Genomic DNA, 72,089 nt, shown 5'->3' with positions numbered 1-72,089 from the left:
GAATGACACCAATAGATTCACATCTTTAGTTGGGGAAAACAGTTCCTGGATTTTCACTGTGACCTGTTGGGGCACAATTGAAGTGGTATATGGTTTCTTGACAAGTTCAATAATTGGGCAAACCATTGCAGATCAGAGAGTAGACTTGAATGCTGCTGCTCCTTCCTGAAAGGACAGTACAGAATAAGGCAGTAACGGAATGGTTAATAAGGTGTCCCTGAACCAAATTCTGCCTACTGCTCTGGGTTTCTTAAAACCTTCTTAATAAAGTAGAAAAGCAGAAAAAGCTTACATTGACTTCATATACATACATACATACATACATACATACATATTTACTTACTTACTTACTTAATTATTTATTTATCACCCAGCTTTCCCCAAAACCGGGGCTCAATGCAGCTCACAAAAATTAAAAAATGCACTGATAAAACACAGAAATATAAAAACATATAAAAGACAATAGTTTAATAATAATAATAATAATATATTTATTATTTATACCCTGCCCATCTGGCTGGGTTTCCTCAGCTATTCTGAGCGGCTCCCAACAGAATATTAAAAGCACAATAAAATATCAAACATTAAAAGCTTCTGTATACAGGGTTGCCTTCAGATGTCTTCTCAAAGTTGAATAGCTGTTTATTTCCTTGACATCTGATGGGAGGGTGTTCCATAGAGCAAGCGCCACTACTGAGAAGGCCCTCTGTCTGGTTCCCTTTAACCTCACTTCTCGCAGGGAGGGAACGACCCAGAAGGCCCTCGGATTATAATGGAATCAGAATATCATAACAAATCTATAAAATCCAGTAAAAACAGCACAGCACTATTAAAAGCCCTTTCCTTAAAAACAGTCTGTCTACTGCAGGAGTCCTAACTACCCTGAAGAAAAACAAACAAATGTTGCTGATAGGAAAGGAAATATGGGGAGGAGGCATGGGATCCAACTAAAGTGGACACTTCGTCAAAAACAGCTCAGCCAAGAACATCGCCTCAGCTCTGCTTCCCTGACCATTCCCCTCCTCATAAGGTCAGGGGCATCCACCCATGAGGCGGGGTGAGGCAGCTGCCCCTGTGGCACTGGGTTCTGGTGAGATCTCACAAGGCAGTGCCTCAACTGTGGTGGTGTGTGGTTCGTGCTTGATTTTTCCTAGTTGCCTTCTCTCAACGCATCACAAACAGCCCAAATGGGAAGAGTAGCCGAGTGAACAGGCAGAGAGGCAGGTAGCCTGGATCACACACTCTAGCAGGTATTATATGTTCACAAACGTTGCTCTGCTCTGGTGATGCTGCGTGCAGGCACCACCACTGCCGCATTTCAGCCTCTGCCAAAGCACCAGACAGGCACCAGGCAGAGTACTGAGGGAACATCAGTGAGGAGTTGTAGGACAGAGTTCAGTAGTGAAGTCAAACCATCGGAGAGTTACAGCACGTGCTGTGGCTGCAGATACCAATGTGGGAGAGAAATGTTTTGCTGCAGTTGGGACATATGAAGGTGTCCAGTTGTGTTGCTGCAGATGCGCCATGTTGTTGTTTTTTCTCTGCACTCCTCCCAGCAGTCATTCCTCCTCTGGTCACTGCTGTGGATACATGATCTGACAGTCTATCTCCAGGCGTTGTGATTATCTGCAAGGGTGAAGTTAATGTAGCCATCCGTCCTGTCCCATTTGCAGACATCTTTGTAACAGCTTATAAACAGGTCTAAGTGGTTAACATAATGGTGATGTGGACTCCACGTAGATTGTGCAATAGATGTTGTTAATTGACATCTTGAGACATTTTATGCTATTTAAACTTTTGATACACCTCTGAATTGCTAATCATGCAACATTCTAACTTTTATTATATATTATGGCTACTGTACTATTATTGCATATAAATTTCACTTCATTTTCAGTGAGACACTTTGGACACCATGTATTTGTAGAAAATGTGGAATGTAAACAAACTGACTATGGATAGCTAGGTATGCCAAATCCATTTTTCTCTTTTAATAGACTCCATGCTTGTCTCATTTTCGAGTGCAACTGTGTGCGCAGCATTTTTCTGACAGTTTGCTTTGAAAGTTGCTTTGCCTTTGTAGTGTGGAGATTAGAGTGGGCAATAAGTTCCTCATAGGATAAAGGAGGTTCCAGCATGAGGTTTGAGTGTGACTTTTTGGTGCCTTGCAAGTAAAAAGAAAAAAGCAGGATTGCTACAGGAAGTCTAAAAAATGGAGTTGGGTTCACTAGGCTTGCATTAGAGCATGAGCAGATATCTATTTTGTTTGCAAAACTTATATTCTAAAAAAAAAAGATTTCTGCATTTTCAGTTATGAATGATATTGGACCTGTAGTATATAACAACTCATAAAAGTATTATCTGCAACAAACAGATACTCCATATTATTGCCTCAAAATTCATCAATAAGAATTAAGTGCAACATTCTAAAACTATACTTAAAACTTCAATTCCAAGAATGACAAAATCAAAAGGAGCTTTCTAATTAGCCAGATTGAATTGTTTAGAAATTCAGGTAGCATATTTTGTGCTGTCCATTTCCCCATGAATGCTGGCATCCACCCTCAAAATTAGGAATGTTTATAAATATGCCATAACATCACAAGCCATCCAGTTGCTAGGAAGGCTTGCGGACAGATGACAGAGAATTTTTCACACTCTCAAATATCTAGCTATATCTATCTCTGCATATAAGAACAGAGGCTGCCTGTGTATGTGACATACCACACAAGTGTCCTGTTTTAAGCGGGGCATCCCAGATTGACAGAAGCCACCCTGGTTTATGATTCCAATCTCGGATGTCGTGTTTTGGTTCCTGTGCTTTGGCCGTGCCAGGATGTGGGGCCAAAAGACAGGCTTGTCCTGCACTGTGGTGCAAGTCAGTTGGCTCACACCAGATTGGGGGCGGGGGAGGAAGCAATACCTTGCTTCTTCCATTATGACACTTCCAGAAGTTGGCTTCTGGAAGGACATCTGTGGCACTGGTACAGGAGGCAGAGGATGAAGCTGTGGAAGACGGTACAAGGAGTGGAGGAAGGGGGCGGGTGGGCAGGTGGCAGTGGCGGGCGAGCGAGCTAGCAGTCAAGGTAGGGAGTGGCAGCAGCGAGGTGGCAAGGAAGGGAGCGAGTGGGTGAGCAACAGGGGCAGCAGGGTGGTGGTGGTGGGGTGCCCCAATTTGCCATCCTGAAACACTGGGGTATATGAGGCGACAATGGAGAAAAAAACAGTGTTGATTACAGTTGTACCTCCGGTTATGTACTTAATTTGTTCCGGAGGTGCATTCTTAACCTGAAACTATTCTTAACCTGAGGTACCACTTTAGCTAATGGGGCCTCCTGCTGCTGCCATGCCGCTGGCCCACGATTTCTGTTCTCATCCTGAGGTAAAGTTCTTAACCCGAGGTACTAATTCCGGGTTAGTGGAGTCTGTAACCTGAAGTGTTTGTAACCCGAGGTGTTTGTAACCCGAGGTACCACTGTACTCTGACTGTTAATGGCTCTACAGTATTTCAGAGCAGGCCTGTACAGAGGGTGGGCGCAAATTGCCCCAAATCTCAGAGGTCTAAGCTGGTGAGGGGACCCTGTCAGCGCCTGGCTGCTTTTTTGTTTGTTGCTTCTCTGATAAGCTGGCACATTTAAAAACTGGATTTCCTTATGTGTGTGTTAATGGATATGAATAACATGTATGCGAGTGTGCAACGTATATGGTACGTGTGTGTATTCAGTTTTGACAATGGTTCATAAAATGGTGTACGCAGCTGCCATTCCAGGTGCCCTTACCTGGGAGTAAGTTACATGGAATACAGTGGGACTTTCTTGTGAATGTTAACATGTACAGGGTTGCACTGCCAGTCAGCAATTACTTCAAGAACAATGACAGGTGTGTCACATGGCAAGAGTCCGTTCTGTTGCCTCTTCTCAGCTACATCTGTTTTCACCTGTGCACAGCAAACATTTCTACTGCAAAATATTATGACATTTACAGGGATGCAACACATCCCCCCAAGATCTACAATAAATGTGGCATGAATATTGGAAAGGCATTCACTTTCCATGTTACTCAAGGTGAAGTTTTCTTTGGGTTCCATCTATTACTGGAGTACTTGGGTTAAATGATACAGAGGGACTTATTTCATTTTGCAACGGAGGATTGTAAAATTACCGGCCCTTAAGAGCCTGTAAATTTTCTAAGTGGGCAGGGGGGAGAGAGAGAAGGAGCCAACCCTGATAAAATTATAAATGGCTTTCCTATCATTGCTGGAACTCTAATTTTCTTGGTTATTGCTCGAGTTGATAAAACAAATAAAAGAAGGAATCTCAGAGAGATTTCTTTAATATGCAAAATGAATTTCAAATGGTGTCTCCTGCTGGTATTTTTATGGAAAACCTGACTAGATGGTACACATGGAACTCAGAAATCTGCATTTAGATGGAAATATTATGAAATGTGTGATATGGTATAGGGTAAGTCTTTTAATGTCAATAGCAAAGTGTCGCATTATATGGTTGAATGGAGAGACAGCATGCCTATAGGCTTTCATGTCCTAGTGTAACCAACTGCCCTGATTTGCCCAAGAGAGTCCATTTTCTTTTAGTTTGAATCTAATATTGATTTTTTAAAAAATCAGCTGGGAAAAGAGTTGGTCCTTTACTCAGATACACTTTGACACCCGCACGTGAATCATAAACTGTAAACAATAATAGAACTCTGCTCTAACACACCACCTTTCATCAAAAGGTCTCAAGAGGCTTCAGTCCTCATGTGAAGAATGCAAAGACTTCATTTCCATAGACTTACATGGAGTCATGTTCATATATTTATGGGTCTCAAATGAAAATGTAGATCTCTGAACATTTTCATGCATACTTCGAGCACTTCTTACTCTCTTTTGTGCCAATAATGCAAATCGAAACTTTTGATAGTAAGCCACAGAGAGCCACACTCATACTGAATATACATAATTCCCAGTTATATTCACATTTCGTAGATGAGAATGCAAATCAAAACACCAGTTTAAGTGTCACATGTATCTGCTGCAGAATATCTGCTACAGAAAACTTGCTTCTTTGCAAAGGAATTTGAAATGAGCCATATTAACTGCTGTAGTCCGGGACATGATTTTCATTGCCCCAATCCAGGAGCGCTGTGTGCCTGCAGGAGTTATAATGTGTGTCCAAGCTTAATGTGTTTCTGTGTCAGGGAAAATAGTTTGCTTTCCTAAATGTTTATAATCCACACTTTTATAAAGTATATCAAGGTGGCTTAGAACACACAGAATATAATGAAATCTACCTGTAATTATCTATCAAACATCATGAAATACATCAAGAAAGCATCAGTAGATATTTTTTGGTTAAAATGAGAAATTAATGTCATGAAGGCCTGTAGTTTTCAGAAGACGTCTGAGCGAAAGCAGGGATGGTTCTTGTCAAACATTTCCTGTGACAGAGTTCCACAGGGCAGGGTCTACCACACTAAAAGCTTGGCCCCGAGTGAAGACCAACTGAATTTCAGCAACATGTGGAATCCCTTGAACACTGTGCTTTAAGTTGGCACAGAAAAATTATGCAACATTTCATCACAATGTAACTATATTAACCCATAACCTCTTATGAATTGATCAGTATTTTGTTTTCTAAAATAAGGTTATAGTCACATGGAATGTCAAGAGCACCATTCTGTGAAAGTTACAGAAAGAGGAATTGTATTTTTAAGTCGAGTTTTCTTTTTCATTTCTGTGTGTTCAATATAGCTTTTTAATTACATTTACAGAAACAAAAACAAAAAAAATGATTCAAGCATCAGGTGTCTGCTTATTTCTATTAATGCTGAATACCCTTGAATTTGTATTATGTGCCCTATGATCTCATCCAATTCAAAACATCTCTGTTTTGAATTTATCCTTGTGGTAATATATACTATACCAGCCATAGAAATGACAACAGTGCGACCTTATGCTGTTTTTGGATGCCCTCTTGCTATTGCTATATCAATGAAAATAATGGGCACACATGAAATGACCTGGCCTTGGGCGTGCCAAGGGGACATAGTTCTCTAGGGGTTAATGGATGGCTATGTTTTAGTTGAGTAATCAAATATAATACCGTATTTCAGAAGCTGTTTTCAAAACACAGACACGTGCTGTAGACTAATGACTATTACTCTAATGTGCTTTCAACCTTGAATACTTTTGAAAGGCATGACTTTGTCTGGCCAGAGTTATGACAAATAAACATGCTTTTATTTCTGGGAGCATATTATGAAGAGAGGGACCAAACACAAAGAGGCAGAGAGATCTGTTTTAATCAAATGTGTAAAGGACACCATGTAATTTAGGAAAGGTGATATTACTTTTAAAATACCACAGTGGCCACTAACTCTGAGGCTTTTGCATGACTAGATTACTTTCACAAAATATAAGCTAGTGAAATGAAACATAAATACACTATTAGATGAGAGCAGAGGTGTTGACTTGCACCCAAGATTGGATGTCCCCCCCCCACAATGGATATCTCTTTGTTCTCCCCTTTTTTCCTAGCCCATATTGCTAAAAACTTTCCTGTCACTTCACACCCAGTTACTCTGGCAACCTCTGTCTGCCCAGGCCCAAGGATTCTTCCTAGATGGGCCATCAACACCTTTTGTCATGTTAATGCCTCTAACCCAGGTGAGGCCTTGGCTTGGAAAGGAAGTTTAGCCTGTCTTTTCCCACTGGTATCCAATCTTCCCCTTCAATACTCCAAATAATCAAAACCCTACCATTTATTAATTTCTAGGGCTTAGGGGTATGTGTGTGTACACACACACACACACACACACACACACACACCTCATCAAATCCATGAAAGACTTTATCAGCTTTCTTTTTCACAATATATTCCAAAGAAAGGCTTTTAAAAGGAAAAAGACCTACCTTGGTAATACAGTAAAACTACACTAGCAAACAGCTCTTGCATATAGAAAAGAATAAACTGTTCTAAGCAATTTAATTCCATAGTTTTGCTCTGACATGCATCACTGGGGTGAAATGCAGCCTATGAGCAATAGAACAGATGGAGTAGCTTTAATAATACAGGCAATTTCAGCTGAGCATTCTGCTCCTCTTGTTAAGTTATTCAAGCTCCAGTGTTTGGTAGATTAGATTATCCAGAACAAATCCATCTTCTAATGATAAATTTCTAGTATGGTGAAAAAAATGTAGAGCTGTTTGTTGCTGTTTTGTTTTGCAAATATAACAGATTTTCCTTTATAAGTATATATATATATTGCTTTAAAATGTTGTAAGCTACCTTGAGTTTGTTATGCATAGACAGGGAGGATATAAATGTAACAAATAAGTAAGCAAATTAAATAAATAAGCTGCTGAAATCATCACAGATATTCAGTGGTTTCAGTGCCCTCATCCTATGTACTGTCTGCAAATTTGTATCCCTTTAAGAGCCATCTACTATCATAACTGACTACAGTGAAACTAGACATAAGATTTGCTCAAATAATTTGGTGTTCCATAGCTGTTTTTTGTTAAACAAATCGTCAACACACAGGTGTCTTTAGCCAGATCAGGATCATGGCGTACAGCAAGGACCAGTGGTATAGGCAAAAGGTTAAAGCTTCTCTCCCCTACTGCAATCATAAATAGACCCCCCCAAAAAAGTCTTGCTGTTTGCTAAATAGACACCCCCCAAAAAAAAGTCTTGCTGTTTGCTATGGGAGAAAAACTCCCATAGTGATTTTGCTCTCATGTGATTTTGAGCCAATATCTCAACTCAAAGACGCTTTTTAGGGCTCCACAGTCTACTATAGAACCCCAAAACGTGCATTTTTGGTAACTGTGCCTGAAAAAGTATTTTTTGGGGTCCACAATCCTGGACGGCACCCAAAAACATGTATTTTAGGGTGCCGTGCCAAAAAAGGAAATTGTCCGGGTTGCGATCTCATGCAGGTCAGAACAGGAAATTGTCCGGGTTGCGATCTCATGCATGGAGACGGAAGATGGTGTCCCAGATTTGGGCTGCTTCGTGTTGCAGGGTATGCCATAACAAATAGCAGGTGAGAGAGCAAAGAGTTAAAACTCCCCCTGCCCCGCCCACGAACATATATGTCCCATGTTCCAATCTGGCTCAGAATCCTTCCGGGGTGGCGCCATCGGTAATGGCGGACTCCCTCTGATCTGGAGGGACCAGCTCCACGGAAAACGGGTCTTTCCCGCTACGGCGAAGTGGGGACCCTTTCAAAAATCACAGGCGGATGAAGCCTGTGACCATGGGACTCGGCGGGCACCTTTAGCGCCCCCCCAACCCGTAAAGGAACCCATTCACGGGCTCCGGAGCGAAGAGGGGGAAGTGGCGCGGTGCTGAGAGTCAACTGCTTCTTCCGTGGAGCGAAGCCGCACAGCCGTTGCCAGAGAGCGCTGCCTTTTTCGTGGGACAATTTGACTTTTAAAACAATTACCCGTAAGTACTTTCATTTCGGACAATTGGACTTTGAATAATGACCTGTGAGTAGAAAGGAAAATTGGACTAAGAAATTCATCTCAATTTGGCACTGAAACGGGAAGGTCTAAACAGGAAGTCAGCCTTCCGTTTCTTGTAGATAGATTAAAGCAAAGACATGGCAAACTAGAGTTCAGAAAATCACTTGTAAAGGATTAACTTTCATCATTTAAAATTGTTGAACCCTCTCCGGAAGCAGGAGAAGAGGGGGGATTTTTTTTTCTTCGGACTGTTTAAACCTGCAGAAAGAGTGTAAAGCAAAGTAATTTTCCACCGTCTTGATCCTGGGAGCGGGTGTCAGGACTGACGTTCTTTGGGAAGCTCATTGACCAGAAACAAACGTTTTTGACAGATAGTTAAAAGAAGAGAAACATAGTGATTCCATTGTTCTCCTTCGCATTTTAAAGGAACAAATATTGACAAAATATCTGAAAAAGGAAACTTTGTTGTTAGATCTGCTTTTAAAAGAAAAGAACAAATAGAAGTTCTTCCCCTAGAGGGAGCCTGTGAAACTGTTACTAAATCTGAATTGGGGAGCTCTGCAGCTGCAGCAGATTACGATCGTGGGAATAGACTTCTGACCTTGCAGAACAATGTATTCAGAAGCTCTGATGCGTGCCTTCTGCAAAACAAGTGCCCTACTGGAACAGCTACATGAGAAGACGGACTTGATGACTGCAGCGATTGGAAATTTCGGACAGGTAGTGGGTAACTATATAGAGCCCACCCAGGAATTAAATCAGGAGTGTGCTCTGACAGATCAGATGAGGGAAGAGGATGTTGTTGAACCTCGGGCGCCAGAGATGGAGGGAGCTGTGGCCCAGCAGGAACATGAGTTGTTGGATTTGACAAATGAACTTGGAAAAAGCCAGGCTTGGAGAGATAGAGTTTGGTTTGGTTTGGAAATGGGGGGTTGGATAGACCCCCCTATGCAGGGATGTTTTGACTCTCCAAGTCTGGCAATGGGCCATGAGATGTTAGGGGTTGTGGGGGCTCTTAATTCTGGAGGGATCTTGAAACATGTTTTTAAATACCACATGGAGTCTAGTGTGGACTATGGAAAAGGGGCTGATTTGTCGAGAAGGGTCAAAAACACTGTCAAGTTGGAGTTTCCACGAGTGAAAGGAGCAGGAGATAAAGTAAAGTACAGGTATAAATATGAAGAAGAGCTGCGGAAGGGACATGGAAGAGATTTAAAGGCCTCGGACATAAGATTACCAGGTTAATGAACTAGATTGATGGGATAGAAAGGACTGACAAAACCCGGGACCAGGAGGAAGAGACACTGGATGAAGATTGGAAGAAATTTTTTTTTATTAGGATTGTTTTATAAAATTGATGAATGTTAGAAAAATGTTGGAACGAAATAATTTGGCTTTAGCAAAAATGTTAAAAGAATTATGTAAGAATATGTTATGGTTATGAGAAATTGGTATAAATAAGATCTAAGTTTTAAGTCTTAAGGTCTTTTATAGTAAGATAAGGTTAAAATAGATTAAGGTAATGTAATGACAGAATATTATGAAAAATGGAAAGGATTTGCTGTGACTATTAATAACTAGGATACAAAAAAAGGGAGGAGTGAGGAGGTCAAAGAAAGAAGGTAATGACAGTCAAGGATATGAGAATATTGGATTTGTTTTTAAATTTTTGTGGCTTATTTTTGTTTTTTGATTGTGTTCTGTTACGTGCTTTGTTCTTATTTTTTGATTTTGATTTTTATCAATTTGTATTGCTGGATTGTGGTTTGTTTTTCTTTTGTTTTTTCTCTTTCTTTTTCTTCTCTGTTTTTTCTGTAACTTTAAAACTCTTAATAAATATCATTTTTTTTTTTAAAAACAGAATCCTCACCCCAGATAAATCACATGACAAATATCATGTCTAGTTTGGTTCAAGATACTCTGACTAGAGGCCACCTCTCTAGCTGAACAGGCCCAGAGCTTACATAAATTTATTGGGTGTTCACATCGTAGGTGCTCTCTCCACGTTCTACCCAATATTATATTTACCATTTTTTTCGCCCTATAGGACGCACTTTTCCCCCTCCAAAAATGAAGGGGAAATCTGTGTGCGTCCTATGGGGCGAATACAGGCTTTCACTGAAGCTTGGAGAGTGAGAGGGGTCGGTGCGCACCGCCCCCTCTTGTTCTCCAGGCTTCAGGAAGCTATCAGCAAGCCTGGGGAGCTCGCGGGAGTTCCCGCAGGGCTCCCCACGCTGCGGATAGCAGCCTGCCACCCGGCGCGCGGGGTGCCCTGAAGCAGAGCGCTCTGCGCTTCGGGCAGACATCGGCCAGTCCCACAAGCTCGGGGGACAGCGGGGAGGCACAGCGCTGCCATCCCGCTGTTCCCCGACCTGGTTTTGGGGGGGAAATAAAGGGGGGGAAATTTCCTTTATTCCCCCCCCCCAAAAAAATTAGGTGCGTCCTATGGGACGGAGCGTCCTATCGGATGAAAAATACGGTACCTCCATAAATACAGTGGCTTGTAATATTATGTTTCAATTTTGTTCTGAGAATCAACTCCTGTTCAAGTGTCAATACAGTATCACATAAGATTTAGCCATGAAAGTGTGATATATGTTGCTAATTAGAACATTGGTAATGCACAGAACACTCATAACAGTGTGACTGAATGAATTCTGAGCACAGTAAAACCAATACTCTTGTTTATAGCTTTTTAAATCTCTCATAGAGGAGGCCCTTTTTTGTGTGTCTCCTCCACAAAACATGGCAACATGAGAATTGGCCTTTTCTGCAGTGGCTCCCCGTCTGTGGAATACTCTCCCCAGGAAGGTTCACCTGGTGCCTTCATTATACACCTTTATGTGCCAGGCAAAAATGTTCCTCTTTAACCAGGCCTTTGGTTGATTGACATTGTATGCCCTTTTAAATGTGTTGGGGGGGATTATTGAGTTGTTTTTACTTTGATTGTGTCTTTTGTGGTTTTATATTCAGATTTTATTCTGTGACCTGCCCTGAGACCTGTGGGTATAGGGAGGTCTACAAATTTAGTAAATTTAAAAGAAACCTTGTACTCTCTGCTACTTTTCTGATATGGTTTGAAATACTCTTTTTTCATACCGAAACATGCAATAAGAAAGCTTTTCAGTATTAACAGTCTACTAAGACGATCCATTAGACTCAACCATTAATGCTATTTCATTTTTAGAAAACCTATCCCAAATGCATGTTAATGCAGAAGTCAAGTAATAATCAAGAATGACAAAGTTAACGTTCTTTGATGGATTAATGATTGACAATTTTTTACCCCAATATTGGCAAGCTGAAACAATGGATGTATATTATTCTTCATTCCTTCCATCTGTCATATTGAACATAAGAAAACTTGCTTTCCTTTCTTCTGTTTAATGGACTGTATGGTATTGACCTGGACCTACAGACTGCTCATTTCTGTGATTGATGGACTTCTTCTAAATAACATATAGTCAGGGGTTTTTGTGTTGTTTTTTTGCATGCAATGTAATAGTTTTGAATGCATTAAAAAAGATGTTCAGCATCTCATAAATTCTCCCTTTGGTTTTTTTGGGGGAAGGTAGTTGATAAATATGTCAGGTGTTTTTTTTAATAATAAAAAAACCTGACAAGTGAGAAATTAGATCTGTGAAAATAGCATTCTACTTCTGAGGAGGATAAGTACAGAAGAAACAGTTATGTAAATATACTCCATGGTCATTGTAAGTGACAAAGAAAAAGGCATTTGGTTCATCACAGAGGGTTAAATCCAACATAGTCAAGCTCAGAGACACACTGAGATCAATGGATATGGCTAACTTATATTGATTTCAATTGATCTACTATGAATTTGACTTAGTTGGAGACAACATCCAACCACCCAAAATTTATAGAGAGGTTTCTCCTACCGGTCAGGTGGGGCTACAATATTATTAATGGAGGCTGGGTGGTTTAATCATAATGCACTGATGCTTTTCCAGCTGCACTGGCTCCCAGTTCACTTCCAGAACCAATTGAAAATGATGGTTTCAGTGCGCAAGGGCCAAAGCGGCTTGGGACGTGGTTAACTGTAAGATTATCATCCTCTAGATATACATAACTTAATCTTAATATGTTCTTTACTGGCCCTGTTCTGACTACTCTTGCCAGACAAAGTGAGGCAGAGACAGAGTCTTTTCAGTGGTGGGTTCAAATAGAAATCAGTTATGGCTCCCTCTCTCTCTCCGGCTTCCAAGCCTGCAGCTTTTCTTCCAGCTTCCAGCTTCTAGCTCACATCACTCAACTCTCCACCCTCCACTGTGGCCTTTGTCTTTCTAGCTACCTGCAAGTTGAGGACCCATTTGTCCTCTGGTGCCAGCCACTTGCTTTCTTCTCTTAGTGGCCCATTACTTAGGCTATCACCTCACCAGGAATTCAAATCCTTGCTTGTTTTTTAACACTTGCTGGATCCAGGGATTAGAAGAGTCTTCGCATACAGCTACTCACCCCCCAACCCCCCCCACCTCATAACACTATATTAGGTTGTACTATACAATGTAAAGTGTGTAGTATGGAAAATTGCTCTAGAATCTGTGAAGAACATTACCTTAGATTTAAACATTTATATTGCTCAAGCAACAATTTTTGTGTGGGGATATATTTGACTCCACATTAAACTACAGTGGTATCTCGTGTTACAGACACTTCAGGTTACATACTCCGCTCACCCAGAAATAGTACCTCGGGTTAAGAACTTTACCTCAGAATGAGAACAGAAATCGCGCGGCGGCAGTGGGAGGCCCCATTAGCTAAAGTGGTACCTCAGGTTAAGAACAGTTTCATGTTAAGAACAGACCTCCGGAATGAATTAAGTTCTTAACCTGAGGTACCACTGTACTTTCTTATACCGCGAGATGCTGGACAATGCTGGAAATGCCTCTTGGAGGTATGAGGTGGGCATGACCTGCCTTGCATTTGAGCCTGTGTTACATTTGAACTCGCTTAGTTTGATGTAAATAACAAAAGAAGGAAGAAAATAAAGTCTATGTCTGGCATTAATAAAAGAATATTAAAATTGTATCTGGTACATTTATTCAAATGTGAAATATTGTTAGGATTAGATTTACCTCTGTTCTGATACCGTTTGGCAGAGGAAGGCCATAATGGCATTTTCATATGCCCCACACTTTTTACAACATTGATTTGAGTCTGGTTTTACATTACTTCAGCCTCTTAATCTTTTTAAAAGTTCTGAATATGCTGCACTGAAAATAGTCTGTCTGCTACCACTTAAGATAAATATGACGTATTTTATTTAGAATGCAAAACAGCAACAGTACAATGGGGACTGCCTTTCCATAACAAATATTAATTTGGTTAGGTAGTGTTGAATCTAATTTCTTTTAATTATGTAGTACTCATGTCTTTGGGAGACTGATCACTCTTGTGAGGAACTAATTTCCAGACTGCTTTAGTATAATCAAGGAGCTGAAAAATGAAGAAGCAGAACAATGGCACCATCAGCTCTTATATTATCATAAATCTACCGTAAATGTTCTGGGTATTGGACCAGATGAGGCCATTATACAATGTGCGCATCCATTTCTTGAAGGAGGGGCAGAAAGCAAAAGGAGTTACAAATCATGCTCAGAAGCAGATATGGTGACTTGGAATGGAAATTCCACTCTACTATTTGGAATGTGTAAATTCGCATAATCATATAGTTCTCTGCTTCTTGTGCTTTTGATAATGAGCAATTTTTCAAATGCAAAGTTTTACTGTAGCCTGTGAAATCAAAAACATCACATAGCTAGAACATATATTCATTTTTAAATTGACTGTCACACAATTTCTGTATCTTGCCAGAACAGCAGTCATACATGATCACGTGCTAAGGATGTACAGCTACAACTTTTGTTCCTTTTCATATAAGTGAATGAAATTTGGAGACAAAGGAACCCCTCCAGAGTGGACTAAGCCTGTTAACTTTCAGGCTGATCCATCTAAGGCAGGCTTCCTCAACCTTGGCCCTCCAGATGTTTTGAGACTACAATTCCCATCATCCCTGACCACTGGTCCTGCTAGCTAGGGATCATGGGCGTTGTAGGCTAAAAACATCTGGAGGGCCGAGGTTGAGGAAGCCTGATCTAAGGGCTTCCATGCAGGGAACCATTAAGTTTCAACAAAGTCTGTTCTCTCTGTGTGGTTACCCCTTCTGTGGGGAAGCAGCCTGTCAAATTTCAGAAAGATAGAAGTGGTTCTTCTTCAAGAGAAGACTTAATTATTTTGGGAGAAAATTGAAACCCCTTCCCTAGTTTTTTGGGGACAGTCAGTTTGAAAGCTGGACATATGAGGGGTTACCCGTAGATAAGAAAGTTCAAGCAACAGGTCCAGGCTAGATGGTTTTACCCTCATAAAAACTGGAGAAGTCACCTTTTTTATTGTCACCCCTCTCCTCCTATAATTATCATTTGCAAAGAAAACATGTTATTTTAAATTGTTTGTTGGTGGGTGGGGGTGACAACAAGAACAAAATGCATACACTCTGCTCTATGGCTTACACCCTGCTCTCAAAACTTAGGTTTCCCTTCAACATCCCCCTACCAAATCAGTGTGATTGGAGTAGCCAGGGGAAATAATTTACTGTGATTAAAAGATAGCGATATCTGTTAAAATCAGTGCTATTTTTCCAGAAAAAGAGTTGCCGAACTCACCCTGAATGCCTCCCTTGTTCTCTTATAATGGCAATGGTGCCCACCTGAGAGGTGCCAGAACTGGCGAGTTCCAGCTGAAAAAAAGCCCTGGTTAAAATGAAAGGTCCACCTCAACTACTCCACTACCTATTCTCTATATCCCCTCCTCTTTTGAAGTTTAGGCATTTCTCCGGGCTGCTTGGTTTTGTTTTTCAGAAAAGCTAAATAAAAAGGTCAGCGACTGAAACAGTCATGTGTTGAACTTTATAAACAAACTGAGGCAATGAAGCAACTCAGGAGGTCAGAAGCTCCCTGACTCACCTTGACACACATCCATTAATGATGCAACCTTTTTCAGTAATGTGAAAGACTATGAACTTACTCCAATTAATCTAATTTGTTAGGGTACACATAAATGAACCATTGTACACCCCTAACACTTGCACAGAATATAGCACAAGAGAAACTTAACGGTGTGTGAACCTTTGTGCGAAAACATTGAGATTTTCATCCTTAGAACTTCAGTAGTATTTCTTAAATACTTAAAGCTCCTTTAGTATTAAAAATTGGTTTTATTCAAATTTGGCCCCCCTAAGAGCAGAAACATCATTCTAAATATGTAATTTGGTTTGGTTTGGTTGATTAGCATCTATGCGGGCCTGCTTTAATACCTCTGTATATCAAATTATTTCATTTTCTCTCCATGTAACTGCATAAAGAAAACAAATATGTGGGGGTACTTGGTTTTTGCTTTTTTGCTTTTGTTTTAAATAGTGGGGTATTATGCATGCAGTTCTTAGGGAAGTTCATGCTTTACATGGTAACCCTCTTTCATTCAGTTTCATTCGGATTCATGAAACCTTGTTTCCTGCATTTAGTCCAAATCTCAAATGACAGAATGAGTTGTTCTGCACTAGATCTTTGTAAAAAATAATTTCCCACCTGGCATAGCTGGATGAAAACAGGCCAAATGAAACAAGCCTGCTATTCCACTAATTTATTTTGACACATTTTGGTATAATACTGTTGAGATTCACTCATGAGATTTTAGTGTCCAACACATGCATGAATAAGTAGTGAACAGTTTTTCAAACTTGGCTTCTTCTTTTGCAGCCTGCAGTGGCAATTAATTACATTGAAACTTCAGGGTGTCTCCCTCTGCCTGCCCCAGACACACATTGGCATATATCAATATACATCTCACTAGCACCACATAGTCCCTTTTGAACAAGTTGTGCTACACGGAGGTTGAAATATTCATAGTTGGAAGTGATACAGGAGTGATGACTCTTTACTCACTATGGTGTAAAGCAGAGATTTTTAACCTTTTTGAGGCCACGGCTCCCTTGACCAAATACATTCTTTTTGCAGCTCCCCAGTGGGGAAACACACTGAGTCTCAGGAGCTCAGTCATGTCGTCCCTTGTCTGCCCTAACCTCTTTTTGGACATCCTCCCTTGTGGTGGGTTCCCTCAGCCTCTTCTCCTTTCCCCTCTCCTAAAGAGTCCTAGCCCATCCACTTGCTTACTCCAAGGCTGCCTGAGCTCCCAGCAACCAGCACCCCCAGAGGAACCATTTGCCTGGAGAACTTGTAGGCAGGGCTGCTGCAGAAATGCGAGAGGGCATCAGAGGAGGGAGGGAATGGAGGAGGAATGGAGGCCTGTGTTGCCTATTCAAGGCACCCCGGGTGCCACATCACACTGGTTGAAAACCACTGGTGTAAAATGATTAATGGTTCTGGAGCTTGAGACTGCAGTATACAGCAGTACCTCAGGTTAAGAACTTAATTCGTTCCGGAGGTCCGTTCTTAACCTGAAACTGTTCTTAACCTGAGGTACCACTTTAGCTAATGGGGCCTCCCGCTGCTGCCACCGCATGATTTCTGTTCTCATCCTGAAGCAAAGTTCTTAACCCGAGGTACTATTTCTGGGTTAGCGGAGTCTGTAACCTGAAGCGTCTGTAACCCAAGGTACCACTGTAGTCCTACAACACTTTTCCTGTTACTTACCAGGGATCAGAGGCATGTGTGGCTAAACAGGCTCAGTTATTTGAATTCATAAAGGAGTGGACACCAGACTGCTGACAAACATAGGTATTCATACTTCCTATAAAGCCTGGCTATTTCTTTGTCCATAATATTTGAAAATGGCCACCTTGAAATTGACTCACATCAGTGACCTTTAAATCACTAGAAGTTCTGACACTAGGAGCTGGTAAAAACATTGGTCACAAACCAGCATGGAGTTAGGCTCTGCTGGATCAGCAAGGAACTATCACCAGTCTCCTTCCACTCCCTGGCTCTCATATCTGGATTTAAAACTCCAAGATCCCAGGAGAAATATGAAGAAACTGGAGTTGTGAGGCATAAAACAAAGGGTAGACCATTGGAACAATCAAGCAACAGAATGGGGAAAATCAACTCAGTATAGAGATACAGATTTTAGTTTTTCTTAAATTCTATCCCATCATTTTCTAGAGGCTTAAGGGTGGCTTCCAGCCACTTGGAATAAAATAGTTGGGGATCTTTCCAGAAGCATGCTTGCAATCTTTGCAAGCATTTGCTATTGTATATCTATAGCAGGCAAGGCTCTAGAAAGTGAGAAGAGAACACTTGCTCTCCCAGTTCAGTCTCTTACCTCTAGGTTGGAAGAGCTGTGTGTGCGCATCTGCATTTGTATCAGGAATTAATGCTTGGGAGAGGCACTAGAGCAGGGATTCCCAAACGTGGGTCTCCAGCTAAAACCCCCATCCCCCCAGCTAGCAGGAGCAGTGGTCAGGGATGATGGGAATTGTAGTCCAAAAAATACAGCTGGAGACCCAAGTTTGGGAAACCCAGCACTAGAATAACAGATCTGGCCTGTTCCTCTAGATCAGGGAACCTGTCACTCCTCTGATGTTGCTAGATGCCAACTCCCAGCCAGCATAGCCAACGGTCAAGAATGATGGGAGCTGTAGTCCAGCAACACCTGGAGGGCCACAGGTTTCCTATCCCTCTCCTACATAGAAAACTAGTTCCTGTAACAAATGGAGCAAGGTAGCACTCAACTTCCCTGCTGGTCTAGAAGGAAAAGTGCCCTTTATATAACCTCCTGTAAAAGCTTTTTTAATATATCTCAAAACTGTTTGCGGTTGCTTTGCAGTCCATGAAAGTGACAACAGGTGGTGGCCTTTAATTTAAAACCCCAGGCATGTTCAAGCAATTCAAAGACACGAGGCCAGCCAGGTGAGGAGCAAACAGATGGGTATGCGAAAAGCTACTTTAAATACAGCGTGGAAGAGCTCTCTGAAGAAGCAAGAAGCATCTTAGTTTTCCTTTCCGAAGCAGGACGAGGGCCAAGTGCTGTTCCTGGCAACTGTTCACTCAGGTCCAGGTGCAGATTCAGCCAGCTTGGAGGAGAAGTGTGCCTGCATCTGCCCTTGACTGACTCCAGGGTTCTTCTCAAAAGGGGGAACATGCTGTTGGGAGATAAATTTCCCTCCTCCTAATTACAGACCTTGCCATCTTCTGCCCACTTCAAGTGTAAATCACCTAATCATAAACAATTCCCCTTCACAGTTCAACACAGATTGGATGTAATTTCCTGACAACACCAATCTGTTCACTGCATAGCATGCAAGCTGAAGAATAATATTAGAGACTTCTCTGGTCTTCTGAGAGAAACAGAGACATAAAGGGGGTAAAATAACAGCTAGAAAGGGATCTGATTATGCTTCTTAACATGTGTTAGATTAATGCTGCTGGAGGATTTCCCTATGTTGTGGTTATGAGATGGAAAAAAATCCTAATTGCCCACTGCAGTTATTTGGCATTTTATACAAACCGAGGCAAGGTCCATATAAATGGATCAGAGAGGCCAGCCTCAAATCATATTTAGCATTGCTTGTTTATTATGGTGCCCCCCCCCATTATTCCACCTTTTGGCCTTCAGCCTTTAGTGTTCCTTACAAACTATAGAGATAGTAATAAAAACTACCACATAAAGAAATAAAAACAGGTATTTTAATACAATGGTATTTTTAAAAATCCCAGTAGCACAGGAGTGGGAAATCTTTTTCTGCCCATGGTTTGCATTGTCCATCTGGCAACCTTCACATGAAACTGCTTGTAGGTCAGGCCTGTGGAAGGGCAAAGAGGTCAATTTCAGTTTCTTTCCATTTAACTTTTTCCCATCTTAAATTCAGTTCTCTAGTTTTCCACCTCATTTTGCATTTTCTTTTTTTAAAATCCTCATGCAAATTCCTCAACATTTTTCCTAATATAAATATTTTTGTATTCAAGTATTCCCAATTAACAATATTTTGCAAAGCATTTTGTGCTGTCTTGATGCTTGTTGTATGTTATTTTCACTTAGTTGAAAAGATGGCTATGTTCTCATTCACATATTGTTTTGGAATGTGCAAATTCAACCAAGTTCACCTTTAAATGCAAACTGAATGGAATTTCTTCCAAAACCCTAGTCAGAGCCCCATTCTTGGCCTGATGGGGCAATTTATATTGTGGGATGGAGGGACAGGCAGAGGAATATCCTTGTTTTAGGTGTTATTTTTCACAGTCACAGCCTTACAAGTAGGATTGGTAGGTAGAACTGACACTAGACGGGTCAAGGTAAAGGAAGCCCTACGTCTCTTAAGGGTTAGGAGTGAAGTTTTATAGGAGCCTATGCAGGTATGTGGAGAAATATTATAATAAAAAGGGGGTTGTGGAAACCATATGGTCCAATGTCAATTTGGGGAGGGCAGGGATAAGGGCAACTGAACTCAAGTCAATGGCAGCTTATAGCATTCTGGGTCAAAGAGATCCTTCCAAACCTTATAGAATTCCTTATTTCCACCATATAGTAGTAAAATACATGTACAGTAGTGGGATTCACCTAACAAGTCCTGAAACCTTCCCCAGGACTGTGACTCCCAACAATAAAGAGAACAATAAAGCTCTTGCTGTAAACTGTGTAAGAGCTCTTCAGTTAGGCAATGGAGATACACCACAAGATTCCTGTGGAGGATTATGTTCCTTAAAATTAACCATATGCAGGGTAGAAGGGAGGGGGAACAGCAGCTGAACCAAATAAATCAAGAATTTCTTTCCTGACCCTTTTTCTTTCAGAGGTACAAGGTTCTTCAGTAAAACTAGGATAGCCATCTCCAACCATGGAAGCCTAAATGAAGATAGACAAGGACCACACCAATGCTTGCATTTACTAGTAGTATACACTTACATGATGGCAGAATCCGTTTGACTTATATATTAGATTCTCCTCTGGTAAATCTAGTATCATCACTGGCAGACCTCATTGGACTGAATGGGAAGCAAGTGCTTTCGTTCATTACAAACACAGGGCTTGCCTTTGTCAAGGCCTCTGCTTTCTGGCAGCGTATTACATTTCTGGAATATTTCAGTAATGATTCACATAGCAAAATTGGAATGGAAAATGTATTTTTAAAAAACAAACATTAAATGCCTGGGTAAAAGAGTCAATGACAGTGTGCTGCTGGTTTAATTTCCAAAATGAAATGTTCTTATTGTCAAGTACCACAGAAATTTCCACTGAAATCACTGTTATGTATGCATATGTAACAGAGAGCAGGCTGCATCTTTAATGATGAACTAACTATTGGGATTCAATATTTATGAGAAATTGACACAAGCTATAGGGGGCTAGAAAAGGAAAATCCAATATTTATTAAGTACAAGAAATAAGAGCATAAGTAATAGCCTTAGCAAATCATTCTGCAATGATTTAGCGTAGTCTCATTTCTGGCAGAGTTTTGCTAGGCATTCTTGTTCAGCTTTGCTCTGGTGTGTTAAAACCTACACACAAGCAACTTAAAATATTTATGAAGGACGAAATGGAGAAAACGGCAGAGGCAATTGACAGATACTGTGGCTGTTTGGTGTTTTCAGATAGCAGGTATTCCTTAGCCTTTCATAGAAGACAGAAACCAGCAAAGAAACCTGCAGTTAGCCAAAGTCATGTTAACACTAATCTCCTGTGTTTACTACACTTCACAATACAATTTTACTAGATGCCTGCAGCCAAGGAATTAGCTTAATCAGTATATGAAACTCAACATCCACCTCCCACTTCCTTTTCTTCTTGCCCCTCATTGGTCCCAAAGGTTTATTAGGATTTCAATGCTGCACTGACAGCACACGATGCAACTGATTTGCCTTTAAGCAACTCAAGGAAAGAGCAGAGTTGTCAGGGTCTAGGTTATAGATCTGACAACTGCTACACCCCAGACCAGGACAGTTAAGTAAAATTCAACATGTATTTGATAAAGTTCTGCAAAGGCAATTACAACATCACTAGACACACTAAAACGAAGACTGCTTTCTGCCCCGCCCCCTTTCCCAGAGTCCCACTCTTTCTGCAGCAGCTTGTTTCTTAAAGGTGCAGTCACCAGGCCTGGCCCAACCATGAGATAAGGCAAGGTGACCACCTCAGGTGGCAGGATCAACAGGGGCAGGAGATCATTTAACTGAAAGTGTGAGCTTATATTGTATTGGTTTGTTTGTTTTTTCCATTAAAGAATTGCAAACATGCAGTGTCTGTGTGTATATATACATTGGGTGTTTTTTATTGTAATTCTTTGTGTTTTAAACAGATTTTATATATGTATATTGCTTTAATGCAGGGGGTTGGACTAGATGATCCTTGTGGTCCTTTCCAAATCTATGATTTTATGACCTAATGCTCATTAAAAAAAACACAACATTGCTTTTTCTACAGTTTAGCAACTCTTTGTTTTCATCTGTAAGCTGCCTTGAGTCCCTTCATGGAAAAAGACAAGGTATTTCTGTACAGTGGTACCTCGGTTTTCAAACGTAATCTGTTCCGGAAGACTGTTCAAGTTCTGAAACGTTTGAAAACTGAAAACTCAACAGCTGACAGCTAGGCCCCCGGGTCTTGCACTCAGCGGAAACCATGTGGCATGTCCAACCTCCGAGTTGTGTTCGAAAACTGAAGCATTTACTTCCAGGTTTACGGCATTCAAAAACCGAAATGTTCGTCAACACAGATGTTCGAAAACCTATGTATGTATGTATAAATGATATTATCTTTGCCTCAAGGTTTTGCCAGAGCAAAATACACCACAAGCAAGGCATTTACCCTGGCCCCATAAAGTCAGAGTAATAGCGACCAACCTCACAACTGAAGCTTATTTGCAGAACAAATGTTAAAACACCTTATAACTTTTAGAATTCCACATTACACATTAAAGAATTGTGTGTACTACCACAAATGTTGATCTACTATAATCTACAGTAATAACCAAAATAAGTCATTTTGTGCAATCCTCAAACAACTTGTATTAGTAATAAAAAAAAACCTAGAATGTAGTTCTGAGGAGTGGGGACACTTACCTAGATCAGGCAGTAACACATACACATGAATGTCTTGTGTGCATGGAAGCACCAGTCATTTCAACTGAGGCAGCCTATCTACAAAGCATATGAGGTACCTCTACTGAAATGAATGGAGTTCATGCAACTGGAACACAATGCTTTATCAGGTTTCAGAGCTATAGCTAATTTATGGCTTAATCATATATTTTTTGTAATTGGCTGTGCAACCCAATGAACAACAGTTCGGGACAAGGAAAATAACATGGCTATAGAGAAAGCATCTCTCTCCTTTCCCTTGTTTTCTGCTTGAACTGGAAATACATTTTATATAAATACACTTAGTTTTTTAAAAAAAATTAAATTTAAAGCAAATTTTTGGTAGACTTGTATAAATGCAGCAAGGCCCTCAAAAAGAATGTTTGAAAATCAAAAAACTAAAAACAAATCCCCTTCTCACACTTTCTTCCTCAAATTTGTCAGGAAGGTGGCAGAGGCTGATTTTAAATGTAGGTCCACATACTACAAACTCAGTCTCCCAAGAAACTGTGAAAGGCATAAGTCATCTTAATAGAATTTGGAGTTTTATATCATAGTATTATCCCAATAAAATGGATCTTTTTTTAATAAGTCCTGTCCTGAATCTGATTGTTTAAGAGAGACGGTTACAGTCCTTTATATTTTATACAGTAACAATCTGCAAGAAGGTGGTGTGTGCAGTTCACTTCAAGGCCAGGCTGAAGATTTATGGAGCTGATGCCACATAGACCCTAAATTAGGTTTCACAACTGCAGTGTGATTTGTTTTTTTACCATGCAAGAAGATTCATTTCTAAAGAACATCCTGCAGTTTTCAAAGTCACCATCATAATTAAGGTTCTGTTGACAGAAGAGGAGAGCTTTCGTTTCAAATTCTGGGAGCATGTTGGCAGGAGAATCTGTTTGTCCATATCTCAAGAAACACACCCACTATCTTTTTAGCAGTGCTTCTGTTATTCAAATTGATTGTGAAGCGCTGCCAGTCTTTGCACTAAAGTTCAATATCAATAAAGTTATTACCTCCAACAATCTCTAAATGTAATTATTTATCACTACATAGTCTTTACTTAAGTGAAATTGTCAGATTCAGAATAAAAGCTGGTTCCACGTGCCTTAGCAAATTATATTATAAAATAATTGATTGTATGTAGTAATGTTTGTTATATATACAATAACAAATATTGTTATATTGTTTCTGCACAGAGATTTTTCTCTCTAGGAATCACCACATATATGCCACAGATTAATGGTATATTTCTAAATCCCTGTTGGAGATAAAGGTTGCCCAGTGTGATATGACAGCAAATTCTAGAACACACACAACTCTCCCATTACAGGAAATGATCTGTAGACAAATTCAGTGACTCTTGTCTACCATTACCCAGCTTCTCACTGAGGAAATCTAGATAAGCTTCCCAAGAACCCAGGTTTCCCAGAACTCAATCTGAAAATTATGGTTATAATTCAAATATAACTGAACAGAATCTACATATGCAATATATGCATTGAATGTAACTATAATTTTACCATTTATTCATTTGTTATGCTTATATCCTGTTCTATAGTCCCAAGAGGCCTCAAAGCAGCTGAGAAAAGTTTTGCACAATACAATATTCAGGTAGCACTATATCACGAACAGGAAGAAACACTTTGTCTACCTGGTGCCAGGATTACTAAGTAAAACCATTGTTTGAATATTCTGACCTGTTCATCATAAAACATATAGCATTATAGGGGCTCCACGACCACAAGAAGTCTACGCATATAGCCTGACATTTTGCAGATGTCCTCACGCAACATGTGAACATCAGGGGTGGAGCCAGAATGCCACCTGGCCCCCCCACCCTTGTATTCATGGAACTCCTTTGTATGAGTAATGCCTCAGAATGTATGTGTTTGCAAGGGCAACAGGTTGTTATGCTTGAAAACACATGCACATCAATATTTTGCTGCACTTGGAAAATGCTAACGTGACAGAGAAGGCAAGGAGATTGGAACCTAAGTTTTGCTAGTGGTTTCTCGAGAGAGCAGAAATATGTTTTTTGCTATTATTGCACCAGAGGATATCACAGCTGATTGGAGCTTATATTGGGAGTTTATGGAGGAGAAAGGTTATGGGTGGGAACATCAGTTTTGATTTTTCTTTTTTTCAGTTTTAAGATCAGTTCACCACATTCTGCATCAGCTTCTCTTTTTATTTAAAAAGAGAAAATTCACCGGCATTTACATGTGCATTTCGCCCTGTATACATTTTTCTCTGTGAATTTTTGCTGAATGCACACATTTTTGCAACCAGCTTCCCTTAATGCAATGCGTTTGTTATTTTCACCAATGTATTCATTTTTGGTGATGCTTTGGTTGGGAAATAACTGGAGAATACCAGTTAATCCGCAAGTCCCACATGCGTGGGAAACTACAAAAGAAAAATGGCTGACTGCCTGAATTCAAAAAGCATGTAGGGCTTGATACACTCTCTAGCCCAAAGAGCCCCCAGCAGAGTTTAAAACAGAAATACATGCAGCATTTGCAAAGAATGGGAAATATTGTTTGTTAGACCTTTAAATTAAGGTTAAGAGATGTCCCCATTTCCTGGGGACAGTCCCCGGATTTACAAATCAGTCTCCATACAAAATCCATTGAAACTGAAAAGTGTCCCCAGATTCATTGAAAAAAATCTGGTAACCTTACTTTAAATGTCCTAGGATCAAGCACACACAAGTGCTCCTCCCTCACCTCTACTCCTCTGAGAGTGAAGAGAATACAACTTTAAGTAAGTTAAAATGCTTTACTTACAGTAATCAGAGGTCTCACTCATGCATCATTCAATGCTACAGCAGAAACAACACAGGTAAAGTATCATTGGTTACAAAATACAGAAGTTAGTTTCAAACACACAGTCCAAGTTTGGACCTCCAGTGGGAGGTCATGACCAATCTGAGCCTTCTCTAGCAATTAAGAACTCTGTGATCCTTAACCTCTTACTTACTAGCAATTAGGAACAGTCATGTTTGGCTGCATTAATCTCCCACAACTTTCCCCTAATATGCATTTTGTACACAAATTTGAGAAATACATAAGGATTTTTTTTAAAAAAAGGTGTGCAAATTTTGAAGGTCTTTAGTGCCTTAGTTGACATATTGGTTCATTGAAACATGCAGAGACAGGCAGATTTTGAAGGTCAGCTGCTCTTAGGCTTGCATTAAAATACGATCCAAATTGAAGGTCAGCTGCTCTTAGGCTTGCATTAAAATATGATCCAAATTGAATTTCCCTAGCATCCCTCCTTAAAGTTAGGGTTCACAAATGATAGCCCTTTTTAAGAATAGCAACGTGGAACCACAACCCATGTGTCTTTCAGAAGTACTCTAATTTCTGAAAGTCACTAGAAAGATAATGTCCTGCCTAACAGAAGGTTGGGAGGAGATTTAATTTGAAAGGTGAAAAAAAAAATGAGATTACTATACTCATATGAGAAAAAATGAAGAAGTTGAGCACATGGGACTAAAGCATATGAAACTTCACAGGACAGCCTGGCCTCATCCAAGTGCCTTTTTATAAGTCATGAAGGTTGTTTCATTCCTGTATTCCTGGTTGATTTATTAACTCCTTGATTTTCAATTTATATTTTATTACTGATGTGAAGGAGTAACATGTTTTTTTAAAAAAATCCCCCAACACACTTAACAGTATTTTGCAATTTTCTTATCATAGCTGTGACTGGAAGGCCAGGCATATTTTATAAACATCACCCTTCTGGTTGGAAGGTTTCAGTATTGCTCCTACCACCAGGACCTTCTTAAGAGTCAGGCTTTTTGAGTATCTAACATGCACAATCAGCTTTACCAGATCCTTTTGCACTATGGTGCCAACAAATTGTTCCAGTTCTTGTCTCTCAGTCTGAATAACCATGTATGAAGTACACTGAGAAGTAAATTGCAAGGCAGCTGCCCAGAAAGGGCTGAGTGTCAAGTAATGTTTCAAAGGAAGAAGAAGAGGAGGAGGAGGAGGAGGAGTAAGAAGAAGAGGAAGAGTTTGGACTTGATATCCCACCTTTCACTCCCCTTAAGGCAGCCTTTCTCAACCTGTGGGTCCGCAGATGTTGTTGAACTACAACTCCCATCATCCCTAGCTAGCAAGACCAGAGCTCAGGGATGATGGGAGTTGTAGTCCAACAACATCTGGGGACCCACAGGTTGAGAACCGCTGCCTTAAGGAGTCTCAAAGTGGCTAACAATCTCCTTTCCCTTCCTCCCCCACAACAAACACTCTGTGAGGTGAGTGAGGCTGGGAGACTTCAGAAAAGTGTGACTAGTCCAAGGTCATCCAGCAGCTGCTTGTGGAGGAGCAGGGACACGAACCTGGTTCACCAGATTACGACTCCACCGCTCTTAACCACTACACCATGCTGGTAGAGAGTAGACAAAGCTGGGAAGGTAGTTCAGAAGGACTGAATTCAGCTTCCTGAGATTCTAACCTTCCAACCCCCATCTTTTTAAAACAAAAACATGTTTTTATCTTTGAGTACTGTAAAAGTCACACTAGGTGATTTGTAGGTTTGTGGGCACTTCCAGCTAGAAGCTCAGAAACCAGAGGCGTAGCTGAATAGGATTCTACTTATTATGAAGGATTTTTGTGTTCTGGACAACACTGTTTCTCCCAGGGAACAGCAGATGTAGAATATATTATGCAAAATAAGATAAATTATACAAAATTGTTGGATTTGAAACATTTATACATGCTGCAGATTCAAACATTTGTTGGTACAGGACTTAGATTACCTGGGTACAGAATGCTAAGTTATTTCTTTGTCCTGGGGTAAAGAGTCTAGAGGTTTGGGGCCTGTGCTCAGTGAAGATGTTACGCTGTTGAGTACTGTAGGCCAAATCCTGGCCGCTTTCATTTTCATTCCTGAAACAGTATGTTATCTAACCTGCTTTTAAAATGCAGTTCAGTATTATTGAACTACCTTCAGTTGATGTTGGTGTGGTTTATATTTTATTTTATGTAAGCATTTTTTGCCACTTTTCAGCTCCAGTATAGGGGCTACTACTGAGAAAGCCCTGTCATCTGTTTGGCATCGTGTGGGCAGGTAATGGAATTAAAATCCTAACTGAGGCATTATTGGGTTAAGTTACAACTGAGTAACTTTCTTTTTTATGATTTATGATTTATTGTTCACATACAAATTAAGCACAGATACTAAAGAGAAAGAAAGAAGAAGGGGGGAAAGGGGGGAAGAAAGAGATATATCCACAATACATACCATACATACAATACCCAATGTCCACAAAAATTACACCCATGTGACTTCCCTCCACCAGTACTCAACATTCTTTATGCTTAAGTGTCATGTTAATTTTGTGTCTTTTAAATGTTACTCTATAAATAATTGATTTACTTATTTTGTCTCCTTGTTTTCTTTACAAACTTAGTCTACGCATATCAACATATTGTCTTTGGAACAGTGTTTTTTCATATACTCTTTCAAACATTGCCATTCTAATCTTAATTTCTGGTTTGTCTGGTGTCTTATGGCTGCTGTTAACTTCGCCAATTCTATAAAATCACATCATTTACTTATCCAATCTTCCTTTGTTGGGATAGTATCCCCTTTCCAATTTTTAGCCAGTAGTAGTCTGGCTGTGGCTGTAGCATATAGAATAGCCTTTTCTTATCCTGAGTTAGTTTCCTAAATGAGTAACTTTCCACAGTCTACATCTTGGTGGAGGGAGGCTCTTTCGGGGTTCCCTTTCACATATTGGTGACTGGATAGCAGGGCTTGGGTGTACCTGTTGGGCTCACATACACAAGGTACACTTAGCAAAGAGGCAGAATTTTTCCCAGTCCTTTGCCGGAGCCACAGAATGTTAATTAACCTGCATGCAATTACATAATTGGTGTTTGGTTGCAGATCTTCTGTTTGTTGTATTTGGTCAATGTGAACTTTCCAGCAGTGCTTCTTTCAGGGTGTGTTGTTAAGGCTCTGCTGTGCTTGCTCACCAGACACCAGACCCTGCCCAGAAAATCTGAATTGACCATCAGAATCATATAGGAGCAAGATCCAAACAATATCCAGGTTCAAAGGAAATAACCAGCTTTTTTTTTTTAATAGTTTGTTGGTCAATACCAAATTGAGAAGGGGCAGAGAAACTAAGAACCACATCTTGTCCATTGAGTAATTAAGACTTCTTTGATAAGTTGTATTAATGTTTTGGTGCAAGGGATAAAGCATCAAAGAAAGCTGTGACTATTTCCCCCTTCCCAGTATACACTCCTTCTATATTACTGTGTGTTTGTCATGACCTTTGGCTAGAACAATAAACTTTTGAACTGAGCTGATTTCTGTGCATTAGTGGTAAGCGGGGGGCAAGTTAACCTTTTTGGGTGTTTTTTCTTAAATTTATTCAACATGCCATACCGGCTCCCTTGATGTGAAACACTGCTCTCCATGAACATGTAATTTGTAGGCAAGAGAATACCGGATTCAGGTAATTTAAATGAGAAAGTAGCATAGCTCCTTCTTTTGTTCCCATTAATCAGAGAAGTGTGTAACATGCAGGGTGTAAATAATGGCAGAATTAGAAGCCTTTAATCTCTAATTACATTTTGTGAAGTTGTGTATGAATAAAACATAACAGAATGTTGACATAATTTGTAGCAGACATTAATTGTTCTCCCTCTCAACTGGCTGATCAGTGCTGCAATTTTTGAGGGGTTAATTAATTAAGTCAAGTTAGATCACTTTCCTTAGACTCTACAAAATTCAGATTACAACATGTAGCTTGATCATATTCAGCACCATTACCGTAAGCCCATTGCATGAATTGAGAAATTCTGCTAATTTAAAATAATAAATTTCTCACAACCAGTGAGGAGTGAACCATTTAGAAAATGTACATAACAAGTAATGTCAGATGAACATTTTGCAAATGAGATTCATGGATAGTGATTAGTAGGAAATGTGACTCCACAGAGCTGGCACATTTCCAGGCACATTAGTTAAATTATTTTCTTCATGACTTAAGCCATAGAAGAATTTCTAAATCTACTTTTATACTGTAGCAACAATTGTAGGTCTGGCCCAGAGTTTTCAAAAGCTTCATGTCTAAATTTAAGATCTCTTGACTTGTTTTATCCAAGTGAAATTGTTAATATACCTAGACCATGGACAATAAAGAAAATAAAATGACTGCTTAGAATCTCTGAAAATCCAGACATTGTTGACCAGATTTTTTAACATGGTGGGTTGGGGGGAGATTGCTTGACCTAGATATACTATGAATGACATTGTGCTCATGTGATTCCCCCTCCCCTCCTCTGGTATGGCTGTGAGGACATAGGAAGTTTTTGTTTCATTTTCTTTTAACATGGATTTAGTTTGCAACCAAATCCTAAACTAGGGTTAATTTTTAACTATGATTTTTTGAAATGAGCCAGTTTCATATGCCATGGCTTGAAGGTCGCTAGTTTCAGCAAACCTTAATTAAGCCTAAGCACAATTTATCTAGGTTCAGCTGTAAAGCTAAACTGTGCACTGGCTTCAGACAAATCCAATATCTCAAACTGAATTGGGACAATTTCAGTCGATTCAGGATTTGCCCAAAACAAATCTGGTCCTTCTCTGGGTCCGTCAAAAGTGGTGAATGCATGTTTAACCAGAGTTTTAAATGTTAATTTAACATGCAGATTGTGGTAAGGTGGGATGGGGTAGAAGATACAGGCAGAGACTGCCTCCTCCCTCCTCTCCTCACCATTTAAAACCCTGATTAAACATGCAGTGAGGAGATGGAAGAAAGCAGATGATGGTGAGAGACTCTCCTTGAGCTGAGTGCATTTTTAGTTAATTAATTAAACTTAGGCCTGTGCAAGGCCCCTGATTCAGTTGAAGGACTGGATTGGGTTGAGTCTAGGTCATCCCGGGTTGTATTGGACCCAATCCAAGGTGCTACATCTAATCATAGGTATGCACAGCCCTAGGTTAGTTAAAAATAGAAGCAAAATCTTTTTATTCTCTTCATGGCTGCGCCAAAGAACCAGAGAGGTGAAGAAAGCACATGAGCTAAAAGCTCATTTATGTTAACAGTAAGGCAAAGTTTATGATGGCATCAAAACAAGGCCATAAAGTTAGTTCCAGGGGTTTACTGTTCTACATGTTTCTTTCAGTAAGTGTTCCATAGATAGTTCTGCAAAGGATTCAGTTACCTTGTAGCAAACAAAAAACAGTATCAGTCCTCAGTAATTTAAGTTGTTCTTCAGGCAGTACCAATGGAGTCGTTTGTGTGGCAGGAACTGACTGAGGGAACAAAGGGCTTCTTTGAATTAAAAGAGATATGAGGTAAACCTAAATCGGGCCAAAGATCAGGGCCTGGATGCCAGGATTGTCTTCCATTTGTGGTTGCTTCTCATTTTAAAGATAGCTACTACTAGGGGTGGGCTGCTTTCATTTAACATCAGGGTTTGGCTACATTGGGGGGGGGCAGGTAAGCAAGACCACCTCACTCTGCTTCATCCCGCCCTTTCAGCTGCTGCTGCTCTAACCTAAACCTTTAGACAAGCTGAAACCTCTAATGATTAGTTTCTGCTTCTTGGGCAGATTGTGATCATTGCTTAGAGTTAATTCAGGTCTGTCTGGTACCTATCTCTATATGCCTTTTTCTCATGGTTAATCCTTTAACTCTCCAAAATCACCTAACTGTTTTTTAGCTCTTAACTCTGACCAAAGTATTCCAAAGCTCCCCCAACTGTTTCTGACAACAAATGCAAAAGTGGTTCCTTTTTATTATCTCATTACTCTGCGGTAGGCAGTGCTCCTAAAATTTTGCAACCACAGCTTCATAAATGGCTCTTTCCTTAGAGGATGACTCAAAGGAGTTATAAGCACTTAACACCAAGAGATTCAGCAATATTTGGTGAGAGAGATATCTTCTGCTGATCTGGCTTCTCAGCTGTCTGACTGACTCTCAAAAACAGCTGCATTTCCAGCTTAAATCTTTTTCAGTCCTCAGCAACAATCTTTCCGGGAGAAAAAGAGCTGCTAAATATTCTATAATTGCAATGCTTTTGATCCAGATGATCCCATGGATACAAAGTGCTTCTGCATGTAATTGCTCAGGGGAATAGCTAGGAATGGGGGAGAAATTCGTTTTGTTCACTTTTTACAATATTCACACTTCCCAAACCTATACACCAACTGAAGCACAGCTCTCCTTTCAGACTGAAACACCTCCAAATTTTGCAGTGTAGTTCTCCAGTCAAAGAATGCTACAAAATGCATACATTAATGAAAAGTGTGTGCAAAAGTAGCATGCAAAATTGCATGCAAAAGTATATATAACTGCATGACAGATAATCTGTTAATGCTGTTACAAGTTTGAGGCCTGGATCTGCCTTCCACCATGCTCAGAATCCTACAAATAGGCCAAATGTCTGAAATGAGTCATGGATGCATGAAGTAGTCTTTAGAAAGGCAATCAAAAGGGTTATGGTGCAACAGTTTCAAGTACTCTTAGTTGAAACTGTTTATCTTGATCCATTCCAATCTGGGTTCAGGTCTGTTTATGGGACTGAATCAGCCTTGGTAACCTTTATCAAGAGGAATGTAAATCTGTTATTCTTTATCTCCCTGCAGATTTTGATACCATTAGATATGATATCCTCCTGCTCTGAATCTGTGAGATGGGCATTGGTGACACTGTTTTACAGTGGTTCTGGTCCTATGCAGGACCACTTTCAGAGAATACAATTGAGTGATTATCTCTCAGTCCTCTGGTGGTGCTGTGAGGTACCATCCTGTCCCCAATGTTTTTTAACATCTACATTAAGCTGTTTTGAGTGATCATTTGGAAACTTGAGGCAAGGGTTACCAGTATGCTAAGGATATGTAGCTCTATTTTTCTGTAATATCTAAATCAGGAGATGTCATACAAGCCCTGGACTAGTGCCTGGACTCTGTGAGGGGCTGGATTTGGACCAACAAACTGACTCTGATTCCTGACATGATGGAAGCACCATGGGTACATGATTCCAAGCCCAGACTGTAGGTCAATTGCCTGCTTCAGATGCTTCGGATGAGGTCATGAAAGAGCAGGTTCATGCTGTTGGATCCATCTCTGACACTACACTGGCTGCCAATTAGCTACTGAGCTAAGTTCAAGGTGTTGGTACTGGTGCCCAAACCTTACACATCTTGGGGCCAGGATAACTAAAAGATAATATCATCCATTATATACCCAGTCGATTACTGTACTCTGCAGGAGAGGGAATTCTGCAGATGCCACCATACCAGGAGGTTTGTTCCATGAAATGTTGGAATGGGGCCTTTAGTATGGTGGCCCCTTCCTTATGGAATTCCTTCCTATTGCATATCAAAGAGGCACCATCTCTGTTGTTGTTTTTTGGTGTCTGCCTTCTATGTGGAGATTTTTGTCCCAGTTTGTATCTGTACTGGATTTGAAATTGGCTTTTTAAAAAGTTTTTGTTGAGAAATTGCTTCAAGATGCTTCATAGGAAGTGATTCATAAATAACAGAAAGTAATACGATATGGGAAAGATGTGAGTCTACTGCTTAGCATTAAAGCATGAAGTATATTTATGCGCCAGCACATGCAAACTATTGGGAAATACAATGTGAATATACACCAGTATCTTCCCTGGTTTTCTTGGCTGTACTTCTACCATGGGTTAAAATAGTGTAGTCTTCAAGGTGAATGAAGGAGCCTAACTCTTGTAAGTTGCCGAGTATGCATTAAATTGTTCATAATGCATTTTAAAAAATAGCTTCCCCAAACCATCATTCTTAAGCTACAGAAATACTGCAGATAAATCCCCTGATATAAAATGAGATTAAAGGGTTTGAACTATTCTCTTGCATTTTATTCATGAAATAAAGATGAAAACTAATCTAAATCAGCAATTGCAGACAGATTGTTAATTCAACAAAACACACCAAGACCTTTTAAATCTTTCAGTAAATTCGCTACTGTTAGAATCTTTTGATGACAAATTGTCATAAACAACACAGAAACTAGATTAATGACTCTTTCTTAGAACATTGTCAAGTATGTGATAACGTTACACCCTTTTAACAACCCCAGAATCTGAGTTCACTGTGAACATAAAGGTATATGGAACATCTAAAACTTTGTTCCTGCAGCCTTTAAAATGCCAGCAATGACTTAAAATGCCTTTTGCTTGTAAACAGGGTTATGCTACATGCTGTAAATCTTTTCGGCTTATGTGCTGATGTGTTTCTCGGTAAACAAATGTACGTGGCAGAAACAGCTTAGAATTGGGGTGGTAGTGGTTTAATAGTAAGTACCTGAAACAAAAGATTTTAAAGCACCAAATGAAGTCTTGATTAAATGCTCAGACTGATTTTAGTCATCAAAATCTAGAAGGCTTAGATTAAGAAAAACCCAAACTTTTGTAGTACCTTAAATATAATCAGGTTCATTTTGAAGAAATTGCTGCTGGAGTCTCAGAGGGAAATTACAGATAGAGAAACTCTGGTATGCGCTATTGGTGGTGATGAATCCCTGACTTCTCCAAATTGATCAATCGTTCATAAAAGCATTCTTCAACCATCTTTCACTGTCTTTCCCCATGCTGCTGAGTGGAACTGATGACTGAGAGCACACCTTTAAAAGGGCTGGAAGTTAATCAAGTATCAATGGAGGACTGGGCTGAGAAGGGAAAGGTGTGTGTCCTAGGTAGCCTGCCCTCCTACCCAGCCATTCCCAGACTTTAAGCAGATGTGGAGGTTCAGATGTGGAGGTTCAATCCAAAGTTTATTCTAATATGCAGCTAGACATATTTTGTGCAGTGTGAGATTCATTTTTCTGCAATTGGGACTGTGGGATTTAATAAGGAGCTAGATAGTTTCTTTTAAAAAAGCAATGGATGAAAAAAGATAAAAAAGATAAAAAGAAATAGAAAATGAAGATGAATATTGGTTCCATCATAACCTTATATTACTTGTATAGTATGGAACTAATTTCTTGACTACTCAAAGGCATTTATTGACTCACGTTGAAAAACTTAATATGGAGGATTGATATACAATCATTATATACCAAAACAAACGAATATTATACAGTAGTGCCATGGTGCTTTCTTTCACATTATGCTGAACATGTTAAAATTTATTTTGTTTCAGTTTGTGGTGGGAGATTAGCTTCATAGTTGTGCTCTGTAGAAGAAAGGAGTCTAAGTTAAGCAACTACAAGTTAAGGAAGACAGATAATCTCTTCCCGCAAATAACTGAGGAGGGGGCTATCCCCTTATTCTTTTCAAGGCACCTCTATTTTTCTTGCTCCCTCATTTTTCTCTCTCTCCAAATTTTCTGTCTTTCCTACATTCTTTTTTATTTTCTTCCTTTCTTCCTGTATCTTTATTTATCCATTCTTCTCTTCTCTTCCCTCTTTCACATTCTTCCTCTTCTTGGTTACAAAAAGTTTGGTGGTGGGTCATATGCTGTCTGCTTGCGCAGCGCGTGAGGGGAAGCTGAGAATAAAACCCTGGTTAAATCCTATATGGTATGAGTGACAAACAGATTACCTATGCAGTTCCATTTCCTGCCTATGACTCACATGCTGCGGAAGGTTAGCAGAAAGCTTTGAATATCTAACACACACACACTTCCCCCAACCTCCTTCTCCTCCTCCACAACACCATTTGCACTTCCAGTTTCCTTCTTTCCATGCCTGAGGTAGTGTTAAATAGCAAATCAGCAAGTCAGAAAAAATACTGGGGGTTTTTTGTTATTGTTTTTTGCCTTTTACACCCATGTAGTAAACTACAATGGAAATATAACTGGAGATAGCTAACAAAAGAAAAGCCTGTATTCCAAATATGTAGGTGGTGTGACATTTAATGTATGTTCCATTTATATGTTTCTGGGGAAGAAAACAAAATGGAAAGGTACCATATCAGTTAATTTTGAGAAGGAATGAGACAGAAATGAGACTGAATCATACCTTCCAAGGGGGCAGAAGCATTGCTGGAGCAGGCATGGGACCTACTGGTTTTTGGTCAGTTCCTGACTGACAGAATTGAGGAACTAGGTCCAAACTAACAAAATGAATTTCAAGCGGGACAAATGTAAGGTTCTGCTCTTAGGCAGGAAGAACCAGCTGCACAAATATAAGACTGGGGACACTTGGTTTCCAATATGGCATGTGAAGAGGAGCTAGGGGTCTTAGTAGACCACAAGCTTCAAATGAGTCAACATTGTGATGCAGCCACAATGCTATTCCAGGCTGCATCAGCATAGTATAGTGTCAGTATAGTGTCCTGATCAGGGGAAGTAATAGTCCCACTCTGTTCTGCCTTCGACAGGCAACACCTGGAGTACTGTGTACAGTTCTGGGCACCACAATTTAAGAAGGATATCAACCAGCTGGAAAGTGTGCAGAGGAGGGTGACCAAGGTGATAAAGAGTCTGTGAACCAAGTCTTAAGAGGACTAGTTTGCAGGACAATGGATGTGGTGGCCAGCCGTAGATTATGTGGTGGAGCACGAATGCTTACCCAAATTCTCAACAGGTGAGCTGCTGCTGTTGCTTACTGGGAAGAGGGAGTGGGAGGCAACGCAGCATCTGCCAAGCCAAAAGTGGCCAGAAATCAATAATTACAGACCCCAGCAATATGAACTGTTGTGTCAAATCCTGTGACATTCTGCATTGCATTTTTATCAGATTGCACACAGACACTTGGCAGAACCTCTGTGAAAACTTGCAGGTACGATAATAAATAAAACCTGTCAAATTCTATTTCAAAGGTAACATTTGCAAAAAAAAAAAAGAAGTGTGAGATTACTTTAAACCTAACTTTACAGTGAATACATTAAATTTCTGCTGAATTTAAGTAACTCTTAGACTCCAGTGACATTATAATAATAGCAAAGAAGTACGTTTATTCACCATAGTGTTGTTCCAGAACTTGTGGATGACCAAATGCATAGAGGATGATAAAAGATAGAGCTACAAAGGCTGGTACTTTATCCTTTTGTATTCCAAACACACTATACATCACATCCAGCTATAAAATCTTTCTTTCTTTTTGACTCGTAGCTATTGAGAATTCATTGAATGCACAAGGAATATATAAAAAATATGTTGATTACGAGAATAAGAATTAGAGCTGAGCTGACATTTCTCCAAGGACATTTTTCTTTTTCTCATCCCTAGAAAAAGAAGGACACTTTGCAGAACTTTCTCTGAATATTCTCTGGAGAAATTTGCTGAGTTTTCTCCAAAACCTGGGGGGGGGGGGGAGGTTAGTTCTCATAGTTTCTCTCCTCTTCCCCCAATAATACTGAACGACACTAGGTTTGGAGCATTATGTTGGATGCAAAATGGTGTATGGGCTGCTTGCATACACTTACTACTACTGGTAAGCCTCAGTCCTAAGAAACTGTTGAAAATTTCTCCTCCCAGGGGAGGAATTCTCTGCCAACAAACAGTGAAGCATTTCAAGGGGCTGTTTGTGCACAGCTCCAGTAAGAATCATCTTACTGAATCATACCAGGGTAGCAAGCCTCAATGTTACATGGGCCAGTGTCCTTATTGGAGCCCTGTAACTGCTTCCTCTGCTTAGGTAACAAAATGAAATATAGACATATTTGATGGGAAAAGAAATTGGCAAATGTGCAACTCCCAAAGATGATGCCTCAAAAAAGTTATCATATTAGAAAAAGAAACAAGTTTTCATGAAGATATGAAATGTTCTGCCTCGAAATTTACCCAGGGCCCAGAGGGGGTGGGGCTGGAGAAAATATGACTAGCAAATGAGTGTTTGGCCATAGTGTTAAGCAGTGTGAATTTGTAAGAGTAGAAGATAAAACTCTTCCAAATAGCAAAACATTTTTTCCTTAGATGAGTCAAAAATAAACTTCTCTCTTACCTGAGATCTAGGACAGTATAAAACTGCTATTTTTGCCAGTTTGGCTGTGCTCTGTATTAGTATGATGTTACATGAAGCCCACTACAGCAAGACTTCAGTTACTTTGATACTTCACTCCTTTTTTTCTTTTTAAAGAAGATTAACTAAGGACTATGGTTTATTGGAACTAGGCAACATTTATTTTTACAAATAGGACATCTAAAGAAATTATACACTGTCTTTCCTGGCTACATAATGCTCAGGTGTAATAAAATTGATGATCCCATAAAATAAAATTTATGAAACCACCGTGAATTCAATTTATTTGAATATGCTCAGTTATGTTTTTGTTTATTCCCATAGCAGATGTTTAATTTACAAACCAGGCAATTACTCCAGCTCTTCCAAACAAATAAGAGCAGATTAGTCAAACGTTCACATCAGTTTTTATGTTTATCATTAGTTTTATGATGCATCATGAATATTCAATGATAAGAAAAACTATCATTTTGGTACCTGGCAAACCTCAAGATGATGTTTTGCATCTCTAAATGCTCTTTCTTCCTCTTTGGAAAAACTATTATTATGTGCCTTTTCTCTTACTACTAGGACAGCTTTTGTACTAATGGCAGATACTCTGGGGAAGAGCTGATGGATTTTGCTTTGCATTCATAGTGCTCAAGAGTGTGTATATGTGCATGTACATATGTGTGTACACGGTGCTTTCTTTCTTTGTTTTTTTTTAATGAGCTGCAGGTACTCATATCTTGGTAAAAGTGCTGTGAGAGTCAGCACAAAATGGCTGCCTAGTGCAGCAAAAAAAGAGGTCATGGTACTCTGTATTGGTGAATACCATCACAAAAAAGCACTGTATGTACATGTGTTCTTCTAGTCAGGACTCTTTTTCTACATAGAAGGTATGCCATTTACTCATACAGCCCTCCAAAAGGCATCCTTGAGAATATAGGATTCATGAAACATAAAGAAAAGAAATATATAAATAAAAGCACGTTTTCTCAAAGAATGTGGTCTATTTCTGATTAGTTTTCAAATCAGTGTTCTCCTTTGCTTTCCTGTGTCATTCTCCTATTTTCAGTTCCTGCAGGAAGGGGCTATGCGTGCTTTTGGAAGTGGATACTCACCATATGTCAAAGCCCCTATGGGCCAAAATGTTGAAGGCATTTTTATGTTTAAGGCATGTATTCATTGAACATGTCTGAATAACAATTGGGCATTTAAATCAATCAACCATCATTCTATATTTATGGGGCCAGATTCAACTGAACAGTTGCACAAGCAAGAGTCATTTAAATCCTGATAGTGTAATGACCCTTTTCCATCTCTCCTCCGCTTGTGTACCCCCAAAATGATTTCTGGTGGCCAGAATAACCACTAGAAGAGTGTGCAGGGCGTGGGAGAGAAGGGGAGATAGTTCTGTCTGGCATGTGGAAATGCTTGTGCTGAAAGAATGATCATAATAATGTGAGGCTGACAGACCCTCCAACTGTCCCTATTTTCCAGGGAAGTCCCTGATTTAGAGAAGCCATCCCAGTTTCTGATTTGATCCCGGAATGCCCCACTTTTCCTTAGGATGTCCCTATTTTATTGGAGAAATGTCAGAGGGTATGGAGTTATCAGACCCTCAAGCCGTCTGAAGGCTTGTATAGGGAAGTTTTTTTTTAATGTTGAATGTTTTATTATGTCTTTATATATGTTGGAAACTCCCCAGAGTGGCTGGGACAACCTAGTAAGATGTGTGGGGTATAAATAGTAAAATTGTCATTATGGAATGGGATGTCCCTATTTTCATCGGAAAAGTGTTGGGGGGTATGCACTGAATACCTCCCGTTACTTGTAGTTCCAGGACCGCTGCTCCATAAAGGACAATGACACAATCTGGGTTTGAGAATAATTGCTTTGACCTGCACGATCCTGCACACTAGCAGGAACTGCAGAGAATTATTAAGTTCAGTTATAGATTCTGGGGAGCCTGGATCAATAGCTGCGCCATTTCTTTTGTTTCAGGTCTCTTGTTATCTTGGATCTGCCTACTGCCTAGATGTTGCTAGACTCTAGGTACCACCAGTACTGGTGGTCAATGCTGGTGGAAGCTGGGAATCCAACAATATCTGAAGGACACCCGGTTAGGGAAGGCTGTGCTGAAGTTCTCAGAACCTAGTAGTAACTCTTTTTTCCCATGTGATAAAATTATAAGGTGCTTGTTGAGGATCATGGAACTGTAGAGTAGTTGTAAGGGTTCGTGATCTAGTCCAACCCCCTGCAATGCAGGAATATTTTGCCCAATGTGTGGCTTGAACCCGTGACCCTGAGATTAAGAGTCTCATATCCCAGGGAGATTGTGTGGCTGGGAGAGGATGATACAATGGCATGGGGAAACCATAGGCTGTTCCATATCCTTTAGTTTTGATCTATTTGCTAGCTATGTTCACATAAGGACTTAAGAAGAGCCCTACTGGATCACATCAGTGGTCCATCTACTGCTGCATCCTGCTCTTACAGTGGCCAATCAGATACCTGCAATGGGAGGCATGCAAGCAGAATCTGAGTGCCACAGCACTCTCCCATCCTGTCATTTCCATCCACTGGTATTCAGAAACACACTGCCAGTGGAGGTTACCTTCAGTTCTTATTTATTAGCCAGGAAGTATAAAATGGCTGAACCAAAGATTTGTAACTCCTTTCCAATCGACATTTTAAAAATGTTTTATTTCCCTTTTCCCCCTACAGGCAACAATAGGCTTACAACTATGTAAATAAATAGGCATATGTAAATGCACAAAATTATCCCCCCCCCCAATCTCTCCCCCTCCTAGCACCTTGGAGATTCAATAGTGTTAAAGGCTTCCCTGTGGGAATAAGTTCAGTTAAAACAGCTTTTTAGTTAATGGTCTTGCACTCTGTTTTCCAATGAAGAACAAACTTCTGTTGTTAGATGTATTTTGTAGTGTGGCATCTTTATATCTTATTCACTTGTGTTCTTTGTTTGATAACAACCAAAACAACAGCTGCTTCCTCTTCATTAGTTGTGTAAATCCCATTAGAGTCCTTGGCTTTAAAAATAGCTTTGAAGGAAAATAGATATAGTAATTATACGGATGCTGGATCTATCCCATTCTGGATATTTTGAGGGTCTGAATCTATCATTTGGCCAACTCTTGTACACCTGAACTTCACTTGGACCTCAACAAACACGGATTACAGAAGGAATAGAAACAGAGGGCATGGATTATATCTAGGATAGCTCAGTCAGTAGAGCATGAGACTCATCTCAGAATCATGGGTTTGCGCCCCAGGTTGGACAAAAAGATTCCTGCATTGCAAGGGATTGCATTAAATGACCCTCATGGTCCCTTCCAGCTGTTTCTGTAATTCTGTGAAAAGTATGCAAGCAGAGCAGCTTGCACAATGAAGCTTTCTTATCTCTTCTTTTCCTACTGTGTTCCCCAAAATGCCTCTTCTGAGGGTCTAGAGCAGTGTTTCCCAAACTTGGATCTCCAGCTGTTTTCAGACTACAATTCCTATCATCCCTGAACTCTGGTCTCGCTAGCTAGGGATGATGGGAGTTGTAGTCCAAAAACAGCTGGAGACCCAAGGTTGGGAAACACTGGTCTAGAGACCACCAGAAAAGATATGGTATGAGATGCTGGAACCTCATTGTTTGGATCCTACTACTATTTAATTTACAGTGGCATCAACACTACTTCCCCCCTACAAACTTCCCCCCTACAAACTGCCAGTCATTACTTGTAAAGCCCTCTACAGTTTGTGAACAGGGCATTTAAAGGACTGCCTTCTCCCACACGATCCTGCCATTCAGTCTGTCAGCAGAGATGCTGCTCCATGTCATCTCACCACCAGGAGTGGTAGCCACTTGCAATTTTGGTAAATGGTACCTGGGTAGGCTTTGGAACTCTCTCTCCTGGGACCCTTACTGAACTCCCACTTCACAGCTTTTCTAATTACACTGGGTAACAATTTCTTACTTTTTGAATGTTGTCTAGATTTCTACAACTGATTTAAGGTATTTTTGCACTGCTGAATCAGGAAATGGCATCCGTTTCTCTCCATCAGGTCAGGTTTTTGTGTTATGTTGATTTGAAAAAAATCAGATCTTGTGACAAAATCGATTACATTTTTGTGGCATTATCAGCTGATTTTTGTCAACACATATCATCCTAAATATGTTTTTAAGAGAATAAAATGTTTTTCCAACAACATATATTGATTACCTGATAGAAACATCGATTACTGTAAACTGAATGGTGGGCATTGATAAAGGTAAGTACACGTAAATTGCATGTTGCTTCACCATTTTTCAAACTTCAGGGCTTGAACTTCCGTTTCTTGGAACTCCTGGAATGCTCAGTGGCAGGGAGGTCTCTCTTCAGAGTCCAACAGTAGTCAGCCATCATGACTGCGTCCCAGTGACCCTGATACCTGGTCTCCATCTCTTTCATGTCCTGATGGAATCTCTCCCCCTGCTCGTCACTCATTGAACCCAGGTTCTCAGGAAACCGGTCCATATGTGAAAATAGGTAGTGCATCTTGATGCACATGTTGCAGCCCAGGTTTCTGAAAGCAGTCAGCATATTGTTGACAAGTTCTGCATAGTTTCTGGCCTTATTGTTGCCAGGAAAGTTCTTCACTACCAGAACAAATGCCTTCCACGCTTCCAGTTCCACTTCGTTCATTGAGTTTCCGAACTCTGGATCTCTGATGAGCTGACGGATCTGAGGACCGTCAAAGATGCCAGCTTTCAAACTTCTACATGGTCAATCCTGGAAAAGCCTGGCACAAGTAAATGAAGCAGTCACCATCCTTGTCCAGAGCCTTGGTGAACTGCTTGATTAAGCCGAGCTTGATGTGCAGCGGTGGGAAGAGTATTCTGTCTCTGTCCACCAGAGGGTCGTTGATGACGTTCCTTTCTTTGCAAGGCACCAATTCCTCCTGCACAGGCCAGTCCTTCTTCATGTAATGCTGAGCACGGTCCCTACTATCCCACACGCACAGAAAACATGGGTACTTGGTGAAGCCAGACTGTTGTCCCAACAAAAAGTTCACCATCTTCAGGTCAACACAAATAAACCACTTATGCTGATCATAACTGTCAGGGGTTCAGGGACAGAGGCACAGGGTAGGCAGGAGATGGAGAGCGATGGGGATGAATCCCAGGACAGCGAGGAAGAGGATGACAATGACTCTAGAGATTCCATGAGTCTTTCCAGCGAATCAGAGGATTCCCAGAAGGGGGCGCCGGTGGTCAAGGCCAGGGGAGCCCCAGGGGGGACTTGTCAGGAGCAGGGGGCCAGCGGGGGATCCCAAAGTGGCAGCTGGGCGTCAGGACCAGCCTCCCCGCCAGAGTGCAGCGAAGGGGGTGGAGGTTCCAGTGTATCAGGGGAGGCGGCTCCGGCAGTAGAGAAAGGAGGGAGGTCGGAGCAAGGCACCCTCCCGGAAGGGGAGGGGAGTAGTGAAGGGAGTAGCGTAGCTGTCAAAAGGAAAGTTAGAGCTTGGGGGCGCGCGCCAAGTTCAAATGTAGAGGCGTGCGGAAGTACAGGGAGCCCGGAGGAGGGGCCAGGTCCCAAAGCCCGCAGGAGGGGGCAAGAGCAGTCTGATTCCGCGTCGGAGGAATCCAGGAGGGGCGAAACCCCAGCGGGCAGAAAGACCCTGCGGAAAAGGAAAGAGAGAAAGAGGTGGAGCAGCGCAAGCCTCTTAAACTGGTGCAGGGCGGGGACAGATTCAGAAGGGACTTCAGCGGTCTAAGCCTAGCAGACGTAGGGCTGCGCGCCTCGGATCTGAAGCAAACAATGAACTGCAATAAACACTTTTGTATATAAGAAAAGAAAGGCGTTGGTCTTTTGTGAGCTGAGACTTGAGGCAGCCCTGACAATAACCAATTTTCTCCAGCACATACTTCACCACTTCATAGTTCTCCTTCAGTGTAGTCGAGTGAGCCAGGGGTATAGAGGCAAACTGGTTGCCGTTGTGTAGCAGAACACATTTCAGTGATCGCTTGCTGCTGTCAATGAACAGTCTCCAAACTTTGGGTTCGTACTGTGGCACTCCAGGCTTGAGCAGAAGCTGTGCAATATCTGCACAGTACACCAAGTCCTTCTCTTCCGAGAAAAAACGGAGGTACTCTTGATGCCTGTTGCGGAAGAAGCTGATGCGAGCACTGTCAGAGAGGAGGTTTTTTTCCTTCAATCTGGATGCCAACAGTTCGGCAGAGTCCATTGACAAGCTGAGGTCATGAACTAGATCATTCAACTCCTTTTGGGAAAATAGATGTGGAACATCATCTTCAAGAACCACTTCTTCTTCTTCATGTCCTTCAACACTGGAGGCATCTTCGTCACTAATGTCAGGAAGTTCTCCGAAGATAGGCACTGGAATTTCATCACAATGAGCTACAGGACGACATGCTGATTGAAGATCAGGATACTTGAGGCTGCTCTGGTTCTTTCTGTTGATCCCAGTCACATCAACAGCGCAGAAGTAGCAGTCAGTGACATGGTTTGTCGGCTCTCTCCAAACCATGGGAATTCCAAAGTTCAGACTCCTCTTGCCATTGGTCCACCCACGTAGAGTCTCGCTGCATGCCTTGCTCACCGTGTGTGGCGCCCAAGCTTTATCCTGGTCACCAAGTTTAATACCAAAATAACTTTATGCTTTGCTGCACCAATTTATGGAAGATTTTGAGGTTTTATGACTTCAAACTGATCCCTTTTCGGCATAATCACGCAGAACTATCGGACCTGAATACTTCTTGTCATTAAAATAATAATTTCCAATCAAAACAATTATTCAACATGGCATTTTACCCCCACCAACTTCTTCTAAAATGCTCCACACAAGCGTACATGTGAACAAAAACGTAAAAAAAGACAAGTGGCCATAGCTCAAAAACTTCACCTGATTGAGCAAAACCAATGTGATTTTTGGATTCAGCACATCAGATTCGTCCTAAATCAACTGAAAAAAACGCAGACAACAAATTTGTTGTTGACCAGTGTTATCAGTCCAAAGCATGTTGGTTTTTCAGGCCTTCGGATTGAAGGATTTTTTTCTCTCTGCTTGTTTGCCATTATTATGAGTCTGAAGGTATTTGTGTATCTTGCACATTGAGGTGGAAATGTTTTTTGCTGCTTAACTTTTGTTGATATTAATATGCATGCTCACATTTTTGCTTTCAAATAGGTTCTAATATTGTGTGATTTATGTATTTTATTGTTCTTTTGAGCGTGTACACATACACACACCTAATTGTATTGTGATTTTAAATTGCTGTCAGCCACATCAAGTAGTACATGGACACCAGAAAAGTAGGGTATAAAAATTTATGTAATAAAATGAGGGTACCTTTCTGTGTATGTGTGTTTTAAATCTTGTTTTATCTGTGCATTTATCTGTATGTTCTTTTGCAAGAAATATAATGTGATGCCACTTCTGCACCAGTATAAAGGAGAAAATGAATCACTGAAAAAGAGGACAAAGAGAGCAAAGCTTAGCATAAAGCTTGTATCTGCTAATTTATATATATTTATGCCATTTTGAAAGAATTACTACATCTCACTATACTGGAGAAGCCTAGCTGATCTGTGTGCCTGTTCAGTCTGCTGTCCAGGTGCTGAATGTTGACAAGCATCTTCAAGGTCCTTCCTTTTTCTTATCACAGTTTGTTCTCTTTAAACCAGATTGGACCAGACAACCGTGCAAATACACAATTGCCTCTGCAAAGTATGGCACAAGTCTTGAACCAGGACCTCCAGTGTCCAGCCTTCAGCTCCTATGCCACTAGCACTCTGGAGTCAAGTCAGGCTGCAGAGCAAAATAATGTCCTCTAGGCTGCAATACTTGGTCAAGTTCTGCAGGTGCTCCATAGCCTGACCTTGCAACTTGTCTAGAAGTTTGAGCAACTCCATTCCATTCCGGACACAAATTCTCTGCCCCCGGATTTATCTTTCCTGCAGATCAATCCATGGGTCCCTTTAATCAAGGGATAGAAGACATGACAACTCTTGCAGCATATGAATGGGTAGCTTACAGACTGTATATGGACAAATATTATATTTGGAAAGCATTTATAAAAATTATAGTAGGTTATAAATAGTTGTATATGTATTTAGAACAATTACTTCATTTATATACCCATTGCATTAAATAAATATGTATAGAATTATAGTGGTGCTTTTTCTTTTTTGTATTTTTAATGCACTTTTTGTTTCTTCTTGCATTGGTTTTTCACGTTATTTTCTTTAACTGAAATATTTTCAATTAAAAAAAAAATCTCTCTCTACCCAGAACCCTCAGCTTGGCTTCATCACATCTGTCTAATCCAGTATTTTATATCCAGCCAGTGTGCAACTATGTTTCCTGCCTGTCCCTCAGTTCCTGATTGCCTGAACTGGTTCTTGACCCCCAGCCTGTTACTGACCATGCCTTTTGCCTCTGGCCCATCAACCAGTGTCAGACTGGTTCCATGACAGCCAGTTCCAAACTTGACCCAAGGTCCGACATGCATGTACACACATATATTCCAATTTATGTCAACTCAGATGTGACCTCCATTCTGTGTTGTTGTTGTTGTTGTTGTTGTTGTTGTTGTTGTTGTTCTTCTTCTTCTTCTTCTTCTTCTTCTTCTTCTTCTTCTTCTTCTTCTTCGATGTACATGCATCACCCATATAATCCTGTTCTAGGGATAAAAACAAAAGATGAGTCTACTGAATCAAGCCAGCAGACTATTGCAGCATTCTGTGCCAACCAGATGCCTATGGGAATCCTACAAGCAGGACCTAAGTGCAGTGACCCTCTTCCCCACCTATTTCCAGCAATTGCACTCAGAGGCATACTGATTCCAACCATGGATGCAGAGCATAACTGTTATGACTAGTAGCCATCCTACATGAATTTGTCTAATGCTGTTTTTAAGCCATGCAAGCTAGTAGACATCACAGCCTCTCGTGGTAGTAGTTTCCATAATTTAACTATGTGTTGTGTGAATATGTAGCTTCTGTTGTGAATCTGCCAGCATTCTGTTTCATTGGATGCACCTGAATTATTTAATATTTAAGGGCCTGATGAGAGAGAGCTCTGCTTGTGATTCTGTGGAGCATGATTAGCTTGTTGGCTAAATGCATTAAGTTCTCTGGAGAATCATATCTAAATAAAGCTTTCTGTAATCATCAACAGAGATTAGTTAATGTAACACCAGTGCAAACAGGGATGCTCCAATCCATCACCTTTCAAGAGGTGGTTTTAGTTAGTAAACACAGAATCCTTGCAAGAGGAAAATTGCTTTCTGACCACTCCTCTCAAAGGTCCCACAGTGCCACCACCCCTTGTAAAAAAATCTCCTCTTGCTTAAAATTCACTATAGGAAAACCCACATTGAAAATAACAGGAACACTTTACTGGAGTGCTTAAAGTTTCAATGGTCATTTGACTCTGGTACCATGCAGAACAATTAGACCTGAACAATGAATTGAAAAAAGGCAAAGCCTAAAAGGTCTTCTCTTCTCTTCTCTTCTCTTCTCTTCTCTTCTCTTCTCTTCTCTTCCCTTCCCTTCTCTACTTAACTAGCTCAGATTGTTCCACCTGGTTGTTTTGTACAGTCTGCTGGGTGTCCTTGTGCTCCTGACTGTTTGAGGTTCTGCTCCTGATACTGAACCCACCTACTCCTGGCTTGCTCTCTTGCTGCTATCTTCACAAGTTGATTGCCAGGTGCCGTCAGCCTGTCATCCTCTCCCCATGCTGTTCCCCAGCTACTGGCCTGTTCTGCTGACAGCTTCACAATAGCTGCCCGCTGCCTTCCTAATCTGGGCTGAGTGACAGGTATAGCTTTCCTGCCCAGTTCGCCATGTATCACTAATATATTCCCCCCCAGCACACCATTTTGATGCCATTCCTTTTCCCCCTGGAATATTTGTCCATGCATTTCCTTGAACAAAAATGACTTGGGGGTGGGGGTGGCGAGCATAGTCCTTTTACAAAAGCCTCTGACACACTATCTTTGGTTCTTTTTTAAAAAATCTTTCCATCACTCAGAAGTATCCCCCATAGAATGCAATGGGAATTTAGCCCATGTAAATCAGTATAGGACTGCAACCTTAAAGATAATCATCATCCTGCCCTCCCACCCGCTGAGCAGCTTTGCCAGTTGCCGTATGGTCCTGCTTGGTTTGGCGCTGCTGCAGTCTGGTAGGAACAACCTGCCAAACACTGAGCAGTGGGGTTGGGCAGCTGGGACCTCCCAGGTAATACACCACTGGCCTCCCTTTATGGGAAAATAGCTACTTGCCTCTCATAATGCCAGGTGGGGTAATGGGATTATCTACGGTGCTCTGGCATTTAATAGCTGGCTGGAACCTTGCTAACTTCTTGTTTAGGTTTTGCCTGCCAATGCTTGTGCTTGGAGATTCATGCAAGTTTTCCTGGTTATATTTTAATAAACATAACATTTCAGCAATACCTGTTGTTGAGCCTTCATTCCAGCTGTGGGGCAATATGCCTTAAATAAAAGATCTAATTAATGCAAAAGAATGCAGCGCTGGCATGCATTAATTTACACCTTATTTTGTCTGTTTTTGTCAATTGGTGGGTGTGACTGATATGTTAGCTGCACATTAAGGAACACAAGCCTTGAAATTAGCATTAGCCACAGCTAGAACTTTCAGCGAGCGGGGAAATGTTTAGTTTGGATTTCCAAGAGTTCTTGATTCTTTCTGACTGACAGTGAATGGAATTGACACATCTGTGGCCAGAGGTACTTGTTGCCAGCTGAATCTAGCTGACAACAGTGTAGAAATGGGTCACATCTATAAAAAGATGAAGCAGAAGTGAAGTATATTTGGTGTACTCCAAAGAAACTTTGTGCCATGTCTGTTGAACTTCCAGCTAACGTCAACAATTGTCCTGAGATTGACTAGTGTAAGACAACTTTTTCTAGCATATGTTTTACGTACCTTTTGCTAGCATATAATATCTCCCTGTAAGATGCAAAGTTGGGTTGATGTTCTGGGTGGTTCACTGCACCCATTACTTGAGATACTATCTCACTGTTCTGCTTATTGGTTCTTCTCTCTGTGTGTGTAGAATAACATTGTCAGCAACATGAGGTTTGTGAAAGTGTAGCCTTAGGACTGCAAGAAGCTAAAGAAAGAACCTCTTACACTTGATGGAGGTAGCAATACTGTGGTCTGCCTTATCCAACTTGGGTACCTCCTGATGTTTGGGATTGCAACTTCCATCAGCACAGTCAGTAGCAGGTTGAGGGAGGCTGCTCTAACTTTAAACTTCTAATCTTGGGAAGATTTGCATTGCCAGCATCTGTCTCTGGTGCAGCTATAGTAAAGGTTTTCTTTCCATGCATATGTACTGCAACCAAAGTGGTGACCTATCATGTGCAAACAACAGATTATGGTAGGTTTGAGGTGGGTATCAAAATAGCTTCCCTGAAGCATGTTCTTCTCTCTTTCGACATATGTCAACTCAGTTATGGTGTTATGTTGGGTCATGTCACACATGTCTCTTCCTTCACCAACCAGAGTCATGGTGGATGACATGGCAGTGTCAGCCATGAGTAAGTCATGCTACCCATTATGGGAAAGGGGAAGAATGTGATGGAAGGCATTTTCTACCCTGTATTACATGTAGTTTGGTCCTAAGGGACCACTCTTTCCTTATATTGAGCTGATTCTTGCAATATCTGATAACAGGGTGGTCACTGTGTAGTGAGAGTTTGTGACACCCATCTACTTCTCTGTAGCCATGTTAGCAGTGGCAGGAATGTTGTGCAGAAGAAAAATCCCCCTGAAACGTTTACTTTATAGCATAATAGAGAGAACACTTGATTTTGAATGGAGGATGTTAAATGAAGGAGCCCTTGGGAAATATTTTTGTGGGGTCTGTGAGAGAAATTGCTTGAGATAATTATCTGAAAATACAGATTTTAAAAAATCACAGAATCTTCAAAAAATGGAAAAGGTATTCTGAGATACTTTTCTGCCCTGCTGCTTTGTTCAGAGTTACTTACAACTATAAAAACTTTTTTTCCTTTGAAGACTACACCTGGACCTTTAAGGGTAGCAGTTCAGAACTTACTCAGTAGGCTTTCTTTACTGTTGTCAAAACCGCAGGGCATGCATTCTGCCATGATCATTGCAGGGCCTTTGTAGAAGAGAAGGTTTGTTTACCTGTGAAATAATCAATGGCATGACTTCATTCCCTGAAGACAGTGAGAGTGAGTATGCTACTTGCGTCACTGAAATGAGAATGAGCAGTTTTATCAAGGCACAGTGCCTCATCTGCCTAACAAATACACTTTGAGTTAAGCTATCCTTCCTTCCTTCCTTCAAAGGCATTGCAACTTGAATTGCCGACAAAACAAAATCCACTCTGTAAGTTACACTGCTGAAGGTCTTTACCACTGCAGATGATAGATAAGGAATCAACTGTCTGAATGGCTTCGTTCACTTCTGGAGCAGGTAGGAGTTGTGCTGCATGAAAAGGGAATTCACACACTTCTCACTCAAGAAAGTGTGTAGGGTCCCAATCCCTTGGGCGTTTGAGAGGCATTTCAGCCAGGAGACAAAGGTGCTTGTACAATGTACTAGTTACTTGTTCTTCTTGTCATTCTGTTAGGGGACATGTCATACCTTTGAATGCCTGTCAAGGCAGCTACAGAGATACAACTTGCGAGGGTAAGCAACAGCACTAGTGGACACAAGCTTTTGCTTACTGCCACATTGTAATGTCACAAAGGAGCATAATGAGCTGTCACCACAACTGAGGCTCACACATCTCTCTATGAGGAAGCTGGGCAAGTTTTAGTGTTGTAAGTTACAACTTGCAGCAATAAATTTATGGTTTTCACTTACACTTGTCATGAGTTACAGCTTTGAACTGTACCTCAACATCACTTGACTCCACAAGCTGTAGCATGCCTCACATGCGACCAGTCTCCATCAGTTAATGAGAAGAAGAAATTGCATTTAGAGGATAACAAAGGAGGGGGGGGGGAAATAGGTGAAATTCTCATGGGTGGGGTGCAGTGTTTTGGTCATGCTTATCTAACTTTAGAGATGACCAAGGAGTGTCCATGAATATCCTTTCTTTCATTCAGGAAACCACCTCACCAATTATCTGCACAATAAGGAAAACAATAAGGTAAACTCAAAAGCCCACTTCCAAGAAAATTCTAAATTGCCCTGAGATCCAGGCAGATTATTTTGTCTGTTTGGCAAGGCAAGAACACTTTCAAGAAATCAGAAGCCAAATCTGTGCATTTGCACTGAAATATGAATAATTTGCTTCCCAAAATAAGCCCAGGCTGTGAGTTCAAAGAGAGAAAAAGAAGAATAAAGACTGCTTAACTCTTTCCCATTCCAACAATTTTTCTGTTGAAATACTCTTGTCTGGGGAAGGGACATAACTATTTGTATCTTTTCTGACATGGGTGGAAAACCAATTGGGAGTGAGATTTCCAGCTCTTCTTCTGCCTCTTTTTCTGCATAACCATCCATTTGAGGTTATTATTTGGCTTGTTAATTTGGGTTTAGGCTGGAGATATTTATATGAAATGTGATATGGAGTACTTACAGTGCACAGGAGAGGAACTATATTTTCTGGGCAGTTGTGTATTATTTTTTAAGTCTCTCTGTCTCTCTTATTCACTGGAACTTCTCCTTTATCATGGTGCTTTTTGAATCTCTGCTCTCTTTGTGATCATCTCACCCTTGGCCTGGTTCTAATGTGATTTATGTCATCTTCCAGAGCCTGGCTTGGCCCAAACTGTCCCCCAATCCACTTTCCCACCTTTATATTTTCCAAATATAAAGTAACAAGAGCCACCAGTAGGCCAACTTGCTCATATGTCTGCTTTAGGCACTGAAGAGGACAGAAACATACTTGAATCCAGGAAGAGGAGTAATTAAAGCTCAAAGTAAGAGAAATAGCTGCATAAAAAGAGAGCACTTTATTTTAATTGTCCAATTTAATTAATTCATTCGGTGTTCACAGCAGCAGCATTGATCATAATGAATTAATTTGATATTAATGTGGATGTCATATGTACTTCCACAGGAATTCCAGTGTAATTCAGCATTAGCTCAATGTACCATTAAAAGAAAGTGTTAACTATATAGAAAAGGTTTGAATGGTGCATTTGAGTTTACTTTATATTCTTTTTTGCTATTATAGAATATTTATGGCTTAGAGGGAAGAGAGTGTTTTGAAGCTGTTAACGAGGCATAAAATGTATCCATTTACAAATTTAACATTGTGTAAATTGGCTGGATTTTGCCCTTTTATAATCTAAATCAAAGAGAATTAGCTAAGATAGTGGTACTCCAAGCAATCAAAATAAAAGATTGTGGAAGGAAATGCATTAAAACTATTATAAAATATGATCACCTTTGGGTTTTTGTGCTTCACTTGTGAACTCTGGATAATCTCTACTGCTGTAGCATATTTTTAATAGTGCTATACTTTGCCCCCAGTCTATTCTATAATAAAAATGTGAAGAAAATTATACATTTGCTAAGAACAGTCTGCTAAGAACAGTCTTCTTGAATGACAATTCTTCATTCTGTTAGGAAAATGTCTTACACAACAAACAAGAGATAAGATTCCAAGAAAATGTGTGCCAAAGCCATTGTATGGTCTTTACCCAATCTGCTTTTTACGCCACTTGACAATCTAGCACATGGAATTCATGTGTTTATTTATACATTTCGGTTTCATTAAAGATACAAAAAGGACAATTAATATAAGTGAGGAAAGAATATACCAAATAAAATAGATTAATAAAAATCTCAAATAGCTGGATAATCCAGGGTATAGATATGTAGCTGTAAGAAAACAGAGGTAGGTGATAGTGGAGAAAACCTATTTTCAAACTATAATGTACTCAGAGTGGTATATAATATATAATCATAAGCAGAAACAAGCCCAGAAACAATAAAATAATGATCTTATACAGTGATTTTTTTCTAAAAAAATGTTTAGGTGTACTCTCATTTTCCTACTCATATTGACATACTGCCCTTCAATGAGGCCAAACATAGATTTATAAAATGTTTAGGGGTATGTGTACCCCTGTGTCCCTCCCAGAAAGAAAGCACCGATCATACAGAACAACAGCATCAAAGAATCAAACAATCAATACAGCAGAATATAACAGATGAAAACTGTTTTGTTTTGTTTCAAATTGTCTAAAATGGGACATGAAAGAGCTGGTTGAATCTCCCCAGGGAGGGCGTACCAACTGATCCAAATACGTTCAAAGCTTTTGACTGCAAGAACTTTTTCTCTAAGTTAGAAGAGTATAAAATTGAAGTTCAAATGTAATATCAAAATAATAATATAGTTATCAGATGTGCGCAGGGAGCAGAAGATTTGACTTGTATCTGTAGCATTTGGAAGAGGCATATTTCACATCTGCTCTGTTTGTTTCCAATTAGATCCACTATTTGGGTCTGAATCTGCTCTGAAAAATCTGATGCTCTGTTTTGCTCCCATTCCAAATGGAGAATATAAAAATGATGACAGATTCCCCCTGTTTTCACATGATTGGGTGAAATTTGCAGGCAAAGCAGCACCTCTAGAACAGATTAAGCCGATTTTAGGCATATCCATCCAGGTGATTTCAGGCAGGGAATCTTTAAAGAACCAAAATAAAGTATTTTTTTCCACAGACAGTACATATTTCAACTATATATATTTCCAACATGGAAGGATTTGGAGGAAGAACCACCTCCTTTCAGGGGAAGAAGTTGGTATAATTCCATAAATTTTGGCTCAAATAGTTCATCACAAGGGCAGACTTTGACAATTTGGAGGAGGGAAAGAGAAATCACATTCTCTTTCAAAGTTGTAAAATATTGTAAAATTCAGAAAGTGTGATAATCAGTCCTAAGGATGGTTATTTATTGATCTCTATAATAGTCTGGGAGGTATAGCTCAGGATGGTTCATATCAGAATTTATAGGAATCAAAATCCTCATGCACCCATAGTTTGATTCCAGTAAGCATTGTTACTCTTAGAGCCAAGCCAAAATTTTAACTCATCTGTTTTGAAAATGCAGATCTGAAAGAAGACTCTAATGTGTTGAAAAACTTCCAACAACTTTAAATAACTGCTTGAGAATAGGAGGTTTTTCCTTTTGCTTCTTTGTCAACCATTACTATGACTATGGTTTACAGGTCAGGTGAATGAGTTCATCTTCCATTCTCCCTGTTTAGGGAAGTTTTTAATGTCTGGTGTTTTATTGTATTTTTAATATTTTGTTGGAAGCTGCCCAGAGTGGCTGGGGAAACCCAGCCAGATGGGTGTGCTACTACTACTACTACTACTACTACCACTACTACTACTACTAATAATAATAATAATAAATTCTTCTGTCTGACTTCTGCCTTTTGTGCTTTATTTATCAAGTGTTTCCTTAGGACCTTCAACCATTTTGCCATCACCCCAGATTTAGGGATGGAAGGATGTTAGTGAAATTGTGGCCTTTGATGACTGAATAGGCAAAATGACTGAACAGTCTGTTAGACTAGAAAGAATGAGAGAGTCAATTCTCATCGTTTCTTGTGGACTAATATATAATACCTAGTAAAATATATCTAACTATAGAATCCTATATATTTCTCCTCAGAAGAAAACTCTGCTGAGTTCAGTGGAACTTACTCATATGTAAGTAAGTAACAAATTCTAGCCATATTCGCATTGTATATTTTATAAATTGTTTTACACCTAGACAGTAATTGGGACTAAGAAGTATAAAAATATTACATACTTTATATCTCTTCCATATCTATGTATGAAGTAAATTAAATCCCTTGCCATTGTGAAGAAAGGAGCGTGATCTAATAACATCAAACAAAGTTGTGCTTTACTGGGTTTCAAAATGGAATCTTGGTGAGAGAAAATTAAGTTAAAGGATCAATACAGATGGATTATTTTAGACAGAAGACATGGATTTATGTCTGTTCTCACATTGCTTACAGGAATGTTCATTATCTCTCTCTGGGTGAATTTTTAACAAAGTATTTTGGTGTATATTTATACAAAACTAGAGAGAGCAGCTGGATCCTGGAATTAGAGTACTCCAGACCTCTTGGATTAATTTTGCATTGATCTTCTCAGACAGTGGGCCAGGATTACCTCCTCCTTTACCAAAAGGAAAAAAAGGAGAAAGATATAAGAAAATAAAGTTTGCATACTTCACTGGCTTAATATGTTCATGTGGAGATAAGAAGAAAAACAGAGAAAGGTAAGAAAAGGAAGTTTAGAGGCTCCCCCCACCAAATCTAGGACTTAATATTTCAGCACAGGGAGAGTATTTAAATTGTGTGTGTTTTGCTGGTTATAGTGTTACATCCCTTTTCCTTAATCCAGAAATGCTTAAAGATACAGGAATTCAAATATGTAGGTAGAGTTTGTGGCCTGTATGGGTTTTTTAAAAAAATAGAAATAAGGCTTCTGTAGAAAGTAGTGTTCTGAATCACTCACAAACTTTATGAGGACTGCATTGATCAATACTACTTTAGAAATTATTGGGATCAGCACAAGGGGATGGGCAGAACACAACAGTCATGGGGTTCAAACAGCCACCATAGAGCCATTTCATTATGCGGTGTGCTGCCATAGATGCTCTGGTTGCTAGGGACACCAGTTGGAAATGACCTTAATTTAATAGTAAATTAGGCTGAAATGTCCCCAATGCTTAAGCTTTATGGATTTCAGAAGAGTACATTTCTTTTGCAGACCCAGAGGTGATGAATATACATTCCATTTAACATCAACCAGGATTTGCTGTCGCAGCAGTAGCAACTGGAGTTTTCTTGCTTCCTTCTCCCCACTCGGTTCCGCAAACTCTGACATGGATTGTACAGATGGGGAAGCTGAAGTAGAAAAATTGCCCACTCTGCTAGGCAAAGAGGGTTGTTGGAATTTAGATTAAGAAGTCATGAGGAACTGATGCATTAAACAAAATGTTAAATCAGTCAGCAAAAACACATCTGCTGTGCCCAGTGCAATGCTGTCCATGTGCCATGCGCTCATAACTCATGGGGGCATCTATTAGTGAGTTTGTAAAGAAAAGATAAAGTTTGGAGGGGCTAGAATCCTCCTCACCTGTTTTTCCTTTAAACAGGAAAGTGATTTCAACTCACCAGGATGTGACAAAGTATATTTGCCTTCTTTCTTGTGGTTGATCATTTGAAAGGTTTCTGACAAGTCAAAGACATCCTCTTCCATTCTTAGGAAATTGGTGTGGCGTTGCTCCTGTCAATGTTCTTATAACATGCTGGAGATAGAAAAACTAATGCAAGCATCTAATAGAAGTAAACATGACACTGTGAATAGAAAGGAGTTATGGATTTTTTCTAAACTGAAACACTCTGCCTTCTGGCAAACTTCACAATGCTTTCTGATCTGAGTAGTCAATACTTGGTTTGAAAGATTTGCATATGTGGGCTTCTGATCCCTCAAAGGGAGATGCAATTATTTTGTAAATTATTCAGCATTTTGTTGGATAGACTTTGGACTTCTTTAATGGTGGAAAGGAAAAGCAGTGTTTTCAAATGAGACACTTCAGCTTTAAGGCTGGGTAACCCTGCTGTCAGTGGTGAAGTATATATTGATTTTATAGAACATATGTGCTGGAACTGCTTTTTAAACATGTCTCTCATAACTTTGTCAATGTGAAAAAGTCTGGAATTTGTCTGGTGCGAAAGAAGAACTTCTTCCATTTGTGTAATGTGTCAAACATAGTGTTGTGGTATGCAGGGTCATAATGATGTCCTTCATGCCTGACTGTGCTGCTGACAAGACTGAAGTAGGATTCATAAAAGCAGGAACACTATTTTGTATTAGTGTGTGCACCAACCAGAAGATTCAGTTTGAGCTCCTATTTGGTGCTTTGAAAAACAGCCCACCTCGGTCTGAAGCATTTGGGAATGTGCCCAAGATGAGGATTTTTTCCTTCACATTCACTATTGGGAAACCACAAATAAGATAAATAAAAGAAAACAATTAAAGGGCTAAAACTCCCCATTGACAGAAGGAAGTTGCTGTCTGTGGGTTTAAGGAAACTTTAAATTTTTGGCAGAATAGGATGAAATTTACCATTGTCTATTCTGGGGGGAATGGTGCTGGTGGAGACTCTTGAGAGTCCCTGAGTGCTCACTGGAATCAGCCCTGAGTGCTCACTGGAAGGACAGATCGTGAAGCTGAGGCTCCAATACTTTGGCCACCTCATGGGAAGAGAAGACTCCCTGAAAAAGACCCTGATGTTGGGAAAGATGGAGGGCACAAGGAGAAGGGGACGACAGAGGACAAGATGGTTGGATAGTGTTCTCGAAGCTACCAGCATGAGTTTGACCAAACTGCGGGAGGCAGTGGAAGACAGAAGTGCCTGGCGTGCTCTAATCCATGGGGTCACAAAGAGTCGGACATGACTAAACGATTAAACAATAACATTCTGGGGGGTTGTATGCTGTCAAATTTCAGAAGGAAAACTGCAGTTGTCCTGCCCAATATCACAATAAGGAATCACTTATCTTCTTCTACCATCTTAAGAGCTGCTAGTCTGAAAGTAGCAGAAATGGAAGAAGTAAAGGGAATTAATTTCTCTCCCACTATTAAAATTTCTGTGTGCTAGGCAAAAAATCAACAGTACTACAAGTGCTGCAGCTGGTACTGAAATTTCAATATCCACCTCACAAAGCACAGGAATTCCCTCTGATTGCACATGTGACCTGTCAGTCACAGTGAAACACTCCTCCTGCCCTCCCTTAGCATTTATCCTACTTCCCCCTCATATCCAACAATACGCTTTCCTTGTAAACGGAGCTTAGAGACACTTTTAGCAGACATTTGTCTTGCATTGTTTTTTGATATCTGAATTGCCAGGATGTCATGAAGTACTTCGGGGACTTCCACTTTTTGGTTTCTGGTGCCTCTACAGATTCTGCTTCAACCCCAGACACCCAGAAGCCCTCCCAAGCACCCTGCTTTGGTTTGGCCTTCAGGATTCATCGACTTCCGGGTTAGTGCCATCGGCGAATGGCGGAGTTCCTCCGACCGGAGGAACTAGCTCTGTGGAAATTGGGTCTTCCCGCCGCGGCGAAGGTGGGGACCCACTAGAAATACCAGGCGGAGGAAGCCTGGGAACGTGGGGTTCGGCAGGGCACCAGGCGCGCCCCCCCTACTCACGGGGAACCCCTTTTTTGGGATTCTGGAGTGAAGTGGGGTGAGCGGCGCGGTGCTGCGAACTAACTGCTACTTTCACGGAGTGAAGCCGCACAGCCATCGCCGGAGAGCGCTGACTTTTTCCTGTGGACAATTGGATCTAAAACAAGTACCCGTGAGTAGAAACGGAAAATTGGATCAAGAAATATCTTAATTTGACTTCGAAGCGGGAAGGTTCAAAACAGGAAGTCTGCCTTCCGCTTTTTGTATCTAGACCGAAGCAAAAACCTTGTAAGCTAAAGCCTGGAAAGTCGTTAAAAAAGTCTAAATTTCCTTCATTTACAACTACTGAAACCCCCTTGGAAGCAGGAGAAAAGGGGGGGGGACTTTGTGTAACGCCTGCAGGAGAGGGAGTGAAGAAAGATAAGTTTCCACCGTCTCTAACCTGGGAACGGGGTGTCAGAGACAGAAATTGTTGGAGAGGTTCATTGACTGTGAATTGAATACTTTGACAGATAGCTAAAGAAGAGAAATAAACTGATTCCAATGTTGCCTTTTGCATTTTAAAGAAACAAAATATCTGAAAAAATGAAAGTAATTTTCCTTTGTTGGACTTGCCTTAAAAAGATGGATACAAATAGAAATTGTCTCCTCTAGAGGGAGCTTGCTAAATTGTTGCTGCAGCCACAGCTGTGAGATTAAGATCGTGGGATTAGTCCTTTTGACCTTGACTAAATATGAGCTGGAAGGAAGTTTTGGTGCTTGCTTTATGCAAGACAAGTGCTTTGTTGGAACAGATGCATGAGAAGATGGATTTGATGAATGAGAAAATGGACTGTTTGATGACTGTTGTGGCCAATAACTGTGGACAATTAGTGAATAGTGATACAGAAACCATCTAGGGTCCAACTCAGGAACCTGTATTGATTGGGCAAGTGCAGAAGATAATGGAGGAGGCTGCGGTTGCACCTCAAATAATACAAATGGAGAGGCCCAAGGCCCCACAGGAGCATAAGCCATTGTTTTTGAAGATTGAAGTTGGAGTGGGCCAGGGGGAGTCTGGAGCTGAGGAGGCTTTTAACTTTGGAGAGACCTTGAAATATGCTCATAAATATTTTTTGGATTATATTGATGTCTGTGGGGAGTGGGACTGTGGGGAATGGGCTGATTTGATGAAGGGAGATGGAGATAAATTTGGGTTGGAATCCCCCAGAGACATACTCCTCAACGAGAAAGGAAAGAAATCAAGAAAGAGACCAACAAAAGACAAGGAAAAGTGCAAGTATAAACAACAAGAAGAAGATCTGCAGAAGGGACATGGAAGAGACTTAAGGGCCTCGGACATAAGGCTTCCAGGTTGATGGACTAGATGGAATGGACAGTAAGGACTGACACGACCCGAGACCAGGAAGAAGAGACGCTGGATGAAGATTGGAAGAAAATTTATAAAGAAAACTTTTTATTTAGGGAATTAGCCTAAAATTAATGAATATTAGGGAAAATGTTGTAATGAAACTATATGACTCTAGCAGAAATGATATCAGGGGTTATGTATAACTGAGTATTAAGTTTCAAGCTTTAAGGTATTTTATGGTAAGATAAGGTTAAATAAATTAAGGTAATTTGAATAACAGAATATGGGGAAAGATGGAAAGGATCTGTCGAGTTAATTAATAGGTTAAATTGTTAAGATAAATTATTTAATAAAAATTGAGAAAGATGGAAAGAATTTGCTGAAATAACTAACTAAACTAGAATACAAAAAGGGAGGTGCGAGGAGGTCAACGAAACAAGCAAATGGAAGTTATATGGGATTTGTGCTCCCCCCCTTTTTTCCCCTTTATATATATATATTTTATTGTATTGTTGTATTGGTTTTTATGTTCTGCGTTTTTTCTTCTTTTTATGTATTGTAGTGTTGTTTTTTATTTTTTATTTTTTTCCTGTAATTCTGAAATTATTAATAAATATTATTTAAAAAAACAAATCTGTTAAAGACCCCTACTTTGAATACCTCATATATTTGTTGAATTCTCTAAGGAGTGTGCTATACGCAACCATGCCCAGTGAGGCAACCATTTATTGACTGGTGCTGCATCTACTTTGATTTCATGTGCCCTCTGGAAGTTAATTTTACTCTGAGATTCTGTTTCATCCAGGAAACTCACTTTATAGGACAAGGTAATATGATGATTTCCAAAATAGCTGATAAGAATAAAAATCAATTTTGCAGAACACCTAAAGAAAGATAATCTCTACAGAAATAATTCTATTTATAAAGCTCTTTTTATGAGTAAGAGAATTCTAGTTTTGTCACATTTATGTCCTGGGCACAGTCCATCTTGTCACCAAACTATGTTTTCCCAAATATATCTTAGCTACATTCCTTTCTTCTTGGCATATATGCAAAATTATTACATGTAATTTCATTGCCTGCTGCATTAATGACATCTATAGTCTGTTTATGTCTGTTTCCCCAGGTCAGGAAGGCTAGAGCTTAGAAGAGTGTTGTTACTTTAGCAATAAAGTAGCTCTGATTTGTAGCTTCTGTAACTGGAAGTTCCACCCTTACCTGGCTCTCATCTAGACCCTAATCTGGGCAGGCGTTGCCATATGCTTTCCTCTCCTCATCCCAAGTAGCCTCACATGAAGCTCTCCAGGCACATGAGCAGCAGCCCTGAAGCTCCTGGCTTGCAATCTCCTTGGGCTCCTGTGGACCTGGACTAGTAAGGTTATGAGAGCTAGCCAGGAATCTAGGCAGTTGATGTGGGAACCTCCATACTAAGGCAGGAATGTCTGGATCCAACAGTTCTTCGGAGTCACTGGAAGTTGTGCTGTTCTGCTTGGGTTCCTACATCCCCTGATATAGTCTGAGGTATGGGCAAGGATGAACCCTGATAATTTACTAAGAGCAATACTGAGAGCACAGTACTCAAACATTTTATTCATTTTAACGTTATATTTTATTTAGGGTTTTGGGGAACTTGGAAACTAGGGAACTTTTTGGTCCCTGTTGCTTAACTTGAAATAATTTCTTCCCATATTATTTTGACTTATTGTGCACTAAGTTTTGGTTCTTCAATCTTAGGTTTCAGATATTGTTGGACTTCCACTCCCAACATCCCCGCAGCCAGGAATGACTGACATGGTGGGGCAATCCAGCACTGCTTACCTCCTAGAAAAGACATAACAATGTCAAAGTTAAGCATGTGTCGGTGCATGGGCAGAACCAACTTGGTACTTCTGCGGGTACATGAATATAGTTCTGCCCTGCCCCCCTCACCATCCTGACAAGCAGCAGACATGCCATGTTCAGGTGGCAGTGCCCCACCATGCTGGCTGTCCCTGCCTGCAGCCACCTTAGCCAATGGATTATGGCAGCTACGGTCCAACAATATTGGGGGATCCAAAGTTGAAGAACACTCTACTAAGCCAACTGCTACCAGCACCGCAGTGAATTCAGAAGAAAGCTTTAAGAGCGAGAGTTGGGAGTTGGTACACCATTTTGAAATTGGTGCTTAAGAGAATAATTACACATATTTATGCATACATGCCTACCCTACCCTTATGTATTCTTATAACTCTAAGAGTGTTTGGAAGTGATGAACCATTACCCTGGTAGAGCGTATGCTTGGGTTCAATCTCTGGTACATCCCTTTAAAAGCATCGGGCCATGGGTGAAATGAAAGTCTTCCACCTGAGGTCCTGGAAAACTGCTGTCTATCAGAAAAAACAATACTGGCCTAAATAGACTAATGGTCTGATTCAGGATAAGGAAGTTAAATTCATTAGTATGTCCATTAGAAGAAAGTGACCCTTATGGGTATCCATACATTCTTCTGGAAAAAACCTAATCATTCCTTTCTCTGAAGATGGTAAGAGACTTTTTTAAAAAAATCATTGTTTTATCTATGCTTTCTAAGTAAACAACTTTCCTTAATTGCAAGCAGCCCCTCTTGCTTTTTAAATAGCAGACTAAAAAGAGCTACTCTGGTCAGGAAAGAAACCCAAACCCATTACGAAGCCTTGTAACACAGTATTTCAAGTCCCAGGAAAATGCAACAGTAAAGCAAATTTTAATCCACCTTCAGATGTAAAAGGAAGGGATGTTCTGGACAGCTTTTATGTTATATAAATGCTAGTGAATATGTAGGATCCTTTCCAAAGTGACAAAACATCAGCATAAAAAGTAAGAAGAGTCTTCCACCCACCACCTGCTTTTATGTGATCTCCCAGCACATTTTCAAGAGTAAGAGACATCCTGTAAGTGTAAGTAACAGACTTAATAGACAATCAAATGTGAAAAGAGATTGATTTCATACTGCCATAGTTGGGACTGAGAGGACCAGAAATAACTCCAAGCCATCCCTGTGAACGTTACTTATAAATTTCCCAGTCATTATTTTTTTTCTAAAATGAGGGAATATGATTATGTCTTCTTGTCCAACTCTCACAGGTATTCCTGTGATAAGTGGGATACTTAGTATTCTCTCTATGGCCCACTCCACAAAATAGTATCATTTCTTTTGGAAGATGGAAAAATAGTTTCATTGCACATGAAAACAAAACTATCTGATTCCATTGACACAGTATCCTTTATCCCATGGCTAAGTTACCCAGTGGTGTTTTGTGACTCCTTCTGAGATGGGGTGGCCTCTGCCTGCTTGAAGAAGGCAGAGATAAAACCACTCCTCAAGAAACCCTCCCTGGATTTGGAATAAGCAAGTAACTACCGGTCAGTTTCCAATCTCCCCTTCTTGGATAAGGTTCTTGAGCAAGTGGTCATCGACCAGATCCACACCCCCTTTCAGTTGGGGTTTAGGCATGGTTTTGGCACAGAAACTGTATGATGACCACTCATACAGAGAGACAAGGGAAATGTGTCCCTGTTAATTCTCCTTGGCCATAGTATCCTTCTGGAGCTGCTGTTCGAATTAGTGGTGGGTGGCACCATTTTGCAGTGGTTCCTGTCCTACTTGGATGGTCATCTCCAGAGGATGGTGCTTGGAGAGTGTCCTTTGACCCCATGGAGTCTTCAGTGTGGGTTTCCTCAGGAATCCATTTTATCCCCTACAATGTTTAACATCTCTACATGAAACCGCTTGAGTGAGGTTGTCTGGAGTTTTGGAGTACACTAAAAGCAATATGCTGATAACACACAGCTCTATTTCTCCTTTACATCTGCAGGTGTGACAGTGGGTATGCTGGACTGTCTAACTAACTAACTAACTAACTAACTAAATAAATAAATAAATAAATAAATAAATAAATGATCTAGTCTAACACTACAACCACAACACCACACTCTGGCTCTGTTCCCATAGACTAGTCTTGCAACATTTCTAGTTGTGAAGCATGCTGAAACAGCAAACAAAATGCGGAGATAGCAGTCCCCACAGGTTTGGTGAGGTCTGCTTTTGGAAAGGGGACAATGGATTCTCTAGCTGGCTGCTCCAAATATATAGAATACAAGTAGGAAGCTGAACCTGCTTTCTCCAACTGAACTGGGAGTGAACTGAAGAGCAGAAACTTGGATTTTGCTGATCTGGGGAAGCAGTGTTAGGGATAAGAATAAGGTTTGATTCAGTTGCTTGGACCTACCCCTCCTTGCCTTTGTGTTTGCTTCTGCATTATGTAAGTAGTTCTTTATACGCAAAATATAAAAAATAAGTGAACTTTTACAAGGAGAGAAAAGACGTCCAGTTTTTTCCAAAAGAAATTCACCATGTACTTCAGAAATGGGGAGCCTGTGGCCTTCCAAATGTTGGTGGACTCCCGACAGCCCCAGGCAGTATAGCCAATGATCAGGGATGATAATAATCCTAGCACCATCTAGAAGGCATAGGTTCCCCATATCTGATGTACAGGTTGATACTTCAGGGAAGAGAGCATGCAGAATAATACCTTAAAAAGTTAAAAATTCTGGATGAGCTCCTGGCAAGGCTGTGGTCACACAGGGGCTCCTTTTATATGAACTGATGCTTCTACAAGTGAGTTGCATATGTAGTTGTTGTTATTTGCATGATGGAGACAGTTTTGAAGGTCTTACATTTTAAGCATTGTTGGGCTTTGTTTTATATATTCATTTTCATGTTCTGTGTTGGTCCTTTGCATATAGCTTGTTTTTTATTTTATTTCTCCCAGATATTTCTTGAATGTAAAGAAAACCTGTTTCTAAATCAAAAAAATTCAAAATGTAATTTTCACTGCCTTGTTTTATATGTGTAACAACAGTTGTTTTTTAACAGCTTTAGCTTATCTTCTTCCTCTCCCAGTTTGTAATTCCCCTCCCTCCTCCATGTCCCTCATTATTCATACCACAAGGAACATTTGTCATTAATCGTTCTGCTCACAATACTTATTTCCTTTCCCCCCCAATCCAAGTTCATTGCTAATGAATAATACATCTCTTTGCCATTTCACATCTTACAAGCTCTATCTTACTCTCAAGTAGTTAGGCTGACCTGAAAGGGAAGACAAATTAGTTGCACTCAACTGGAAGCAGAATACACACAACTGAACAGAGCTTAAAAGCAAAAAACTAGCACAAAGGAATGAAATTAAATGATGGGGTTGAAGCAGAGGAAAGCCCTAGTGGTAAAAATTGATCACACACATGGAGGGACAGAGTGTTGTTTATTTCACAAAGAGGGACTGAAGCACTAAAATAGACCACATTTAAGCATAGAATTGAAATAAAATGTGGAAATGGGCTTCCATGTGGAGAGGAGAGAAAATAAAGTAAATATAAGTTAATTTAAAAAGAATAGTCTAGTGCAGCATTAGCACAGATTCAGAATTTTATCACAGCACTTATTCTATGTACTTATTTAGATGATTTATATAGGTAGTTTTCAGCAAAGTCAAATAACATGAAATGAATGCATATAATTCTTAAAACAATACAACCTGCTAAAATACATGGCAACATATAACAATTCCATAAATACTGATTTACTAATATCAGCTACAAAATCCATTTGTCTTGATCCTCCAAACACCTGCCAAAAAAGGTGAATCTTAACCAGCTGTATAAATCTATAAGGAGATGGAATCAGATGCACCTTAGTACCTTCCACATGTAAGGAGCCAGCACTGAAAAGGCCGTTTTCTGTGCCCTCAGACCACGCACTCCATCTTGTGTGTGGGCCACCAAGAGATTCTCATCTGATGAATTTCTCTAGGGTGTTGCCATTTCTACTCTTTTCCCATATTGCCTGCACATTTAAATGCTCTTAACATTTAATTTAACAAGGATGAAGTAGTAATAGCACCTTCTAGGCATAATGCCTTTCAGTTGGGGGCTAACAAGGAGCCAACGCAGCAGTGAGAATCTGGCAGGAAGAGAGACATGATACCAGACTTTACACTGTAATTGGGAGTCATCTGTAGAGGCACTTGGATTAAGTGTTACTTTTGCATGCACAGTCAGGGAATGATGGCTTGGAACACCTTCTTTCAGCTCTATCTGGCATGCCAACTGTGCCTTATCTGAAGAAGATGGGCAAAGCCTCGGGTATTTATGCCATAGTCACCTCCAGGTCAGATTACCAATTACTACACAGGGCTGCCCTTGAAGACAGCAAGTCGGTGGGCCAAAGGCTGAGGATTTTGTCAGTTGTCATGCCAAGACTGTGTGACCATTTGTCCAGGGAACTTTGCCTGCCTTGTAGTGAAGCCAATTTTATTTCAACAAGTATTCTTCTAATTTGGTCTCTTGGATTACATTTTAACTGCTGCTTTTTGCAGCTTTGTATTTGATGGGGGCACGAGAAAAGGAAAATAGCACAAGGACTGCTCATTTTATGTTTGCGTCTAGCACTGAGCAACCTGCTCAAGGCTGTTTCAGTCTGCAGTAGCCTTCTTCAGAAATTATATCTCATACATTTAAAGCATGCATGCAGGGGGGAATGGAGCAATGCATGCTGGCTCAGCTCTCTGTCTTGCCTGTCCTGCTGTCCACCCCTGGTTCCACCCCCATATCTCCATTCATTGGGCAAGCAGTCTGGAGCAAGAAACTATTGCATGGAGGAGCCTGCATGCAGTCAGCTGATGTGTTTGGGGTTTTCCTCCAACCGTTGCAAAAAATCCAGGAGTGATTCCAGTGGGGACTAAGCTTCCTTTCCACACAACTAGTAAGAACCATGATTTTGGGAAGCAAATTTCAAGTGCTTGACCCCATGACCCTTGAAAACACTTGCCTCTTCAGAAGCATTTACATCAGGAGCAGCTCAGGGTTTATTGGCAATTTAGCTGAACCTTAGAAGCCGATGTGCTTTCAGAGAGGATTCAGAACTGTACAATGTCTTTATGCAAGTATTCCTTGATATATTTGTATCCTTTGAGATGTGCATTCCAAGCAGTCGTAGAGTCTGTCTGTGAGGTCAAACAGGCACAGATATTCATGTGGAAGAATTGCCTACTGATTCTGTGACCTCCGCAGAGGGTAAGGCCAGTGGATATCCCATCAGCTCTTAAGTTAACTAAAGCTTTCCTTGCAATCTAAGTTGGTAACTACACGCAGATCTCAATTTTGCTGAACTGCAACGAGTGACATTGCCATGCTTAGAATAGTTGCCAGGCAACCACAGAAAAAATTGCATTAAACATTGTGAATAGATTTCTTCAATCCCACCCTTGTGTTGGCGAGGGCTAGTATTTCTAAAAGATATTACTGCTTCAAAATTTAGGAACTTCCAATTGTGTTGCTTGTAATGAATTAAAGATGGAATAATTGCTAGAGGGGATATTCTTTGAAATCATAACCTTGAAAATAAAATCTGGGATTCAAAATAGTTCTGTCCCAATGCCCTAACTTTGCAATATTTTGCATTGTGAGGTGGGTTCACCTGGGTAAGTTTGGGACCAGCTGGAGCAGGCAGAACTCCTGCTGAGCCCTTTCATGGTCCACACAGGATCTGGTCCAAAACTGAGATCTTTATGGAGTGGAAGTCCTTCCTGTCCTTCTGTGCTGCTTTCAAACTTCTCCACACAGAATAACAGGGCTGTACATCAGTAAGTAGATGATTCAACCTTGATGGCAGAAAGTGAGGAGGAATTAAAGAACCTTTTAATGAGGGTGAAAGAGGAGAGCACAAAATATGGTCTGAAGCTCAACATCAAAAAATCGAAGATCATGGCCACTGGGCCCATCACCTCCTGGCAAATAGAAGGGGAAGAAATGGAGGCAGTGAGAGATTTTACTTTCTTGGGCTCCGTGATCACTGCAGATGGTGACAGCAGCCATGAAATTAAAAGACGCCTGCTCCTTGGGAGAAAGGCAATGGCAAACCTAGACAGCATCTTAAAAAGCAGAGACATCACCTTGCCAACAAAGGTCCGTATAGTTAAAGCCATGGTTTTCCCAGTAGTGATGTATGGAAGTGAGAGCTGGACCATAAAGAAGGCTGATCGCCAAAGAATTGATGCTTTTGAATTATGGTGCTGGAGGAGAGTCCCATGGACTGCAAGAAGATCAAACGTATCCATTCTTAAGGAAATCAACCCTGAGTGCACACTGGAAGGACAGATCGTGAAGCTGAGGCTCCAATACTTTGGCCACCTCATGAGAAGAGAGGACTCCCTGGAAAAGACCCTGATGTTGGGAAAGATGAAGGGCACAAGAAGAAGGGGACGACAGAGGACGAGATGGTTGGACAGTGTTCTCGAAGCTACCAACATGAGTCTGACCAAACTGCGGGAGGCAGTGGAAGACAGGAGTGCCTGGCGTGCTCTGGTCCATGGGGTCACGAAGAGTCGGACACGACTAAACGACTAAACAACAACACATCAGTAAGTTATCCCTGTAAGTTTGCTGCATAGGGTGATAGAGCAAGTACTGCTACACTTTATTCAATGTAATTATAGGAGTTATTATTATCAAACCAACATATGCATATAAGATTATTTCATGTATCACTTTATATTTGTTTTTTGTTACCTCTGTCCTAACTGCTGATGATCCTAAAGCCATTAAAACAACAATGCACATGATAGGCCTTGGACTTTAGTTATAGCAAAAGAAAAATGGATGGCATTAGTACTTAAAGGGCCAACTCTCGGCATAGGTGCTGAGACATAGTCCCCCTGGGATCCTTTGGGGGAAAGAGCAGGATAGAAATCTAATCATCATCTTGCATACATATATACTTAATCTATATGTATATTGTCTTTGTCCATGGAGTTTTCTTGGCAGGGATACTGGAGTGGCTTGTCGGTTCCTGTTCCAGGTAGATCACATTTGGTCAAAACTCTCCACTATGACCTGTCCATCTTGGGTGGCCCTGCACGGCATAGCTCATAGCTTCTCTGAGTTATTCAAACCCCTTCGCCACGGTAAGGCAGTGATCCATGAAAAGGATGGCGTGCCTGGTGTGCTCTGGTCCATGGGGTCACAAAGAGTCGGACCACAACTAAACGACTAAACAACAACAGTATGTATATTGCTTATATAGTTACCTATAGATCTGAAACATAAACAGTTATGGATATTTGAAAGGGTATTTTTTTAAAAAGAGACATATATCAAGTATAACTACAGTGGTACCTCGGGTTACATACGCTTCAGGTTACAGACTCCGCTAACCCAGAAATTTTACCTCGGGTTAAGAACTTTGCTTCAAGATGAGAACAGAAACCGTGCTTCGGCGGCATAGCGTCAGCAGGAGGCCCCATTAGCTAAAGTGGTGCTTCAGGTTAAGAACAGTTTCAGGTTAAGAACAGACCTCCAGAATGAATTAAGTTCTTAACCCGAGGTACCACTGTATAGGAAAAGACACAAAAAGTATCTGGACTAAAAACAAATAAAACCCAGTTAAATATTTGGGGATAGGATTTATCAAAAGACTTAATATAAAATTATGCTCCCTTATATGAAGAATTTGTAAAGTTGATGCATCAATGGTTGGAACTGAAATTGTTTATTGTGGGTAAATGGTGAATGATATATTGCTCAAGTTAAATTTTCCATTTCAAATCATCACAATTAAAATACTGAATAAACAATTACAGATATCACAAAAATTATTGTCCAAATAAGTGTGTGTGTGTGTGTGTGCGTGTGTGTGTGTGTGTGTGTAATTAACTTATTCACCAGGTTTTTTAAAAAGGAATTTCACTCTACCAGCACAGAGGAGCTCTGTCTTAGGAGAGCACTTAGGCTTTCAGAAGAGTCCCCATATGCCTGCAGCAAGCTCAACTGGAGTAGATGTACCTCCAATGGTGTCATGCTGGCAGTAAAGTTCAAAAAGGGATGCTCTGATAGTTTGTTAGAAGTGAGAGAACAGCAGGAAGGAGCCAGTGAGGCGTTGGATGTGGTGGAGCAACCAACCATGGGATAGTCCCTATCACAGAACCTGCAAACTTATGGGGCAATCCAAATTGGGACCGGGGAGGAAACACATGGTGAACCTACCACTGCATCTCAGGTCCTACTGGTTAGTGCAGACCAGAGTGGAAGGTACAGGTGCCATTCCCCCTTTCCACTATGTAAGGTCTAGGTCCAAGGAGGAACTGCAGGTCTTTGGATGTAGTAGATCAGAAGCTACCAGTGCCCCACCACTGCCTTGCCCCCCAACATTAATTGGCTGGGGGTTTTCTTACTGCTGGTGGAAGAACCAGTGGTGCTATATTTCCATCTACCTGTCGAAAAAGATAACAATCTTCCAGTGTGCTCCTACACATGTCTATGCAGATTTAAGGCATTGAGTTCAATAGGACTTACTCCCAGGAAAGTAGATACAGGATTGCAGCCTAAATGGGAAAAATCTTGGGTTAAACTATAAGATTTTATTCCCTCCTTCTCCTCTTAATTTATGGAATGCAATACAAAAGGATAATGGAGGATTAGCAAGTTACATGCTAGCAGCTGCTAGATTTGGTTTATGGTAAGTATTGGGGACTACTTAAAATTGAAAAGATAAACTAATACATTGCAAAGATGTGAGATTTTGCAGCTAAACTGATAAATTATATAGGAATTAGAGAGAACCTTCTAAAATGTGACTGCTTTATTGATAATTCAGCACCTTTTATTAGATGTTGTAGACATAGCCTATTACGCCACAGAACTAATATTAGTTTTAACCTGAATTGAAAGATAACAATGAATTATAGAGAATAATTGGATTCAGGATTTCTGTTTAACCTCCTTGAAATAGATCTTATTTGAAGTTGATTTCACAGATATCACGATATACGTCATATTTATAGGTGAATGCAAAAGGGTATGTGTGGAAAATGACTCCTACCTCTTCCTCTCCCCCAAGCCTCCAAAAAGTTTCTGCTGAATGTGGGGGCTGTGGCAATGCAGGGCTGAAGGGAAAGTAGGATCTTGAAAACTGGACAGTGGAACGTGCTCCTTAGTAAATGCACTTGGGATTTGGGTACCAGGTAGTCTCTCTTATTCTAGACTTAAAGTGTATTGTTCTACATTCCCAGTGCTGTGGCTTTGTTCCATGGGTCTGATGGAAATAATGAGACAGTTTCTACTAGTATGAAATTATGGATTTAAAACCCTTTGTGGTAAATTTATGTTTGGATTGAATATTAAAGGTCTGTGACTGATGACTGAATTTGACTGTCATGAGTCTGATTTAATCTAATCTATTTTAATTGCAAGTTTTTACTAGCTGAACATGGCCACATCATATGCCTCAACAAGGCATTTTCAACATTACACCTGTATTTTCCTGTACAAATGTTGTGGAGTCCAATATACTCCATTCACCATTTATTGCCGGATCAGTCTCCATTCCAAATCTAGAGAAACTATAGATTCTAAAGCAAGTTTCCACTGATTCCCTATTCTACAACTTTCTAAGTTCTTGAGCATCTACTTCACAGAGGCCCAATAAGAATTTATAAATAGCAGTTGTGGGATTTAGCTTTCTAAGAAGATCCAATAATTCCCTCCAACAATTTAGGAGATGTTGAAGTACTTTGAGCAGATGGTTCATAAATAGACACCAACCAGTGTCATAATTTAAGTTTTTGCCCTTCAGCACTCACCAGTAAATGATATTCAAACCGCAATATAGAGAATGACAAGAATTCTCTATCTGATATATAAATTCCACAGTTAACATATTTCTTCTATATAAAAGGCTGTATCACTTTCTTCAAAGGTGGGTTGCCACATTAAGTTAATGTGGCACAAGCATATGGGTCAAATTGTAAGCGATGAGATAATATATGCCCTGTCTCTCTAGTCGCTAATATTGTAGGTGGTATAGTTCCTCTCCTTTTTTTATATTTAGACTTCAGGGTGAAATGAGGGATATTCTTATACCATCATTGAACAAGTTCTAGCTAACCGCACTTGTGATGATCAGCCACAGTTCTTAATGTTATATTAATAAAATATAAGCTTTAACCAAATGTTCTGTGTCTCAGTTCTTCTTCCAGGTATGTGAGCAAGCAATTAATGGAGATCATATATTCCCTTCCCTTTTGAAAGAAGGACACTACCCAACTATTCCTTGTGAATCACGGTAGCTGCTCTTTATTTCAAGATCAATTCTGCTGCGTTACTTTAAATTCTTGTTGGTTTTTCTAGTGGCGATTTAATACCCAATTGCTGAGGTCAAATGTGACTCCTGTAGCAATATCCACTTTTAAATTCTGTGCTGTTCAGTTCTGGTGCCCTGGGCCATGAGTTTGAAAGCTCTGTTAGCTCATTGCCTTTTAAAGTTTTTGTAGCATACGGTGATGTTCATATTCTCCTATGTATAAGGTTTCAACACTCTTAATTATGTTTTCCTCCCACTCTGTCCTTGTAAAAGGAGCAGTTAATTAATGCTGTACTACTAATGGATGTAGGTTTGCAGTTCATGTTCTGCAGAAATCTGAAAGCACGATGCAAAAGGGTTGGTGCAGAGTGAAGGAATGTGAGCTGACTGTATTTCTTAATGGTATCACCAAAGCCCTACTCAGGCATTCATTGTGGAGCTTAGATGTACATATGAGTAAGTGAGAGTATACACCAGCACACTAGCTTTGCCCAGCATCCAGGTCACCCACTTTCTGTTCAAGGGCAAGTGTTTGATCAAGATTGCTTTGTTATAGTGTTTTATTAGTACACACACTAGACATATATTGGTGGGGAGGTGCGAATGGAACTCAAGTTAATGTACGTTATGCTACTCTGCACATTCCAATTCTGGAATTAATTGTAGAAATGCTTCTAAACCAGTACAGTGGTACCTCTGGTTGCAAACGGGATCCGTTCCGGAGGCCCGTTCGCAACATGAAAAGAGCGCAACCTGAAGCGCCATATCTGCGCAGGTGCGTGGCGCGATTTGGTGCTTGTGCGCTTGAGCGATTTAGCACTTCTGCGCATGCGCGAGCGACGAAACCCGGAAGTAACCCTTTCTGGTACTTCCTGGTCACCGCGGGACATAACCTGAAAGAATGTAACATGAAGCAAACGTAACATGAGGTATGACAGTATTTAGAAGGAGCAGAATGTTCTTTGGAACTCTGCAG

Source organism: Podarcis pityusensis (genome assembly GCF_964106645.2).
Source record: "Podarcis pityusensis genome assembly, chromosome: 3".
Classification (NCBI taxonomy): domain Eukaryota; kingdom Metazoa; phylum Chordata; class Lepidosauria; order Squamata; family Lacertidae; genus Podarcis; species Podarcis pityusensis.
Note: the sequence above shows the minus strand (reverse complement) of the source record.